Source organism: Ixodes scapularis, unplaced genomic scaffold (assembly GCF_016920785.2).
Source record: "Ixodes scapularis isolate PalLabHiFi unplaced genomic scaffold, ASM1692078v2 PGA_scaffold4__175_contigs__length_147842914, whole genome shotgun sequence".
NCBI lineage: Eukaryota > Metazoa > Arthropoda > Arachnida > Ixodida > Ixodidae > Ixodes > Ixodes scapularis.
The window spans coordinates 139625361-139695036 of NW_024609879.1; the positions used below are offsets into that span (position 1 = coordinate 139625361).

The 69676-nt window shown below is 47.4% G+C and overlaps 6 protein-coding genes across 7 annotated transcripts in view; 4 read left to right on the forward strand and 2 right to left on the reverse strand.

Moving 5' to 3' along the window:
• Nucleotides 1–9268: 9268 nt before the first annotated feature.
• Nucleotides 9269–20291, forward strand: LOC120849766 (protein dispatched homolog 1-like). The gene is made up of 3 exons (XM_042293723.1): nt 9269–9277; nt 10409–10642; nt 20076–20291. The coding sequence occupies exons 1-3, from the start codon at nt 9269–9271 to the stop codon at nt 20289–20291; spliced, it is 459 nt and encodes a 152-aa protein (XP_042149657.1).
• On the forward strand, nt 13803–15629 carry LOC120849749 (chromobox protein homolog 3). The gene has a single exon (XM_040221968.3). The coding sequence runs from the start codon at nt 14042–14044 to the stop codon at nt 14606–14608; it is 567 nt and encodes a 188-aa protein (XP_040077902.1). The 5' UTR covers nt 13803–14041; the 3' UTR covers nt 14609–15629.
• A 3277-nt stretch (nt 20292–23568) lies between the features above and the next one.
• On the forward strand, nt 23569–43190 carry LOC120849748 (protein dispatched homolog 1). 2 transcript variants are annotated; one of them, XM_040221967.3, is made up of 8 exons: nt 23569–23816; nt 25127–25413; nt 29317–29655; nt 31784–32036; nt 36185–36383; nt 38067–38508; nt 40133–41002; nt 42076–43190. In XM_040221967.3, the coding sequence occupies exons 1-8, from the start codon at nt 23630–23632 to the stop codon at nt 42724–42726; spliced, it is 3228 nt and encodes a 1075-aa protein (XP_040077901.2). In that variant the 5' UTR covers nt 23569–23629; the 3' UTR covers nt 42727–43190. The 2 variants fall into 2 exon arrangements, with proteins under 2 accessions (XP_040077901.2, XP_042149392.1); XM_042293458.1 differs by lacking the exons at nt 23569–23816; nt 25127–25413 and adding an exon at nt 27712–27773.
• Nucleotides 43191–50619: 7429 nt separating this feature from the next.
• LOC120849750 (39S ribosomal protein L43, mitochondrial) lies at nt 50620–53946 on the reverse strand. Its single transcript, XM_040221969.3, has 2 exons — nt 53311–53946; nt 50620–50866 (listed from the first exon to the last, which is right to left on the reverse strand). Exons 1-2 carry the CDS (start codon nt 53684–53686, stop codon nt 50691–50693), a joined length of 552 nt encoding a protein of 183 aa, XP_040077903.1. The 5' UTR covers nt 53687–53946; the 3' UTR covers nt 50620–50690.
• Nucleotides 53947–62374: 8428 nt separating this feature from the next.
• LOC120849752 (ribosome biogenesis protein NSA2 homolog) lies at nt 62375–66342 on the reverse strand. The gene is made up of 5 exons (XM_042293460.1): nt 65431–66342; nt 65050–65091; nt 64800–64854; nt 63441–63658; nt 62375–62564 (listed from the first exon to the last, which is right to left on the reverse strand). Exons 1-5 carry the CDS (start codon nt 66205–66207, stop codon nt 62415–62417), a joined length of 1242 nt encoding a protein of 413 aa, XP_042149394.1. The 5' UTR covers nt 66208–66342; the 3' UTR covers nt 62375–62414.
• Nucleotides 66343–67653: 1311 nt separating this feature from the next.
• Nucleotides 67654–69676, forward strand: part of LOC120849751 — a 2630-nt gene continuing 607 nt past the window's right edge. The window contains exons 1-3 of the mRNA XM_040221970.3: nt 67654–67850; nt 68719–68811; nt 68877–69676. The exon at nt 68877–69676 is cut by the window's right edge and continues 607 nt beyond it. Coding sequence (XP_040077904.1) covers nt 67784–67850; nt 68719–68811; nt 68877–69676 — 960 coding nt within the window. The 5' untranslated portion in view covers nt 67654–67783. The remainder of the gene's footprint in view (nt 67851–68718; nt 68812–68876) is intronic.

The window sequence follows — 69676 nt, forward strand, 5'->3', positions numbered from 1 at the left end:
TACTTTGCCGTCGCCACGCCAATAGAAGACATTTAGGATATAGGCCTAACCGTCACACATTCTCGTTTTGGCTCCCCTCTATTTTTTTGCTAGTTGCAGGTTGAAACGTTTTACTATTTTGTCGTCGCCCATACTGGAAGTGACGACAATTCAAGATGGCGGCGCTCCTGTGGAAAATGTCTATAGGTCGCTGGAGTCGCGAATACTATACTGTCTTTGCTGTATGTAGTCAAAGATTTTGAGTATCCATCAAAGCTGTGCACGCGCACTCTTCCCATCTTCTCAAACAGCTGTCCGAGAGTATGCGGAGGGCAAGTTCGTCTGCTTCTTTTGCAAAAGGTTCTGGTGACGTCAGAAGGACGCCGAGCTCTGATTGGTTCTGAATGAGGGATAGCGGGTAGACCTCAAGGCAGCTTGCATTGAGTTCTACCCACTATCCTTCATTCAGAGCCAATCAGAGCTCGGCGTCCTTCTGACGTCACCGAAACTCCTGCGCGAGAAGCAGACGACTTGCTCTCCGCATTGTGGACGAGGTGTTTGGGTGGCTCCCTCTTGGTCTCTGACATCACGACGAGGATCATCGATTGCCAACGACAATGTCGATGGTGTGTCTAAAAAAAGCACGGTGGAAGCTTGTAGTCGTCACCTCCTAAGTTGACAGTCTGGCGTTCCTCTTGTCTCCACTAATGACTCATGACGTCACAGAGAGTGTTTGATCAATCCTGGGAGGGTGTCTCGGTGCACCTACCGGAACTGCACTCACTGTCCTGCACTTTTCTGCACCGGTGAAGGAAGTGCAGGTAACTCGAACGAGCCTATAGTGATGCAGCATCACTGCATCCAGGGGGGACTTAACTTTGGCTAAGGCTGTCCGCGGGTAACAAGGGTATTGGAACTTGCGTTTGCTTGCAACCGAGCACTTGTGGTCTCTTGACGACGGATGGATGGTTGGATGAATACGGCTGAGCCCTTTGGATCGGGCGGTAGCTTACGCCACCTAGCCATTTTGTTTTACCATTTAAGCTTAGAATATTTAAATGTGAAATCTATATTCACTCCGCAGTGCAAAGAAAGTGACGCTATGAAACCCCCTTGCCATCAGTGGATAAGAAAATACCTAGTTTTCTCTCGATTTCTGCCACCATTCACTTAATCTTTGCTTGGTAATCTCTACAGTCTTGAAATCCACTCTCCCTTCGCTGTCTCTAAAACCCAATGACTTTATTAAATCTATGTTGTCTTCGGTAGGCATAGGGTGAAGCCCTTTACAGTAGAGTATCAAGTGCTCAGCCGTCTCGTCCTCCTCTCCACAAGCAGTGCACACTGTATCAATTTCCTGGTACTTCACTCTGTATGTTCTGGTTCGCAGAACACCCGTTCTTGCCTCAAACAGCAATGAGCTTCCCCTAGAATTGTCATAAATGTTTTCTTTGGCAATAACTCTTTTGTTTAATCTATAGCTTTCCAGAGCCGTCTTTGTCTGCATTCCCTCTAGCCACCGATCTCTCTGTGGCCTTAACTTTCTTCTTAACTGAGACTTGCTCTTCCGTATCTTCGCTATAGCCCAAAAACTTTCCTCTTAATTTCCTAGTGCGCTGTCTCCACTTTGTGTCTACACTCCTCATGTATAAATAGCTGAAAACCTTTCGTGCCCATTGCTCCCCGTCCATTTGCCTCAACCTATCCTCAAATTCTACCTTGCTCACCGCTTCCCTGCTCTCAAATGATGCCCATCCCATGTCTCCTTGTACTCCCTGGTTTGGCGTTTTGCAATGTGCCCCCAAAGCCAGTCTACCTACTCCGCGCTGTTTTATTTCTAGTCTCGCATGCACTTCGGATTTCATGCATAGCACTGCGTTTCCAAAAGTCAAGCCAGGCACCATGACCCCTTTCCAAATCTCTCTCACCACCTCATACCTGTTGTAATTCCAAAGTGCTCTATTTTTCATTACAGCTGCATTTCTGTTGCCCTTACCTATTTCATTTCATTTCATTTATTATACTCTCAGGGCCCGAAGGCATTATATATTATATACTTTTCATAGTCTCTGAGATATTCTGCACCATCACATATCCATACTCCTAGATACTTGTATTTACTAGCTCTCTCAACTGTAATATTCTGTATCTTCAGCCTCTCAACTTCATCCTCGTTAAAAATCATGACTGCCGATTTTTCGCTACTGAATTCTAAACCTAATTCCTCCCCTTCCCTACCACAGATGCTCATTAATTCCTGCAACTCTGTCCTGTTGTTAGCCATTAGTACAATATCATCCGCATACATCAATCCCGGTAAGGATTGCTGAATTTTTTGGCCTAGCTTACTGTAAGAAAGGTTGAACCCAAGCCCACTCTTCTCTAGTCTATCCTCCAATCCTCTCAGATACAACATAAACAGCAAAGGCGATAACGGGCACCCCTGCCTAAGGCCTCGTCTTATCTCTATTTTCCCTGTCGCCTTTCCTTCCGATGTTATAATCACCTTGTTATCTTTGTAAATGTTCCTTAATAGTGCTGTTAGTCCTTCATCTAGGTTTAAGTTCTCCATTATGTCCCACAGGTTTCTTTGGTTCACATTGTCATAGGCACCCTTGATATCCAGAAATGCCAGCCAGAGCTGTCTGTTTTCTTTTTGCGCTATTTCTATACACTGTGTTAGAGAAAATAAATTGTCCTCCAACCTTCTTTGTTTTCGAAACCCGTTCTGTAATTCGCCCAGTATGCCCTCGCAATCTACCCATTCCTCCAGTCTGTTCTTTATAATCTGCATTACCAACCTGTGAAAAACCGGTGTCACGGTTATAGGACGATAATTCCTAATATCAGACTTATCTCCCTTTCCCTTATATATCATACTCATCCTACTAAGCCTCCATTCATCTGGAATATTTCCTTTTGTTATCATGGTACTCACTACCTCCCTTAGTTTTGCCTTAGATTTAGGACCCAAATTCTTCACCAGCTTGATAGGGATACCATCTGTGCCTGTCGACGTGCCACTAGGGACTCTTCGTTCCGCCTTTTCCCATTCTCTTTGTCCAAAATCCGCGATGTCACAAACTGGACTGCTACTTCCTTCGGTTCTCCTATCTTCCACATGTAACCGTTCCCGAAATTTCTCCTCCATCACTGCTCCTATATATTGTATCGCATCACCTCCCTCTAATTGATCTCCCTGATGCGAGAGTATGAACCTCTGTCTAGCTTGCGTTGTTTCACCGAGTGAGTTCAAGTGCTCCCAAAACTTCTTGGCAGCGTTTCTATCTTTCTTACTTACATTACTCATCTATTCCTCACCCTTTCTCTGAATTTTCGCATTGATCAAACTGGATGCCTCTCGGCGACATGTTATAAAATTGTCCCATTTTCTTTTTACTTCCGTTTCGGACTCCCTACTACGCTTGGAATACCTGTGTTCTCTAGAGGCTTCCTGACGTTTTTGTATCGCTTGCTTCACTTCTTTGTCCCACCAGCTTTTTGGTCTATGTCCTTGCTTCCCCTTTCGTTTACTCTTAACTTTGTCTAGTTCTAGAGCAAAAAGCCTAGTTAGGCTCTCATAGGTCCAATCTGTATGCCGTGGCCCTGAAACTGCTGCCTCTATTCTTTCAACAACTATTTCCAACTCTTTGTCGCTGCAGAAAGTTTGCTTTGAATTATGTTGTCTAGTTTCAGCATTTACTTCTCTGGCAAAATTCAGCTTAATACGTTTGTGATCACTACCAAGACTTTTGGAACCTTCTTCATCTATTTTCATTACTTGTAACTTACCATATATTTTGTGTGACATGAGTACGTAATCTATAGTTGAATGCAGATTGCCAGTTTCCCAAGTTATGTGCCCGTCACACTTCTGACTGGTATTACATGAAACTAAGTCATGTTTTTCCACCAGTTCTAGTAATATGCTTCCAGTTGAGTCCGTATACCCATCCAGACCCTCAATATGGGCATTCATGTCTCCCATAATAATTATTTCGGAGCCTTCCCCTAGTTCACTAATGTCGCTTGATATGCAATCAATCATTTTTCTGTTTTCCTCTTTAGCACCTGTCCCTGTCCATAAGTAAACCACTCCAAGGACTGTTGATTCCCCAGCGACTTTTCCTTTCAGCCACAAATGTTCGGCGCACTCCTTTCTGATCCTTTGAAAGTTCATATTCTTCTTAATGAATGCTCCAATTCCACCTCCCTTCCTCGTTCCCTCCATTCTGTTGCATTCTTCCCACACATAGGGTTGCAAGGTGGCTGCTCCATGTCTCTGAGATGTGTTTCCACAAACCCATACACCATTAAATCCTCCTTTCTTAGTTGCTCCTCTACCTCTTCCCATTTTAACCTATTTCTACCACCCTGCATGTTAATATATCCAATGTCTGATTGTGCTGTTTTTTTATACCTGTTCTTACGTTTTCTCCTCTTTTTAACCCTGGGTGCCTCTCCTGACTTCGTTGGGTTTTCAATTACTTCAGTGCCCCCAGGGCCCTCGGTCCCCCCAAAAAAGCAGTCACCGTGCGGCCCATCCTATCCCCCACCCTGTAACCCGTGGCCTCACTGTAGTGAATGCCATCTGCAAAAGAGAGGGCACGCTGGCGCCATCTATGAAATAAACCTGGAACTGCATTTCACTGGAGCGAAAGTTTTGCAGATTTGCGAAATGAAATGTATACGTACTATTTATGAGAAATAATTGTTTATAACATCGTCGAAAGTGTTTTCTTTCTTTCTTTTTTCACGCTAAGAAAGAAAGGATGATGCGCGAAAAAGATAGAAAATAAACGGAATTGCCAAGTGATCCGCGGGTACCCTGACAGATGGCGCCAGTCTGTTCTCTCTTCGTAAGCAGTCGCAAGTGTGTTCACCAGCCTTTAGGTTGCAGCTTCTAGACTAAAGTTTCACCTTTTTTTAGGAAGGTCAATTTCCCACCGGTGAAGCGCAATCCTTTCCCTAAAAACAACAAAACACACAACATAAATTTATAAATTGATATTGTTTTTTAGGGGCTGCGCTTTACGCCGCGTTTGCTTCATTCGTGTGACATTAATACCAAAAACGCTTACCAACAACGTTCTACAAAAACAAGTCACTCAACTCTCGGCTTGCTTTCTTTTTTTTTTTTTTTTTTGGGGGGGGGGGGGGGGGGGAGGACGCGGCGGCTACGTAAAAGCAGACTTCCACACTTTCGACACAAATAGGCTGGTATCCTGCTTCTTCCCCCGCGAAAGTCTGCCTAGCACCTTGAACAGGCACCGCTTCAAGTCTGTCGACATAGCGTCTGCTTCTCGCCGCGCAAACTGACAGGAAATCGGAACAGGTTGCCTCCTATGAGTTTTTTTTTTTTTTTTAATCCACTTTCTATCTTTATTATCCGGATGCCTCTGTCAGCTTTTCTGTGGTTGTTCTTATTTGGTTAAGGTTTGATTGCTTTAGAACGTATTGTGTCGCTCGCGTACGTGAAACTCGTCGTTCTTCTCAAAATCCCCCCCTCCATTCAGTCATATATGGCCGCTGAGAAATAGATGTCTTACCAAATCGATCCCAGCGGCGTAGTGCCGCGCAAATCATTTTGGGAACCGCGAAAGTCTCCCTAGCATTTTAGACTATACACATGCACGATATTCGCGACTCCAACTAACTATAGGTGGCGCCACTCATTTTCCAAGATGGCGGGTTTAGTGAGGGTCAGAGATGCGTGCCATTGTTGAGCCTGTCTAGTGTGCTGGCTTCACTGAGCGACATAAATTATTCCTGGTAATACGAGGAAGCTAATGTTTTATGAGCGCAGGTCACCTTTTTAACCTGAAAGCAAGAGCGGTGTTTAGCGTATTATTTAGGGAAGGATGCGCGTTTTAATTCTGGAGCGAAACCGAAACTTACCTCTATTTTGGATTTAATTTCTCGATATGGGTCGTACTTTCGGATTCTTTCATGACTCAAGATGTGTCTCACATCGTAATTATTTGGAAAAGATATTTCCGGAAACATTATTTTGTAACATGCTGTTCGATTCAGGCTGATATTTGTAGTTGTTGAAAAAATCAGTGCTGATATCTGTGCGTTCTCGCTGCTTTTTTCTCGCTCAGATAATTGTCATAGAAAATAATGACAATTATCCCAGCACAAGGACTAGAATAATTATAATTTTTACAATATTTCCACCAAACGAATAAACTAATAAACGCTGTTCTCACTAGAAAAAATTCAAAGACGGAATCCGAGTCAGACAGCTGAAGTGTGAGTGTGTTTTTAGAGCACTGCGTGACGCGTGGGACCGATTGTCAAAGTCGTAACTTTTGACAATCGGCGTAACGTCCAAAGTCGCCACTAATATACTTCCAAACCAAATGCCCAAAAATAAAAAAAAAGCTTTTTTTTTTTTAATTACTAGCTTTTTCATAACATTTATTTACTTTTGTATTTGCTCGCCGTCTTTTTGCCAATCTCAGCCTTTCCAGTTCGAAGGAACGCCTACCTGCTTGCACGTCTGCTCACTGCAGCACGTTTCGTTGGCGTTGAAAGCCGGTGAAACAGTAGTGAGTTTTAATATTGCGTGTACGAGCAAACTCAAGCCCTGTGTGTTTGCGTTAGCTTTGCGTGTTCCACACTGAGCGTGCGCGGAGCCCGAAATTGCGGTCTTGGATGGCGCATGGCGATGAGGCGCACGCAAAACGTGGGGCACACAACTCGAACGCAAACGCACACCGCTTGCATTTGCTTCTATGCGCAATACTAAAACTCTCCAGTAAGGTACAATCCCATACCGGCTGCAGCACTATACGTTGGGACAGTGAAGAGTGTTGTTTGCATTCGGAAACGACATTTCGCGAGCCATGATCGCGAGCAGTTCCGCCATGCCCGCTGAGCGGGAGAATCGGGGGACCCCCACTAGAGTGCTTCCCGTTTCCGCCGCGGGAGGGCGAGCGTCGAGCTGGAGACGCGAATACCGCTTCAAGTGTATGTCGACATCCGCTTCGCGCCCGAAAAAACTCTCCTGCCAGTTTTCGCGCTGCGAAAACTGACAGGAGAGTGGAAGAGGTTGCCTCCTGTATTTTATTTCTTTTTAATCCACCTTCCATCTTCATCATCCGGATGCCTCTGACAGCTTTTCTGTGGTTTTTCTTTTCTTATGTGGGGAGCGTTTGATTGCTTTAGAGTGTATTCTGTCGCGTACGTGAAGCTCGTCGGTCCTAGAATGTTTTCCCCATTCAGCCGTGTCTGGCCCGCTGAGTAATAGACACTTTACACCCGCGCCAGATTTCAGCCGCCATTGCTGACCTTGCCTTGTGTTACCCAGATACCGAGGCACTGAAACGGACGTTCACAAAGGCCAATGCTGAGAAGGACGCTGTAGAATCTTAAAATGTCAATAACCTGGCCTGCTATGATAACGATGAAGTAAAGTAAACGTAAAAAGAGGGAACGGCAACTGAAGGTTGGTTATGGCGACGCCTGTGTACAGCTGCTACAACTGCAAAATGGAAGCGATCCTAGAGGCGGCGTAATGCCGCGCAGACTGTCTTGGGAACCCTTTGGCACCGAGTTTCGGTTTCGATTTGTCCACCTGTTCACGACATCCCGTCACGGCCGAATACAGTGCTCGCATTTTCGAATATGTGACTATACTCCTACTCTTCGCTAAGCCTACAATAGGCAGGTCCTTACGGCCGCTGGAGGGTGAGCAATGCAAGCGAGCGCTGACTTTCTTTTCATACAATGCTGAGACGCACTGCCTGATCAGCGGGATAATCGAAACCGTGCCACTCCTGTCCGTGACCAGACAGGTCGCCATCATGCAACGCGCGCAGTGTTGCGTGCAGGGATTTTTGGAAGTATAGTCTAGCCTGTGTGCACTGTGGAACAGGGATGCATTGTCGTTATTTCTTCATTCATTCGCCTCATAGAGCAATGTGAGAATCCGCAACTATGAGGGCAGAAACACAGAGAGAGAGAAAAGACGAGAGAGGGACGTCAGAACGCCGAGCTCTGGTTGGGAGGATTAGTGGGTAGACCTAAAGCTAGCAGCTCTTGTCACTTGCACTCGTGGAAAGCGTTCGAATGCGAAAGCGAAACGCCGGACGCCGGCGTTCCGCGTTCTAGCAGTGCAGTGGAGACAAAGGCAGCTATAGTCCGTTGCAACTCAAGAAGGTAGGCCGAGGGAAAGACAGGCCGGGAAGGAGGAAGCAGACGGAACCCTGGAGAAGAGAGGGGGAAACCTCCTCCTCTCCTTAGCGTTCCTTCTGCTTCCTCCTCCTCGGCCTTCCTTTCCCTCGCCCAACGTTACTAAAACACTCAGTTGGGAAACTCCCATAGAGACAGCTTTGAAGAAATGGCCCCAATCTGTCTCCGAGCACCGAGCTAATGACGAACACAACGACACCATTTCTCCCGCAGCGGCCACTCGAAAAACTGCACGTGACTTGCATTTTGGCTTTAAGAACAGATACAGCGGTAGAGGTTACAGGGGTGCCACCCCCGTCTCCCCGGCGGATGCGCCGCGTTCAACTACTGAAGTTAAAATGCACCTAGGGCGGGACGCGCTACCTGAAAGGCCCGCTGAGGCATGGTTGTATGAAAACAATACTAATTGTTCCGCAAAACCCTGCGAACTAAAGATGATAAAAACATCACGCGCCCATCATTTGGTACTAAACTCCAATAAATTTCATACAAAAAGAGTCTTTTCCGTTTGTTTTTACGCAAAAACAGGCTTTCAAAAAGCTCGAGGTGACCACAGTACAGACAAACGAAAAAGAGTGGCGCTGTTGTCGCATTTAGCTCGGTCTCGGTGGACGCCAGCGGCCCAGGTTTCGACGGCGAGTTTCCCAACTGAGTGTTTTAGTAACGTTGCCCTCGCCCTACCTTCTCCAGCTGCAACGGTGGCCTACCCGCGAATCATTGCAACCAGAGTTCGGCGTCCTGACGTCTCCGTAGGCTCTGGTATCCTCCTCTCCCTCAACCTTACGACGAGCAGGAGCCATTGAAGCATCCCCGATGCATAGCACGTGAATATCACGTTGTCCTTCGAGAGGGGTCGCAGCGGAACGCCGACTGACAAGATTCGCAGCACTGGATTGACATGGGATAACTCGTACAGCCAATCACTGCGCTCCTAGCTCGCGTCAGCGTCGCAGCGAACCCGCGCTTCTTGCAGCGTCTCACAACGAACGTGACGCGTGCCCTGGTCGACCTTCAGCGTGTTCGCCGCCTGGGGCGGTTCTCCGGGATCCACTCAAACTGACGTCGTGCGCAAGCCTCGTCTTCTATGTGCATGGCATGGGTAAAAGCAGGGTGTATTTGAACGCGTCTGTCTGGATGGCGTGATGTTTGTCGTTTGTCGCTGTACCGGGGATGTATCAAACTCACCTTGTTACCAAACTTTTCACTTTTTTTTTGGGGGGGGGGGGGGGGGGCGGGGGGGGGGGAGGGCCAGGGAAAGGAAGGCGGGGAGGAGGAAGCAGAAGGAACGCTAAAGAGAGGAGGAGGTTTCCCCCTCTCTTCTCCAGGGTTCCCTCTGCTTCCTCCTCCCCCGCCATCCTTACCCTCGCCCTCCTTGCGCTTTTTTCGCCGGTTGGTCAGGCAAAATGGCTGACCAAAGGAGGTCGTTTTCGTCGTTCAATACGCGGACCACCATAAATTTTTTGCACTGCAGCGTAAAAGCGGTGTTATATATGAAAGCAAAGCAGTTTTTCGAGGATGAAAGCCTTCTTCTAGTCAGTGGGTAGGAATGACACGGTGGAAGCGTAAAAATAATTACTGGAAACGATGTTTGTTTCTATGTCGCCTACGAGAACTAGAGTTCCTGTATAGGCTCCCTACGGGAGCCAGAGTTGCGCATTTGTTTTCCCCGCGCCGCCACGCCGCTATTCGCCGAGATCCATAACGTGAGGAGCAAAGCATCCGGTGGCGTGCAAGAAAGCCACCTTTACGGTCGCTCCGCCGACGTTTCTCTTGCCCCGGCGTATGTTTCCCTGCTTTCCGCCTCCTTTTCCTCCTCTCCTGTTTTCCATGCGCGGTGGCGCGCGCGGCGCCGCTATTCGCCAAATTTAGTCACGTGAGGAGCAAAGCATCCATCTTGTGCGGGAAAGCCGGCTTTACGGCCACGCGCTGAGGCTGAATGCGCAACTCTGCTACCGTAGGTAGCATATACAGGAACTCTAACGAGAACCAAGCAGCGATAGCAGACGACAGAGTCGGAACTACCTCCTCTCTTGAGCTTCTCGGCGTTGCCCAGTTGCGTACCAACTTGGTTTGCCCCCTCCCCCCCGCCCCCCTCCTTCAAGTGTCTGCCCTTCTCAGTGGTGACTCTTTCGGGGGGGGCGGCGGCGGCGGCGGCGGCGGCAAACCCCCCTTCCCTTTTCCGTTGGTACGCCCATGGCGTTGCCGCTACGCGGTGTCGATTTTGCTGGAGTTGCCGGTCACTGGATGGATATATGTGGCTGAACCCTTTGAGTCGGGCGGCGGCTTGCGCCACCTAGCCGGCGTTGAACGAAGCTCAACGGCGTCCGTGTCTCCCTGCAGGTACTCTCAGCAGGTGGCCAACCACCCGAGCGTGGTGATCCTGGTGGTGTTCTCGCTGGCCACCACCGCCATCGTGGTCTCCTTCACCACCCGGGAACTGCCGAGCTTCAAGGACCCGCTCCTGGTACGTCGCACGCGTCTTGTAGCACCAAGGGGGGCACACCGCGTTTCGGGACGTCACCCATGAAATGATGCACGAGTTGGGCCGAGAGGCTTCGCCAGCGGCGCGCTCCGCACTTCTGTCGAGAATTTGGAGCTGCAACTCCGACAGACAGACATGACAGCATGGAAGGCAAGCAACGAGCCGTTGACGCGCACGCGGCTGCAGGGTACGCGGCTATCAGCGTAAGGTACAGCCGATTGGCCTGTCGCTTCGCCTCTACCATTGGCCACCCAAGCCAGGACCAGGGACGTCACGAGGGAGGCTATTTTTCGCTCGTTTTCGTAATTTTAATTTGCCTATAACTTTTAAAATAAATCGAAATTCGAGAAGAGAAAAGTTTCATTAAGGTACTACGTTCAGGGTGCTCAAGTTCGCCTGTATCTATTGGAGATGAATCGCGTGCCTTTACGGTCGTATATTTTCAAGTTTAATTTACGACTGTTTTAGTGCGAGTGAACCGGCTATGTTAGCATATGCGAGTGTGGGCCAAACGAGGCTCGGGTAAGCTAAACGTTTCATGTGGCTCTGGTTGCTAGTTTGAGTGTTCTTAAGTACACGAGCTCTTTTTAAAAGCTTCTGAACTGTCATAGTTAACATGAGTATCCATCCCCCTTAGTCTGAGGTGATCAGTAAGCCTAAGTATTTACATCCACTGACCCTTGAAAGTGTTACATCATCGAAACCGTAAAAAGAAATGCAGATGTGTGTGTGTGTGTGTGTTTCCCGTGTTAGAGACACGCAGAACTATTTTTGGGCATTAATTAAGAATCATCTGCCAGTCGGTGCACCTGTCATTTATTATTTGGGGTGAAGTACTTAGGGCTAAATGATCCTCATGACACGAATATATATCTCGATAGATGACGAGGTCATCTGCGAAAGTTCTAAGTGATGTCGTTTATAAAATGAAGGAAGAGGACAGGGGCCAAGAACAGAGCCTGGCGGGACACCCGAAATGACTCCGACCGTCTCGGATGTCTCCTGCTCACATTGTACAAACTGGGAACGGTTGGATAGGTAATCTTTCTTTCAATTGACTATAGGCCCCTCGCCGATGCCGTGTTTTTTCTCCACAATAAATTTACTGTGCGAGAGTAGTAGTAGGCTCATTTGCTTTGGATTGTTAACATTGAAAGGCAGGTCATGGAATGTTTAAACTAGCTTCGGTTACCGTGGAGAGGCCGCTTCTGAAACCATGTCGCTGAGGAGATAGGATGTTCCGCTCCTCGAGAAATTCTGTCTTTTTGTTTTAGTGAGACGTGTTCGAGTAGTTTGCAGTAGGTACACATGAGGAGAGAGATGGGTCTGAATTTGGAAGGATTATTGATGTTGCCCGATTTATGAGTGGGAATAACTTTGCTTTTTTTTTTTTTCGATTGGCGCCTTGCAAGTGACGAGGAATTTATTTCTTAAAAATTATTAATAAATATTTACTCATCCATTCAGCCTATTTTTTTTTTAACTCATTAGGAATATTTTTGGAACTACTACCTTTTCTTTTATCAAGGTCGAAAAAAAGGTTGAGAATTCATGGTTCAATTATTAGTAAATGTTCCACGGCGATAACGCTCGCATTGAGGTTACGGGGAATATTATCATTATTTTTCGTAACAAAAGCAGACTGAAAGTAATTGTTAAACTCGTTGGCCTTCGTTACTCATCGGGAGATAAACGTTTGCATTTTGAATTTTTGGGGATTCACATTCTAGAACTTCTTGGGCAAATCTTTTTTTTTTTTTTTTTAATCATTAAGTGTGAACAAAAAATATATATATTATCAAAAAGCTGCGTCAGGAGCGACGGGATGAGGTGTTGCAGGTTGAAACGTTTCGGGCCTGGACTTCAGTCAATCGGAATAAATCTTTCGATTGCCTGAAGAAAGACCAGGAAAGCGGATAATCGACATAGTATTATGTAGAACTTGTAAAGGTGCGGAAAAACGTGCAATGTTCCACGGTTCTAGACTGCCCGCTTGATGAGTTACGGCTTTTTGAAACACGCCCATTCGCCTCCAGGTCTTTTTTTTTTTTTTTTTCTGTTATGGGGAAATTTGTTTTTACGTCTGTTCACAAAACAGAAAATGTACAAGGTCTCATTTTAGAAAGATTATTTCGTAAATTACCCAAGCATCAAATAGCATTCTGCGACCGTAGCGAGAGACGCCCTGCGCGTGATGGCCTCGGTAAAATTCTAAAAACAAGTGGCACTTTGCACTTGTGTCCATCGAAGACACCACGTGTTGGCTATTTACTCGGCATCTTCTACACTTACGAACGTGTAGTACAGCATCATTCTCTTTGGCGCTTGGGTAATTTGGCAAAAAAGATATCTATTAGGTTTCAACAAAACCCAAACGCGAAAAAGCGCTCCCGTTGCGAGGAGCCCGTCAAGGTTCAAAATAAAATAATAATAAAAATATAGCATCAGAGAAGAAAAAAAAATATAAAGGAAAACCCTCGCGACAACCGTGTTTATTTGATACGTTAATTACGCTATGGCCCCCTAGAGTAGAGCTTGCGAGCGCCTAATTAAAAGACTACGCGGAAATATGGGCGCCCACACTCGTTTTCGATTTCCCGTGATGCGTTTGTATGTTGTGCCGCGCCATAGGGTCTTTGGGCAAAGGTCATCCTCCCTCGGCGGATTCTGTTTCACCGAAATTGGAAAGACAACCGAAAAAAAAAAAAAAAAAGGAAAAGGAGTGAAAAAAAGGGAGGAAAAAAAGGAAACCGATGCAAAGCGCGTGTGGCAATCCCCGAAGATAGCCAAGAAGGGGGAGCTGCAATAGAAAGACTGGTGCGATTTCGCGCGTGCATCGAAGTTTTCAGTCTGAGGTTATTTTAGGAAGTACGTGCTTGGAGAGCGAGTTATTTCGGAACGATTATGAGCGCTGACGTTTTCCGCTTCGCATTTACTTTTCTTCCTTCGCTCTTTTCTCCGAATCCATCTCCCCTCCCCTGCTCTCGAACTTCCTAAAGGTCGCGCGTCAACAACCCTCAAACAAAACGAAGAAAGCCGAGTCCGGAGCGGGGCGGTGGCGCCATCTAGTCTGCTCAAATCGAACCACCTCCGCGTAACTGGCGGGTCGGGTTCGGTAAGCGAATGCGGTGTCACACAACACCGCTCGTGGTGGCACTTGTGACGTCATTCCCCTTCAGAATCACGCGCGGACTCGGGGAAGCTCTCGCATACGCCGGTTGCGTCGCCGCCTACGGATCGATCGATCGAGCGCACCCGCGCCTCCCGCCCGCCGATCCCCGCCAATCGCAGGAGTTGCGAGGCTGCGTCCGTTCCTTGTTTCCGCCGTTTTTCCCAAGCGGCTGTTAGGCCTAGCGTTGTCACCGTTGTGGTGTTGTCTGTATGCCCATGGAACAGACAGGCAAGCGCTCAGGCGACACATCCAAGAACAAACGGACCCACAAGGACGGCACCCCCGCCGAACCCGAAGAATTCATCGTCGAAAAGATCATCGACCGCCGGGTGCGTCAGGGCAAGGTCGAGTACTACCTCAAGTGGAAAGGTTACACCGAAAGCGACAACACCTGGGAGCCCGAAGAGAATCTGGACTGCCCGGGCCTCATCGCCGAGTTCGAGGAAAAACGCAAGAAGAACGCGGACGCGCAGAAGATGAAAGACGACGCCGAGGCGCCCAGCCGCAAGAAGAAGCGCCAGGATGCTGACTCCAAGCCACGTGGTTTCGACCGCGGCTTGGACCCCGATCGCATCATCGGCGCCACCGACTCGTCCGGCGAGCTCATGTTCCTGATCAAGTGGAAGGACTGCGACGAAGCCGACATCGTGCCCGCGCGCATCGCCAACGTACGCTGCCCGCAAGTCGTCATACGGTTTTACGAAGAACGCTTGACCTGGGACGCTTGCGGCAGCCGCGAAGACGAAGCGGAGAAAACTGCCGCGGCCAAAAGTTAAAAGACCAAAAAAAGAAAGCATTCCCCGATGTTGAACCAGCAGCCTCCCACCACCCCCGTTCATCCAAGACCCAAACGAACCTGGATATTTGTTTCACAGAAACGTTTTTTTTTTTTCGCCGCCATTGCGTGGTCGTGTGTTGTTTTTTTTGTACGGGTTGGTCTTCATTATGTTTCCGTGTGCAGCTTGTGTCAGTAACTTCATGTATGTTTCATGGCTGCTGCCCTCTTTTCTTTTTATGCTACTATATCGCGAAGTCGTTCGGTTTTGTCGACATTTTTTTTATATTGAAACTTGCGGGTTTTCTTTTTCTTTTAATGGTCGGCCGCGTTGGAAAAAGATTACTTTTTTTTTTTTAATTAGCTTTTCTTTTTATTTTTCGCGTTCCTGTTACCCTTGTTTCTTAAGCGAGTTTCTACGGATATTAAAGGGGTGAATGACCCGTACTTAGAATTGTTTGTTTTCTCGGATTGTTTTGTTGATATAAAGACCGGTCGTGGGTTCGTATTGACTTAAAAAAGTCGTGGACTCGCTTCAAGAAGTGTGTCAACGAGCTCGGCTCTCCAACGCTCTGTAATAACAATCCGGTTCTTTGCTACGGCGGCGCGGTATTGGGTGGGAGGTTGCATCATTTTATCATGAGAAATTCGTGAAGTAATCCCATTGTACATAGAAAACGGCGTTTTTTTTTTGTTTGTTTTTTTAGTGTACGCGTAGTTTGCTCCGGGCACGTGCTTGTTCCAACAACAAATGTTCCTGTATTCGAGTAAGAAGACATGTTTAATCGTATAGGTTGAAAGTTTTCAAACAATGGGTTCTTTTTGCCAGTGTGTTTGCGTGCAACTAAGCTCCTGAAAGCTGCAGGGCAAGTTTTTTAGCACGTGATGTGATGCAAGTAGATTGGAATGTTGGTTTAAGGTTTTTCACCATGCAACCATTTTCTTTTGCTGTTTATTTTTTTTTCCTTTATATTGTCTGCAGTTTCAGTGCTGCACAAATAAAACTTAATTGCTATACATTCTCGATTCTGGTATCTGAAGGTTTAGACATTGCACAAACACGTGTCTTGTACGTCAATATTGCGAAGAATGTCTGGGATTAAACAGTTTTTGGGCAAGCTTTTTTTCCATAGGCATAATTTCAGACTATCCCTAGCAATTCGGCCACCTATTCCTTCATAAGAAGCACATTCCCTACCTCGTGGATAATCTAGAAAATTTACCATTACCTCGCTCGTTTTTATTAGAATGAAAGGTTCAGTTGCAGCATTGCCTATCAATGGCAGCTCGCAAGTAGATTCCAGGCAAACCATGAAAGCCAGCTGTTGGAAACACGTTTTTGATAGAGAACCCCCTAGGAATTCTCAAGCCGACAGGTAACATTTCTCTAAGAAACTTGGCTTCTACTGTGCTGTCTGTGAATCGATCACGTAGAATTTGCTTCTCCACGACAAACTTGCCTGTACGTGCCTTATATGTCGACCATCTATATTGTGTTTGCATAAATAACTGCGGGGAGGTTTGACAGTTGTCCCACCTTCAGCTTGAGCTTCCTACCTTCGATAACGCTTCGAAGCATCACGAGCCTCGGCCTGCAGGTACTGAGCTCTGTTACGATGCACCCCACGCTTTCTGGTTTTTTTGCAACTACCAACAATCGCTACTACATCAATGAGCGTTTCATGGAGCCTTGTTGGGAACCCTGCTATAGTGCTCCATCTGCCTACAGAAATGTCAATACAACTTGCACCCCCGCAAAAGGCGCAGGAGTGGCGTCACGTAAAACTCAAATGATATTCTTGTCGCCCGCGTCTTAGTACTGCCAGCCTTGCGCCTGTTGCACAAGCGCTAACTTTAGCATACCCCAGTGCTAAAGTACCCCCCCCCCCAGGCCAAATAGCTTGCCTGCACAGACCGCTCTGTGTGCCTTCCACGGCTCGTTATTTTTCGAATAAATCCGTTCGAATTAAGTTCCGACGCCCTGTATATGTTGACACCAGGTATCGCATTTTACCATCCATTGGTCGGTGCATTGTGCTGTACTTTTTTTTTCACTTTAAGTGCGGGCGTAGCCGAATCCACCAGCGCAAGCTCTGGGCTTTCTGCGTCCCTGCCCGGCTTGCGCCCTCGTTTGGCGCAGGCATTGTTCGGGGCAACTTGCTCGTGCTTGTTGCTTCGTCTTGACTTGTGCGCGCAAGATGAAACAAATTATGGATTAACGTTTGAGGGCTGCCCAAACTGGAACCGTGCAAGAAAAGTAAAGCTGCGAATGTGCAGTGTTGTACTTCGAGCACTGAAAAAATTGAGGCGGGATCACCCGTCTGCATTTGAGTGTTATTCAGTGTGTTTTGCCCGCTTGTAATCATGTTTACGGAGTAATTGGTGGCCGAGTGCATTGGCGCACTTCAGCTTAAAGAATGTGGAGTGAAAGCTTGCGCTGCAGAATCCAAAAATGATGATAATAATAATAATAGTTTATTTACCATGTAAGTATGGTGGCAGCTAAGGATAAAAAGCTGTTCGGGCAGCTTGACTAATCGATCAGCACCCCTCAAGCACAAAGCAGGGGTGAGAAAAGTAAAATGAAAAGAATGCAAGAAATTATACAATAATACAAGGTACTTCCATCATAAAAGCAACAAAAACTACACGCACAAAAAAAAGCTCGAGGTACACCTAAGCACTTCTTATGAGTTGTGAATGTGAAAGAATGCAAGCTGCTTGTCCGCTCCCGTTTTCGTCTGCTGCATACTTTTCGTCGCCGGTCAGTGTGCGTGCTCCCCTCGGCACGCTGACCTTGGACGCTCGCGTGTTAACGGCGCGCTGATGGATACGCAGCGTCATGGGGTGAGCGGTCGTGGAAACTGATGAGTGCAGCGGCCAATGGGAGCCCCATTAACGCACGCCAGCCAATGGAAGTGAAGGCGAAATCCATCAGGCGAAATCTTGCTCCTTCGGGATCGGGGAAACTAGGTGCCATTTTCGCGCTTTAAACTGATGACGTCAGCTCGCTCCATGGGACAGTTAATGCTTTCGCATTAATAATAATAATAATAGTTTTTTTATTATGTAAGTACGGTGGGAGCTAAGCATAAAAAGCTGTTAAAGCAGCTTGGCTGGTCCTCAGTGCCCCTCAAGTACAAAGCAGGGAAAAGAAAAGTAAAATGAAAAGAATGCAAGAAATTGTACAAAGGTACTTCCATAGCAAAAGCAACAAAACCCGCACACAAAAAAAAATGAATTGACAACAGTGACGTTTGCTTACACGAAGACAGATTGATTGGAAAGCTGAACACACAAGAAAAAAAATAGGAAACAAATTATTTTACCATATCTCAATAGCACGCAAAAATATAAAAAAAATAAAAAAAATTCCCCGCTTTCGTACGTTTTGCGAAGTTCAGAGGTGTTCGCAAGTGTATATATCCAAAGTAACGAGGTGATAGCTATTTAATAGAGATGGCAATAAATGACAGAGGCATTCTTTTTCGGAGTTTAGTTGAGTTGTAGGTACGTCCAGTTCTCCTTATGTCTCGTTGAATAACTAAAAGCTTTTTTATTTGCAATTAGGCCAGATTTAAGTACAAAACGAGCGTGTTGGTAACGGTAATTAGACATGAGGAAGATACATAGAAAGGGGGGACGGACATTGAAGACTTCCAGACTTCTTCGTTGTCCGACCCCCCTTTCTACGTATCTTCCTCATGTCTAACTAGGCCAGATTACGTTTACTATTTATATACTTCTGTGTTTCTGATCTATAGGGGACCCTCGAACAGTATCTGTATAGGTCGTAGGCCCCGACCACGCGGGAACGATGAAAGAAAATTGCACTTGGTGTACCATATGGTGCGTTATAGATGTGGCGTATATATTTGTTTTGCACTAGGTGAGCACGCTGTAGGCTTGAACATGTAGTTGTCACTCACACCAGTTTGGAATAGTTTAAATGTGAGTAAAAAAAGGTGAATTATAAAGAAGCAACTTAATTGTCGTGGAAAGAATGTGTCTAATACGACCAACTACGCCAGTAATTTGAGCTATTTTGGTTAGCAAGTGGTTGACGTGACTTTCCCACGACATGTCGACAATCCCCACTTTGACCTGAATGAGCGTCGTACCGGCGTGCGATCGTCTGTCACTACTGCTTGATGCACATTAAAGACCCCAGGGCAAACAGTCGTCGTCGTTAACTGGTGTCGACGTACCTCAAAGGCAGGCCGCCCTTACGCGAACATCAAAAAAAGATTTGGTAACCATTTATGAAGAGGGAGCATGTCACCACACCGCCTATTGGCATAGCCCCCAAACACTTCAAACCTGCGTATAACTAAACTGGAAGTTTTTCAGCATTTATGAGATAAGATTTATGCGCTAACAACGAGAAAGGGGTGCCTGATAAAGAATCGAAATGTCAAACCCACAATAAAAAAAAAAAAAAAAAAGGAAACGGTGGATGAAGGTTGAAAAGTATTCCAGTACTGTACCTGACAGGTGGGCATGGTTCACTGGAGCGCACATAAATGCATGGTTAAAATTGCGCGCAAAAAAATGGGGACAGAGAAGCGCACACTCACGACTCGCATGTATTTGAATTAAGACAATACATGCGAGTTGCGCGTGTGCGCTTATCTGTCGTCTGCATGTCTCTCCTCTCTGTCCCTGTGGTATTGTGCGCAACCTTAACCACATTTAAAGGAGCTATGCAACAATTTTTGTACTTTGCGCAAATACCGCTTGAAGCAAATCCCTAACGTTAATGACCTATGAAACACGCGTTCGTTTTTCACCCCACGCAATAGCAGTCCAAGAAAAGAATTAAAGAAAAACAAGCAGCGTTCACCCCCTCAACTCGCAGCCAGAACAAGCGGCCACGTGATCTGGAGCCGATTATATGCCGCCAGTGTTGATCATAGCCACGCACTGGGGTTGGCAAAGCGCAGGACACGCGCCGAGTTCCAGACATTGTTATGGCTCGGCTGTTGTCGTCGTTGCAGCGATTGGACATGGGCCACTACCCGAATGCTTCTCGAGCTAGCAATTATCACGAGCCCAAGTCGAGTGCCCACGCAATGCTCGGGTCCAATCATTATTATTATTGTTATTATGACCCGCATTCAAATATCGTCACTTGGGTGTACTGCGATCCCCGAGTTACGTCATAAAATTTTGCAAAGGAGAGATTGAATGAAAATGATCGCTTTTGTCCTTGAAATTACACCGCAACAAAGGAGTTTCTTGGCCAATGGCGTTGCGTGTGAGTATCCTCGAGTCCCAGTTGTAAGCTCGTGTAGAGAGAAAAACATTCCAATTGAATATCGTTGCACAGCTCCTTTAATCAGCACCAACACGCCCAACTGACCACCTTACTACTTGGATGCAACTGTGCGAATCGGCCTTTAGGATATATAAAATGGTATCTTAGCCGGGTTTACCCGAAACCTCACGAGGTCGTTTCTTCCTTGCAGGGGTTCGAGCCACGAGGCACGGTGCTGGCACAACGGGCCACGGCCTGGAACAACCTGCTCGCGGGATCGAGCTGGAACGGACCGCTCTCCATGTACCCCGGGCCCCAGGAGCAACAAGGGCCGCCTTTGCCTTCGACCACCGAGGCTTCGGCCGCGGCTACACCTTCATCAAACATCGATGCCGAACAGGCAGGTGGAATTCTTTTCGGCCATTAAATTAAGATGGCCGGGACGCGTGTCCGATTGGCGCGTTCACCGTCGTACGCCACCCGCGCGTCGAAAGTGGTTTCGAAGCGGCAATGAACGGCGACCGAGCAGCCGGCGCTTTGTTTTGTCGCATGCCTCAATCCCAGCGGTTAGGTGTAGAAAGGCTAGTGGAAAAGGGGGGCAAACTCGACGGTCGCCATCATCGCGGCGTCCCGTCCCTCGTCTGCTTTGGTTTCCGTCGACCGTCTGACTGTGGAGCGAGTTCCGCCGCCAGAATTGCGACGGGCAATGGCACGACACGTCGGTGACGCCGTGGGAATTGAGGGTCCACTTTTGAGGATGCGCGCTACGAGTACACAGGTCGGAGACGCAATGTGCAATGTTTGAATGCAAACACCCCAGCATTCCTCGATGCGACTCAATCCCATGGACATTTGGATTTGGGAGTCCATATTTTTACCACTCTGTGACTTTTCTGGGTCAAAACCCGAAATGAGTATTGTTTCGAGCTTTTGATTAGGGAAATGTGCGGTCTCACGAAGGTTTAGTACGACGAGGAAAAGAGAGCCTGAAAAAGGAAATACAGTACTTTGAAAAGTTTGGCGACTTTAAAAATGGAAACTGACAGCTTGGGGACTTCTCCACTAGTCTGTTAAGCTAGACGTCCCTGCATCGAGGTGCAATTTATTGGATTTAATTATTGGTCAGTTCACTTCCAGGGACATGCCTCGCATCAAGTATAGCAGAACCTGCGTGGTACTATATAGCATTATCAATTTATAGAAAATAAATAAATTTACTACTTCATCTATACCTTAAATGCCTCCGCCAGCATTAAAAACTTTCCACAATTTTACTATACTGTATAGAAAAGCCGTGTAAGCTCATAATTTGTTTTTTTGTTGTCTTCACCAAGGGGCTCATATGTATGGAGTGCGCCACAGCTAGTTAGCGTGAACGAGCGATTGACGGTTTTTCCTCTCTTTTTCTTACAACTGAAAGGCTGTCAGCAAAACTACGGTACATTCACCCCTATGCTGACAATGTGATAGAAGCTACATGCTCGTTGCACTGGTCGAACGTCCATCGTTTGACGCGTGATTACGCTCCCCCCATACCCGTGCGTCGACAGTGGGGTCAGGTGATGAAAGGGAAGCAGTTGGTTGGTCCAGGGAGTTGCATATAGCTTCCACAACAATGTCAGCCGAGGGGTGAATGGGGCACAGTGTGGTCGTATATGCGCATGTCCCCAGCTCCAACTTAAAGGGGCCCTGCAATCCTATTTAAGTGTCTACCTTTTTTGCGGTTTCCTTGTCTTTTGGGGTTCGGGCAACCCAGCGGGCACGGAAAGAGTAACTAAATATCAGCGCGTCATATTTTAACCGGACGATGCGGAAGCCTCCTCCTCCTACGATCCTGGCCCCATGGTGTCGAGCGTGCACGGCATGTGACGAAATCCCGACGTTGTTGGTCCTGGTCAGCCGAGGAGAGAGAGCTGTCCCGTTCCCGGGCAACTGTCTCTCCTCGGCCTCACCTCCTTTCCCCGTCTTCCCCTCCCTCCCCACATTCCTCAGTCAATGCGGTCCGCGGGTGCGAGAAAACGGAGCACAGAGGACCAAGGACGTCATGAAGGAGGTTATTTTTGGCTCGTTTTTTGTAATTTTAATATGCCTAGAACTTTTAAAATAAAGTAAATTTCGAGAAAAGAAAAAGTTCACAAAGTTACTACGTTCAGTGCGCTCAGGTTTGGTGCAAATTAAAAAACAGAAAAAAGTCTTTGCACGGCCCCTTTAAGGGGGGACACCACCTTAAATTAGCAATTTTTGAGAAAAAAGTTGACTTTTTTTAAAATTCTTATTTTTATCTGTCATGGTTCAACAACTAAGATATTGTGCACACTCCTTCAAATATTTATTGCATAATATATGAATTACTTACGTAGAAATGAAACATTTTCAGTAAGACGACAATGCAAAATCAAATGTTTTGGAAATGTGAAACTTCTATGTCTCCTATTTTCTAACAGTTGTAGATCCACACTGGTATGCCCTATAATAATGATCATGCTCTCAATGGAAAGAGCATTTCTTTGCAGTTTCGGTACATGAAATAGATTTGTGCGATTGTAATCACTATTTAGGCAATAACACCATAAAAGTCCAGCTTTCCCGTGTAAGAGGCTATGCACGTAATTAAGAATCGAAAAGCCCGCCCTGATTGAACAGAAGACGAACTAAAACCAGCATTTGTTTATAGAAAGTCACGGGGGTTTGTCAGCTTTGTATTCCGACAGTGTTTGCCCTGCCCATAATTGGTGACGCTGGTTTGTGTATTGCAAGCATATCCAGTTCCTCACTCATTTCCCAATCCGTGTCCACATGCCGACAACAAAATAACACTCAAAGAAAGCGTTTTAAGCTTGGACTAGCTCAGCAAGGCCATGCAGGAGATTGGGTGTAAGCAGAAGGATCTACCCTACCTATGCTCTTGGTGTCTTTTACTAGCCACCAGCACCAGTATAATCAAATGTAGTGGTGTGGAAACTTCAAATAGTTTTTTTTTCTCAGTTTCACTTTTTTGCAGCAACTTTCGTTTTAGGAAATCTAACATTTCAATGAATTGCCGAATTCATTCTTCGGTGTGGATGTTTCTGAACTGAAATTTAATAAAGAATGTGGCCCGATTGATTTTTTTTTTTCTTTTTAAATGAAGTTCTTATTGCCAAAAAGTAGGGTTGTGAAAAGGAGAAAATGGCCCATCATGTGGAATGCTTTCCAAATTGTCATTTTGCATAGAAAAGATACAGCTTTCAGGGTAAAATATAGATAGCCGCACTCCCCATATTTTCTAGTCACGACTGAAGCATAAAAAATGCTGATATATTTTGTAGCAATTTTTGTATGATAGATTTACTTGCCAAGTGAGGTGACCTACATCAATAGCCATATACCTCCCCCTGTAGCTTATCAGAAAATTGTCCTAAGGAGAAGAAACGTCATACAGTGCATTTAGGCAACAAGATGAATAGACCCTTCAAATTTAATCTGTATTGAACGACTGGTTCAAAAGTCGACAGTTGAAGGTGTTGTCATCCCTTCAGCGGTAAAATGTAGCACTCATCGCCGTCCTGTCTGTGCAAAACACAAAAAGGTGCCGCTACTGCGTTTACACTAGATGCGCTCCACAGCGCATGCTGTCGAAGCCCCGAAGATTTCTAACCGCCTACTTTCCCGTATGCCACATCTCCTCGGCAGACGGCAGCGCCGCCCGCTCTGGCATCCAACGAGAGCCAGCCGGAGGTGGCAGCAGTTCCGGACGAACGGGAGGACGGTGCGTTTGGGCGCCTGATGCAGGGCCCCCCCGTCCTCCTTCCGGGAGCAGACAAGGACAAGCGCAAGCGCAAAAAGGACTCGCAGGACTCCGGGGACAAGAAGCTGCAGGGCAAGGGAAAGTGGAGCTTCAGAGGCGCCGTGCCGCGGACGGGTGCGGGATCGGGGAGCGGCAGTGGCGGACGCTTTTTCTGCAGCGATCCCGGTGAGTCTCCTAAGAAGGACTTGTTGGGTTTTGGTCCCGTGAAAAAAACGTTTCGTTGAGAGCGTCGGCGTAACCTCTGGGCTTCAGCCGGTGGCTGTCAAAAAAAATATTTTGCTTTGCATGTTCTTTCTGTGGCGGGGGCAGTTCTTTGTAAACCATTCCATGTAATGCATGAGAAACATATATACCGTATTGATTTAAATTTTATTTACTGGCCACTTGTAGTCACTGATAGAATGAGTATGGCAGGGCGCGTCTTTTGCCCAGTCTCCATCATGCGCACGTTGCCCTCCGCCGTACTTTGGCTTCGCTCGCACGCTTGAGGCTGACTAGTGCCAAAGCGTTATCGAAGTTAGGAAGCATGCTCCGGAGGTGGGACAAATGAAACTCTCGGCTCCCTTCTGTTCTCAGCTTGTCGATGTCCCTAGAGGTCGGTAGGTATGTCCACCTTTTCGACATATTCCCCCTGGGGCTGAACACATTCGTGCCGTCGGTGCAACAGCTTTGTTGTGCCCTGCCGAAACCACTTTTAGGTGGTGTACCATACGAGTGCAGAGCGCAAGTTTGTCTGCCTCTTGCATGGGGGCTGCGACAATGTCAGAATGCCGAGCTCATATTGGCTGATTTAAAAAAATAATGGGTAGACCTCGAGGCATTTAGCATTGAGGTCTTCCCACTATGCTTTCAATCAAAGTCAATCGGAGCTCGGCGTCGTTATGACGTCACCGCAACTCTTGCGCAAGAAGCAGACGACCTGCTCTCCAGATACGATTTAGAAGACGAGGCCTGAGCACAAAGTCGTCGTTGGCCGATCCCCAACCCGCCCCAGGCGGGAAACACGCGGAAACTCGACGAGAGGTGCTGCAAAGCGACGAACCGTCTCACGGGCGCCGTGCACTAATATTTCGCTCGTTGCGAGACATGGCAAGATAAGCTGGCGGCGACGCTGATGCAAGCTGTGCTCCAATCGCCCCCAAGCTGAGACCGCGTTGGAAGGTAATACCACGTTGGACCAGCCGTACGTCGATCCTTCGCCACTCGATTGCGCTCTCGCCCACGTCATTGCGCGGAGAGCTCAGTCGGGCAAAGAAAGGGACGCGGTCGGTCGATCCGGCGAAAGGTGTAGCTCCCACTGCGGTCCCCACTTAGGTGCGAAAGGAGGATAGGTGTCGCCACACAGATCCGCCAGCGACGACGTTTGAGGGGGTAAAGCTACAGGCGTTGTCTTCGAAGCGGTACTGGCAGAACTCGCGTCTGGACGACAGCTTCCGGCTCATTAACGGCTGCGGCTCATTCAAATCGATTCGCAGCTCGCAACCACGGCCACGTGGTGTTCGGCGCGCGGCACGGAAATCGACCGGTGGACGACCCCGGCGGCGCGCGGAAAGCCGGACTGTTCAGCTGGGAGGCGCTCCAGTCGGTGTGCCGCCTGGATGCAGAGGCACTCCGCGCTCCGCCGAGCTTCCAGTCGCTCTGCGAGCGTGAGCAGCAGCGCGGGGCCAGCCCCTGCTGCGCGTCCTGGTCCATCCCAAACTATGTGGCCCTGCTGCACAACCGGTCGTCGTGCCTCCTCATCACACCCGCCGACGTCACCGAGGTATGGTGCTTCATTTCTGACGGTTACGCCTGGGAGGGACCGTGCCCAGCTTCCAACGTAGCTGCGTAGTTCATTGCAGCAAGGTAAGGAACCTTGCTGCAATGACTGAGAAAAAGATCAACTTAAGACACTCAATAGGTATAACTTTGGTGTTACTAAGAAGTTTCAAGTTAATATTATCAGAAGCACAAGATGACGCTAGTTTTAATCCTTCTGTGAGGTGAAGTATTCCCTCGGCAGAAATATCATTGGGAGCCATCTACAAAGTCAGACAAGGGCAAATATTGCGTATCATCGATATTTTTGCTGGTGAATGCAGAAGAGAAAGAATTATTTAATACAGTAGCACAATGAAGTTCAGAAACAGCGACTCCGTTTTTATTCTGAAGTTGTATCAAATGAGTGGTATCTCTTGGCGAAAATATTTCCCAAAACTTTTGGGGATTAATTAATACGTAAATATCTCGGTAGGTCCAAAGAGAAGAATTTTTGCTTTGACGATCTGACACTTTTCATTTAAGTTTTGAGGTATGCAAAGTATTCATTCCAAACTAGATTAACGTTTAGCCACTTTGCTCTTTTATACTATCGCTTTTTTTTTTTTATTCAATGAACACATGCTTTTATTGTACCGGGGTTATTCTTGTTGCTACAAATAATGACAGTGGGAACAAACTACTCAGTAAAACTGTTTAATTTGTCTTTAAAAAGTAGTCCGTTTTCTTCCACCTACTTTAACAAAAAGTAAAAAGTTTCCGGCATACGATTTGTAACACACAGACCAGTGTTGATTTACTGCCACGTAATCAGCTTTGTTGTAGTCATGGATTGTTTTAATTGGGGGTGATCTGCATGGAGGGCAGGAACAGATAAGTCAGCAAGCAGGGTATTGTGGTCACTTAAACCAGCAACACAGCTAACTCTTTCTATAACTTCTGGAGAGCTAGTCAGGACAAGATCAAGAATATTATCACCACAACACCTTGATTGAGGTTGAAGTTCAAGCAGTTATCGAGAAATTCTTTAGCGTCATTTGGCCTGCTTGTGGTATAATTAACCCAGTCGATGCTCGGAAACTTGAAGTCACCAAAGATTAGAAAATGCGCTTTCGGGTTAAGATGAATTTGAAGCAAAACAGAGTATGGATTGCCACAATAATCAGAACACCGATTTGGCGCCTGATAACATGCACCGATTATTGTTTGTCTAAATGCCAACATAACGCAAATGAACACATAACGCAAATGAACAAAACGCAAATGAACATAATGCAAATGAACAGGTTCTAACACAAAATGAGGAAATACATTTTTTTATCGCAATAAGATTTCCCCTTTCGCGTTGCTCCGGCCTATCACATCGATAAGCGTCAAATTGCAATTCACAAGGAAACATTTAGCTGTCTTTTATTTCAGGTTTCAGCCAAGATTCTGTTGGAATGACGATACTAGAGTTGTTTCGTTTCCTACATACATCATACGCATTCACTGTTCAAATCATACAAGATTATCAATATACACCAAATCTATAACTATCGTTTAACAATGGCGTGTAAATATGTGGCATTAGGACGCTCAAATGTAATTCTTCAACTGTCTGATTTAAAAGAAAAAAGCAATTATTATTCATAGAGAAATCACCAGCCCTGGCAAATTCCGAATTGCACGACTAACTACGGAAAACAAAAAATTAGTTATGCTTTACCGTCTATTCTGAACGAATATTTTGTTAAAAAACATAGATATTGTGCAATTGTCAAACAGCCAGATAATCGATTTGTTCATTTGATTTTCTCTTTTTTGACCACTGTATTATACGTACTCCATCGTAGCTGCTGAAAGGGGGGCCCGGAGCCTTGTCGAGCTGCATTTCTCCGGCCTCCCATTGGCCACTTGTATTTGTGGTGAAAAATAAAGTTAGTATAGTATCGTATTCATATTGTATCGTTATCACAAATGAATGCGCATTAGTTTATCTCGCTTAGGCATGATGCTGCATATATTGGTAAATATAACAATGTAGTTTAAACATTTCAACTGCTTTGCGTGCACATGCTAAGCAAAGGGGAGTGACGTTAGGCATTTTCCGCTATCTTAGAGACTTGAATAACAGAGTCGGAAGTGACGTCATATTTATAGCACTTTTATCATTGATGTTCATCTTATCAAAGCAGATTTTGAACGTTCCATTCTGCGATCGGGCGAGCAATACTAACAGTTTATTTCCAGCATAGCAGACAGACTCCGGCAAGTTTTCCCTTACGGCATACTAAGAATTCTTTAGTTTATAGCCCGAAGAGAGGATGTTATGTCTATCTTTTTAGCGCAGGAACTTGACAATGATGGGTCAATTTTTATCGGGTAAAAACTTTTTAAGCATGTGTGACCGCTCAATGTCGTTCAAGTCAACCTCACTTTCCAGTTGTCGTTCACAAAAACTCGTAATGTTTGCCTCCGATTGACTCCAAGTTTCAGTTTGCGCGTCAGTAATACCAAAGAACAATAAGTTCTATCTGCAAAGTCTGTTTTCGGCGTCATCGCACCTCGCATTAACTTTCGATATGTCCAGTGCAACTTTGATGGCAGCTTCCGGGTTACTTGCGCTCCCTTCCAAAGACATCCTCATAGAGTTCAGCTTCGCTTTCATTGCCACTACCCTTTGTTTAAGGCCCCTTATTGTCACGTCCGTTGTTGGTTGGGTATCCTGAAGCTTCTTAATTTCAGCAAGCATATGTCTTTGGCCAATTTTATTCTAGTTACAATGTTCAGAATGTGATTCCTCACTCTCTGGACCGGGGTTGGTTTCAATGTCCCCAGTCATTTGCAGAGTTAGTAAGGCTAGGTAAACAGCATGTGCACTCTGTGCCAAGAACACAGGCAGACGGCGACGACACTCAAGAGCGTCGTAGGGGCACGACATCGTGATCAGACGTCACTTCCTGGTAGCAGCGAGAATTGGGAACGTAACCAACCTGAACGACGAAGAGAAAGGTTGACGTTGTTTCCAATGCAATGCTGTGCCCCGACTGGCCCCACTGACTGGCGAGTTAAGTAGCCATGCGTCCAGATAGCCGTTTGTCGACGTCCCCGGTTGCCAGACACCCTACACATTGGCGTTTAAGTTTGGTGGCTCGGTTGTTTGTATCACCGGGAAAGTAGTCGGAGTCATTTGGCGTGACGATCCAAAGGCCGCCGCAGTCCAGATGATGTCCATGAAGATGACCGGGCGAGATTGAGGCGCATGCATCTGTCAGCATCACCCAAATGGCAAAGAGGAGGGTTGACATCGTTGTTTCTGAGTGGAACGGCGCTGGTGCCTGTAGCGCATCTCTGACTGGTCCGTTTACCGCATCCCCGAATCTGGTTCTACAATTTTCACCCGATGACACCATAAAAGTGTCATGCTTTTGCCTGCCTGAATGCAGCGGACAACCATTTTGCCGTGGCTCGCTCTCCAGTTTGACCGTCCACGGAAGCTTATTCGGTAGGGTTGTGCAAATATTCGAAATTTCGAATAGTAGTTTAGAATAATACGCTATTCGATATTCGCTTCGAGAAGAACCGCACTATTCGCAGTTTTAGAAGTGTTGATTTCAGCGGGTTAGCCCCATTGAGCGCACTTGTTACCGAGCACTGGTGCTCTGCGGAGAAGCAATACCCGCGGAAGCGAACTCTGCGGGTGCATGCTTTTCTGCATTACACCGGGCCTCGCTAAGAAGCGCACTCAACGGAGTAACCTGCCCCGATAAACACTTAGAAAAGTTTGCCACCCATCGGGAGAAACCCGACGGGTGGTATATAGGTTACTAAACAAACCAGTCGGCCACGCGCTCTTGGCACCGTGATGGCACGGCACAAAACCGTCTGGTGCCGACCGCGTTGCATTTCCCCCACCCTCTGCCAGGTGTTCCAGCGGCTGGAGTCATGCGCTCCACACTACCACAGCATGAAGCTGAGCCACGACTGCACGACAGATGCCCTGCTGTGCAGAGGGGTGCCACAGGAGTGCACCGAGTACAACGCTGTCTACAACATCCTTCACTTCCTGGCAGACGCAGACTTTCTGGGGCCCCGAGCGACCACGCGGGGCGACGACGACGGCAAGCTCAACGGGACGTTCTTGCAGCGGGGAGGCGTGCTGTCGTACACCAACGTCTTCTTGCCCATCGCGCAGAGCGTGACGGCCATGCCGTACTTCAAGGAACTCGAGAGCGACGGGGCACTCTACGACAACGTCACCGAGGTGAGTGCGTTCGAGCGTGAACTCGCGAGTGCGAAGAAAATGAACCAGCAGCGTGACTGAGCTCGTTTAAAGCTGCCTTCAAATGACCTCAGTCCCGTTGTTGCTTCGTTTTATTTGCATGCATATAGTGACGTGGATTTACAAATACTGATGAAATTGACTCTGTCACTCCGTTTTGAGGGAGTTTGGGGAGGGGAGGGGGGGGGGGCTTAATCTTTATAAGTTCTGTCTCCCTCTGGTTATGCCTCTGGGTAAGGGTTGGTACTGCTTGACTCTCAATCTGTACCAATTGCAGCTGAGCCATGCTATACACGAGTTATAACAGCTCAATAGCTGTTTTACTTCGGGGATTTAGCGTGTCGATGGACTTCAACTCGGGGAATTAGTTAGTTAAGGAATTTGGTGATCGCAATGCCTAAAGTCAGTCCTCGCATGAAACATTGGCTTCATAATACAGTAAAACCTCGTTATAACAAAGTTGAAGGAGCGGTCGTAATTATTTCGTTATAACCATTAGTTTGTTATAGCCAATGTCCATTTCTTCCCACTATTAGCAAGCAAGGGGAATTATGATTGCTTTGTTATATCCATTAGTTTGTTATATCCCGTTTTGTTATAACGAGGTTTTACTGTAATCCATCTGCTTAGAAATGGCGACCATATCACGGAGACTTCTATCGTCAAATGTGGTCTCCAAAGAGGAAATATTTAAAAATATGTGGGCAAATACACCATAACTGATCGAACAAAACAAATTCTACAAACCCGCCGAAAGTCAAAAATTTTTGACGGAGCCAGGATCTGAACTTTGGGCCTTTTAGTATCTGGTTGGGTACCCTGACTCTATACCACTCCGGCTTATATTTCTGGAGTTTCCTATCCGTCTTGTTGATGCACAGGAACGCAATGTATCCAATCAGAGCCGTTCTGGAAGTACACGCTGCCGTGTAGAAAGCGGTACGACGCTTTCAGGTATGTGGCACGTGCTCGGTGTGCTCCAGAAGTCCTCTCTCTGTATGTCTCGTCTCATAAATGTCATCTCATAAATCTTGTTTCATAAACGAGAAATAATATATTTATGCGTGACGAGACAGACAGCGAGAGGAATCCTGGAGCACAACGAGCACTACCACGTGCCAGCAAGCGTCGTACCGCATTCCATGCGGCGGCGTGTGCTTCTAAACACCTCTGATTGGATACATTTTGTTTTGGTGCATTAATAAGACAGATAAGAAATGCCAGAAAGACTAGGCGGAGTAATGTCATGGGACGCCCGGAGTCCAAATCCCGGCTCTGCCAAAGATTTACCTAGTTTTTCGGCGGATTTGTAGAATTTTTTTATGTTTCATCTAGTACGGTTCATTCATCTGCATATCTCGGATGGTTGCCATGTGGAGCCTGAAGCACGACCTCTTAAACTCGACAGTTAAGCTAGTTCGGGAATCGAGTGCATGCAATGCCAAAAGTCAGTTGTAGCAGCTGAAACATTGGCTTCTTCAAGGGAAGCACCGGTGATTATTTTCGAATTTGGGATTACGACCGTTTTCAGCTTGGTCAGTGTTTCTGAATTACAAGGTAAATATTTTTTTCTTTCAATATTGTATGTAGTTTTACAAATATTGCGGGTCAAAGATTTGTTTCGGACCCCTATGGCCAAACCGAAACTATCTGCTAGAGAGGGATGTCAACACTGATAATTAGCTTTATGGCCGCGACACGACGTCACAGTGGTGCTGCAATACGTGGCACAAAGTGCGGAATCGATCGTAGCACCATCGTGACGTCACGGGAGTGCTGCAGTGTGCGCCACCCAGTGTCATTTGACTAAAAGCTAATGCGTTTGCCACTTGCTAAAGGACAGCAGGATGTATCTTTAAAATCGGTTTTAGCGTAGTATGCGGCTTCACTTTGAGATAATATTTAGGCTGTGATCACTATTCGTGCCATTAAAGCGATACCAGTAATTTATTTTGGTTTTGTTTTCGACCGGAGTTGCGTTCAACACTTCGTCTTATTCATGAAGTGGCCATGTGGAGCTTGGGCTGAAGCGTGCCCTGTTTGACTCGACAGATGACCTATAGTTGCAGAATCGGCCGTATGTACAATGCCCAGAGTCAATCCTTTAAAGGTGGTGGCCATGGAGCTGGGGCTGAAGCACGCCCTCTTCGACGAATACCTGGTGCACGACACCCTGTACGTGGCCCTGGCTGGGGCGGCGGTGCTCGCCGTGATGTGGGCCTACACCCAGTCGTTCCTGGTCACCCTGGTCACCTGCCTGGCAGTGCTCTTCTCCCTGGGCACCGCCTATTTCCTCTACACCACCGTGTACCGGGTGCCCTTCTTCCCCTTCATGAACATCCTCACCCTCACCATCGCCATCGGTGAGCCCCGTCTTTCTGGACCAATGTGTCACACGCCCCCAACCCCGAAGAACCCCGCCCCCACAGGTCTAGTGGTCCTGTGCTTCGGGCGTTTTGCGCTCGGAAGCCAGCTTTATTTTCCAAAGGTCGAGTTTTCATTTTTTCCAGAGATGTTTCAAAGCGGTAAAGTTTTGTTTCCCAAGGAACGGTATAAAGAAAGGGTCAGTGCGCAGGTTTTTTCTTAGTTGTTTAGCCCATGCAGTGCACGCGACCTGTTCAGGTTTAGGAGCATCAAATGGAAATGTTGGAGGTCAAAAGTTGTCACCTTTCTTCCACTGGGTTTTATTTTGGCACGTTTGCTTCCGCAACATTCGGGCGGTTTCAGATTACGAACCAAGGGCACTCTACGGAGCTTCTCCGTCGGATGGCGAGCCCTCGTCATCCAAATTCAATTCTGAGTAGCGTTAGTAGTCTGAACTGGAAGGGCTGGCGCTCCAGTTGCCGCTACCGCCAGAGCAGCCCAGGTGCGAAGCGACCACCTTGCCCGTATCACGCTGTTGGGACCGAGGAGTTCTCCAGGCAGGATCAGGCAGGGCCAGGCTAGGACAGGAACCGCGGGATGACCCCAGGCAGGAACATCAGGAGACAAGACGGTGTCTCACGAAAGAACCCTGTTTATTACATATCTACAGAACCATTTAGATTAGCACACCCTCACAGCCTCCTGCTGTGTTTTTTAAAGGGTAACTTGGGCCCGCCTTTCCAGTAGGGAGTCCCTGCAGTCATGTTCGCAGCCAATGGTAGCAAAGCATTCATTCCAGGACTTCGAGCCCCACCCAGGTCTCTTCCCCTTGCACACACGCCCATCTCGCACTACCAGACGTCCCCGTACATGGCGCCTTGTCACTCTTGAGCCGCCGCCGTTGTCGTTGAGTCTGGCTTGAAGAATAGAAGGCCTCCGAAGACGAGAGATATTCCGGCTGATCCCTCAAACGGTCTTCGCCGGAAGAGACTTAACTTGAGGATTCTTACAGCAGGAAGTGGCTGGCTTAACCTCTGGCCCAAATGTGCCGCGTCTCCAAGACGGCGCCAAACGATGTTGCCAGTATATTAGCGCGGCCGGTCGCCGACTGTCAATGGAATGACACTCTCCTGCCCCCGGGAGTGTGAGAGGGAGTCGAGAGGAAGGAATGTGACCTCCACAAAGGCCTATTGCAACAACGTGCCTGGGGCAGCTAATTTCAAAATTATAAATGGACACAGCAAAGCGAAACGCCGTTCAAATAAGACGTCTATATAGTTTGCAAAAGACAGCAGATAGCGATACATCTTGCAGAGCCCGCGGGTCGGCAGTTAGGCAGGCACTTTTAAATGTGTAATCGCCACCAGACATGTATGGCGACAAGTGTCAAAGTGCTGACTAATAGTGCCGAGATAGCGCTGAGTGCTGTAATGTATTTGCAAGTGGGCCTTTAGCCACACGTTCACAGCTGCCACAGCTACCTACATTCGTCACAAGATCACTCGAAGATTTTTTTTTTTCTAACTTATTAACTCATTTGTCCTAAATGAGTAATGGGCAGCAAATCACCAATTGAAATATGTCAGCTAAAACGAAGAGTTGAAAAGTTAGTGCGTTTTAGTTACAACTAAAAATGTTTGGCCGGGCAGCGGCGAAGACCGCTGCCCGGCCAACATTGGTGCCAACCCCTGGAGCTTCACCACGGGGGTGCTGGACTTCCTGCATTACCGGAAATTCAGCCGGATTGTCTGCATGCTGGGCAAGCAGGGAGCCTTTGCTAGGCGCTCGAGTCTGGCCTGCTAGAAGTCAGCAGCCCATAACGGCCCCGCAAAGAGCACCGTCGTGAAGACCGCTGCTAAACCTGACTCTCTTCTTCACCCTCTTCATCATCCGGTCATCATTGTCATTATTCACAGGATTCATTTGTACTGTACCATTTCATCATCATTATACTCGGCGGTGTGGAAGCAGACGCATTCGCGTAAGAGTTTTTACCCCTCTGCATTGCCTGGCACACTGCCGAATACACACTTGTTAGTTTGCAAATAAATCACTTATCACTTAGAACACTAATTGTGTTTTTATACTCGTGCCCCGTGCGATCAGTAATGTTATTTGCAGAAATTAGTTTCTTTTGTTCATGTCCTCTTTGTTTTGAATGTTTGCCATCTTAAAAGAAAACACTCTATACATAAATATTGATTTCGATAACCATTTGTTGTGCTGTTATAGCTACAATAACAATAATGATCATTCTTGTAATTATCGTTATTAGATAAAGTGCCGTGGCTCGAAGGATCTATGTCAAAAAGCCACTGACAGGCACATTTTTCTTCATTCTAGCTAACATAAAAATAGAGTAAAGAAAAAAAAGAATTAATAAGGTCATCAGTCTTCTGAGCAGTGGTGACATCAAACTCCAGTTGTCTTTCATCACGGTGTAACAAAGGAGGTTAGGTGAAGACACTCCGCCACGAGGGCAACCTAAGAATGTTGGCTCCTACTCTCACCTCCAGTACTTTTTGATGTAGGTGGCGCTTCACTGTTACTGGGGGGGCCTTTGTATTCTCAGAAATGGTGCCACGAATGCTGCTGGAAGCTGCCGTGTGTGCGATTCAGTCGGAAAAAAAAAGCAAGCTTCTCAACTCTTTTGAAGTGCCCCGTTTTGCAACAAGAAGAAGACATCATCGACGGAGATACTGATGCAAATTCAGTGTTGGAGAGTGCGTGTGTGCCCACTATGAAGTACTCCGTTACCGACTGGGGAGGGCCTTCAGCTTTCGAGAGGGTCTTGCAATGCTCACTTGTTGCAAACACCATGCCCGCGACTGCCCGTGACAATGTTCTTTTTTTCCTCCGCAGCATGCGTCACTGGTGGTTTCTGCTGTGACACCGTGCCCGCGACGTTTTTGTTCCTTGCGGCTTGGGTCACCGGTGGTTCTGCTTCCTCATGTTTCCCCACACCTTCCTTCGCGTGGTTTGTTTTATTGCCAGAACAGGTCGTCGGAGGCACCGCTGCTCAGGTGGTGTCGACGATCGCCGCCACGCTAGACGAAATTTGCGAGCAGCGTCGCTTTGCAAAGTTCATGAAAAACGAGCAGTCGCTTCTTCGGCACTTTCCTTGGCGGCATGGACGACGCCTACGACGAGTACTTTGGACACTTAAAAAACAAAAATTGATGGCACCACTTCTGCCGAGAGTACTGACCTTTTCAGTGCATTCAGCTGTACTTTCCCATCGTGCTCCATGTTATAGGTCTTGAAAATCAGATGCGGGCTGAAGTGTTTTTTTGCAAACACAATCGCTGGGCTGAAGCTTGCGGTCAAAGTGGGGAATCGCATGATTCCATAATGGGAGGCGATAAAGGTCTGCAGGTACTTTAATTAAATGAGGACATTTTGCTCCTTACAGAAACAGTGTTCAGAGCTACCATTCGGTACAAAACATTACTTGCCCATTTTGAGTTGCTCGACAGATGGAGATCGAGATCCTGGCATGTAAGCATGCGAATGGCAAGAAAGTCGAAACTGGCCGTTTGCGCGTTTACTTCGAAACTTTCTTGATTTCCCGCCAATAATTCTGATCAATGAGAAAGCGGTTACACGTGCAAAATTTGTTGAAAAGTACTTCGGGGAGGGGCCTCACGCAACACCGCGTTTTGGGCGGAGCCATAGTGGAAGGCATACACTTTTTGATAAGCATTGTTGAAGTGTCAATCTAACACCCAAATCCGACATGCTACAAGTTCGTTCAACCCCTGGACATTGTATGACAGCAAGGTGCTGTGTGATTGCGGTCTTTTTATAATGTGAGCGATGTTTTAAGGCATCGTACAACATTCCCTCAATCAGACGACGTGGACGTCGTCTGCTCCCTGTGGCCCCCCAACATCAGCGCCATTGCGGCCGCCCGGGGAGAAGAGCTAATGGGAGAGAAGGTAGAGGAAAACACAATCTGTTCGCAAGCTCGCTGGGGAGCTTGGGAGAAGTGTCTTCACCTAACCTTCTTTCTTATGCCGTGGCTTTCATGCACATGCTTTTTGTGTCCTGATAATTCTAATTCTGTGTCTGTCTATTGCGCTAGTTAGCACTATGATGTATGCGTGTGTCTTAAACTCTCAGTATGGGATGCCTACCTTCTGTGCAGGCATAGGTGCAGACGATGCATTCCTCTACTGCAAGACTTGGGGCAGCGCCAAGGCGGAGAAGAACAATGGGACGCTGGTGAAGCTGGTGCGCGATACCCTGCACCACGCCTGCCTCTCGATGCTCGTCACCAGTGTCACCACCGCGGCAGCCTTCTTCGCCAGCTTCAGCAGCTCCATCACTGCCGTGCGCTGCTTCAGGTGACTTCGATTCCCCTAGCCGTTCCTTGACCGGAAGTGTCTTACTCGGCGTCAGTTTAGAGCAGCGCATTGCAAAACGATGACGTCTCAGATTGGGCTCTTATTGTGCCAGCTTAACTATTAAATATTCTAGTTTAACACGTCACCTATAGCTAAACCAATTACTGAACATAACATAAACTAACATTAGCTAGGGTGACGAAATAGGTGAGGCGACAGTTACATGCACTGCCAAAGCTTTATTGGCAGAGAAGTGGCCACAAGCGCAAAAAACGTCCAGAAGTACTGCGGGGAAGCGACCTTCCAGAGCAACAAGTTTTGGGAGGAACATATTTTTCACTTGGCATTGGCAAAATTTATATCTTCCTCCTAAATATAAAGAGCCAGAAGCTTTGACTATCAAAAATAGTGTGTGCCTCCTGGCTTATGTGTCGTCGTATCTTTATACTTCGAGTGACGTTTTAAAGTGCCCGTCACAAAGACTAGGCAACGCTTGCCTCTCAGTTTGCCTCCCAGAAGCATGCACATGTCTCATTGTGCACGCACACTTTTGAGGAAGAGGCGCAATGGTACATGGGTAAGCAGCAGGCACAGCTTGTGCATGCCCGTGCATCGCAGCACGCCTCCACATCTCCTGCAAGAACGAGGGTCGCTTCCCTGCAATACTTGGACACAAAACGGCTGACCATCACGACACTTTGCTTCCGAAGTGTAGCTGTATATGCGACACTGTGCTCTTGAAGCATAGGTATGCAGTCGTCCTATGCTTATCTAACCTAACCCCCAAGTCTAACATAAAGGCCCGTTCACACTCTTGCGACCGAGTATGACTGAGAGAGACGAGATCTTTTACAACTTCTTAAATGTTTCTAGAATGAGGGAACACACTGACATTGTGGCGCCATCTATGCGGTGACCCTAGAACTGCATTTCACAAAAGCGAAGGTTTTGCGGGATATCCGAAGTCAAATGTGCGTAATACCCATAGAAAGGCTCGTTTATAACATTGACAAAAGCTTTTCGAGCCAAAAAAGAAAGGATATTGCGCGAGAAATAAAAAAAAATTTGCCGGACCGCCGAGTTTACACTGCTTCCCAATAGATGGCGCCAGTGTGTTCTCTGGTTTAAGAAGTTTTAAGGAACCCAGGTTTAAGAGGTCGCAAGCAGTCGCAAGAGTGTGAACGGGCCTTAATCTAGATGTGTATGTCACCTTAGCCAACCTAGACTATAATCCGTTTCACTTTTTGATGTGACATAACTAACACCCCCTCGATGGCTTCGAGGCGAAGCGCCAGTCTACGAATCCCCAGGTGGCGGGTTCAGATCCCAGCTGAGGCACCCCGAGTTTGACGGAGCCATATAATGCCTCGTAACCGAGATTTTGGTTGCGTGTCGAAAAATCCCCACGTGACTGAAATGAATCCTCTGTTCTCCTCTGGGGCACGCTAGATAGGCCCTTCGTTGCTTTGGCTCGTAAAACCTAAAACTTGACCTTGTATCAGAGCTGATGCTACGAGCCGCCGGAACCAACCCGCAGTTTGGAGCGTGTCACGTGAACTTCTGGTTGGGTGAAGCGACGTGCCTAGTGCGACGTTACGTAGCAAGCATCGAGCACTTGATCGGCCAGTGCGGCTCGTAACGTACGCTGCGGCACATTGTAATTGGAGTCTATTTAATCCACAGCCTGTTTGCGGGCACGGCGGTGCTGGCCAACTTCTTCTTCACGGTCACCTGGCTGCCCGCCGCGCTCATTGTGGCCGAGAAGTGGTGCTCCTCGGCCTGCTGCCTGTGCGTGCCTCCCTTCGGCGTCTACCTGCCCCGTCTGGGCCGCTTCTGGTGCTGCTCCCCGCTCTGCGCCGCCTTCTGGCGCCTGCACCACAGCTGCTCCGAGGCGTCGCGCGTCTTCTTCGATAAGCTTCTGCCATGCGCCGTCATCCGGCTCCGCTGGTTCTGGCTGGCGTCGCTGGCGGCGTTGGCCGCGGCCGGCGCGTTTGTGGTGCTCTGCCGGCCGCGACTCAGCCTCCCAGAGTCGAAGGAGTTCCAGGTGCTGAGCGCGGGACACCCGTTTGAGCGCTACGACCTTGAGCTCAAGAAGCGCTTCTGGTTCGAGAAGGCGCGCAACAAGGTGCGGCTACAGTTCTCCTTGTTTCGGTACATAAAAAAACAGATTGGGCTTTCGTGTCTAGACAGTGTAAGGTCCGTCTGCTTTTGAGGTATGGCAACACCGGTTTACGCCGTAGGTGGGAAACTTAGCCAATGCAGTACCACAGCTAGCCCGGGGCCTTTAGCCGCCTCGGTGGCTCCGAGGCAAAGTGCCGGCCACCGGTCCCTCGATTTCCATCCCCATGGCAGCGCAGCAACGGAGGTAGAGAGGTCGCCCTTTAACTCAGCAGTTCACGGAGCCTTCAGCAGCCACGAGCCGGGACGCCATGACGACGGCGACGCATTTGTTTGCTCATGATTTTCGTTTAAGCTTCACGAGTAGCTGCTAGGATTGCGATGTCTGACGGCATGGCACGTCGGCGCCTGCGACGTAATTTGTTGCCACTTTGTGGTTACTCTTAATGTGTAAGGCAGTTTAGGACGCTGAATGCAGTGGTCAAAGTTGCGTTCCATAGTTTTGGGTAGGGTATGTATCATCTTTGACACAACGGTTCATGACCTGGCTGGGAAGAAGAAAGTAAGCTGGACAGCATGATACAATGCAGCCCAACGTCGGCGTTATGAGCCATCTAAATCTAGTTACTGAACAGGTTGAGTGTAATTTCCTTACTTTAAATGGCGACCTAACCTAACCTACCTTGGCTTTTAAACCTGGGGTTCTTAAGTTCTTCAAACTCAAAGAACACCCATCTCTCCTGATTGATGGTGGAGGAATCCCTCTCAAACTCTGCATTGATGTTTTAAAGTAGTGCAGGAGCCCACAGACATTGTGAACATTAATGCACATGATAGGGAGTGCTCTGCACATAGTTAGACATCCATGGGTGGCTATCGGCATCCGAAATTCATCTAAATATGATGCAAGTTAAAATTATGATTTGTTATATAGATGACTACACATACAAAACAGATATTTGATAATTTCCTCTACACAATCCAACTAGTAAATATGAGATAAGTTTATTCATCCTTCAAAAATGTTGTCTGTCGTGGACTGCTTAGATAGCAAATGGCACCTCAAAATAAAATAAGCTTGTTCATCCAGTAAAAATGTTGCCTATTGTGAACTTAGCCCCATTGAGCATGCTTCTTACCGAGCACCGGTGCGCTGCAGAGAAGCGACATCTGCAGTGCACTGGCGCTCAGTAAGTGCACTCAATGGACACACTTCACACCTATTGTTACCGACAGGCTGAGAATGGCAGGGCGTGCCTTTCAAATACCCTGGCCTTCGGCACATGCTCCACGCCTTCCACTGTGCTTTAGATATGTGCATGCGCTCAAGGTGCACGAGATGCCGAAGCATTTTCGAATCTAGGAAATTCACACTGGAGGCAAGCAACTGAAGCTCCTCCCTGCCTTTCCCACCTTGTCAGTGATTGTGAGTGACGCTGTCAAAGCTCCTGTAACGCATGGCTTCGCCCAGCATCTCATTTTTGTAAGAGAACAAACTGCCAGATCGAGCCCCTTGCTCGCACCAGCAACTTCGACGGCCGTTGCACGCGAAGTACGAGACGGAGTATACAAAAGTGTGAGACCCTAGCATTAACTGGAAACAAAGACCGCCTGCCCTTTTGCTCCTCCAGGACCCGTTCCACAAGCTGCCCATCCGTGTGGTCTGGGGCGTCCTTCCGGTGGACACGGGCAACTACCTGGACCCGTTCGACCGGGGCTCGCTGGAGCTGGACCCCACGTTCAACGTGGCCCGCCCGTCCTCCCAGGACTGGCTGCTCTCCTTCTGCAAGCGGCTGCGCTCTCAGTCCTTCCACCGGCCCACCCTGGGTGCGGCCCTCTACTCGGGCTGCTTCATCGAGACCTTCAAGTCTTGGATGGAGCGCCGCTGCGTCGACAGCTTCCAGCAGGCCGACCGCTCGCCCTGCTGCGAGTCCAGCCGCTTCCCCTACGCCGAGGACGTCTTCGGCCTGTGCCTGCGGCGCGCCATCGCCAGCCTCCACCACACGCCGGGCTACTACTTTATCCCCGGAGTGGCGGGCCCGCGGTTTCTCCGCGACGGACGCGTCGGTGCCGTGGTCCTGGAGTACGACTCGGTGTACACATACTCCAACGCGCACGCAGACATGGACGCGTTCCGGACGCGGGTGGACGGGTGGGTGAGCAGGGAGATGCAGGGCGCCCCCGCGGGGATGCGCAACGGCTGGTTCACGAGCGAGCTGGAGTTCTACGACCTGCAGGGCAGCCTGTCCCGCGGGACGCTGGTGGCGATGGGGGTGGCGGTGAGTGTGTCGTTTGTGGCGCTGCTGGTGACGACGCTGAACCTGCTCGTCAGCCTGTACGCCATCGTGACGATCGCCTGCATCATCTTCACCACGGTCGGGGCGCTGGTGCTGCTGGGCTGGAAGCTGAACGTGCTCGAGAGCATCACAGTGTCGGTGGCCATCGGGCTGGCAGTGGACTTTACCATCCACTACGGCGTCGCCTACAGGCTGTCTCCCCAGGTACTCCTCTCTGTGCTTGCACGTGTCTCGAACATTGCGGGAGAGTGTTATAGAGAGTGTACTGCTAAAGAGGAAGTCGGAGGATGGATTTCATAGTGCAGAAACCAGTAGGTCACCCTCGAGAGAGCGTTATACAAAGGGGCACCATGTATAGACCATTTCAATACAGTCACGTCTCGCTAGTATGGATGCCCCCTATATATACAAGCTTTTTGGGAACAGAAATGTGCGCATTTTTGTCTCCTTATTGCAAACAGCTCGCATTATGGATGATTTTTGGGGGTAACGGAAGTGTTCATATTAATGAATACATGACTGAAACCACCTTCTGTGAAAGGCCATCTTCGCCTCCTGGACTGCGGAATGCGTTACGAGCATGCACGGTAGTCCTCTTCAGTGGAATATCGGACGCCATGCATGCGTCCACGGTCCAGTACGTTGGCATTTTCTGCCCGTCTGAAAAGCACTGGAAAGGTGTATTGAAGTCATGTTATGTCCTGGGACTGACTGTAAATCCTTTATGTTTATGCTAAACAAAATTGAGAAATTAACTATAGTTTGCAGTGCACCCCGGGCTGGCTCAGTTTTGTTGCCGTGGATCACTTCTATGCGTCAATTTTCTATCCTGGTTTTTATTATTAGTCTTCCTCGCACGTTTGATCGTAATGGCTTTTATGTGACAGCAGTTTGTGTTCGTTCAAGCTTCTTAAATATCGTCTATAGCACACTCTTCTTTTCAACCTTTTTTTGCCAATGCATCTTTTTCTGGAGGTTCTGGAGTAAAAATATGCATTTGTATGCAATCAACTCACAAGCAACCATGGCAGGCTTTCAAGCAAGGGACTCCTGTTACCACCCGAAATGCGCGCATTTGTGCTGAAATATCTCGAATCAACAATTTCAGAAAAAGATGGATTTTTTTTTTTCTCGCATGAAGCAAGATTATGTATATGGCTCTCAATGGGAGCTACCAAGACACAATCTCAGATTTTCTTGTCCGATTCTTACTTACTCGAGTTTGCCTCTTCAAACGACGCCGGCCTATACCCGACGGTCGCACCCCGTTCCCGCAGGAAGACCGCGAGTCCTCGGTGATCCAGTCGCTGTCCCGCATCGGCAGCCCCGTGGCCATGGCGGCCTTCACGACCTTCCTCTCGGGCGCCCTCATGTTTCCCTCGCTGGTGCTTGCTTACCTCCAAGTGGGCACGTTCCTCATGCTCGTCACGGGCGTGTCCTGGACCTACGCCACCTTCTTCTTCCAGTCCCTGCTCAGCGTGGCCGGACCGCAGCGCGGGCGCTTCCAGCTCGACTACCCCTCGCTCCGATGCTGCGACACCTCCGCCCCGCCGGCCGTCGACAAGACGGTCTACGCGCTCTCCGAGTCTACCCTATCGACGTCCAGCGCCAGCTGCCCAGCGGTCTCGGCGCAGATTCCGGCGAGCGAGAGTCACGAGCTGGAGCCGCTCACGCTGAGCGCCGTGCTGAACGGCGCGGCGGCCGTCAAGCGGTCGGGGAAGAAGAAGTTCCGGCAGCGGTCAGGTAGCCTCTCGGCGGCGGCCGCAGCGGCGGCGCGGACTCACGGGGCTCGCCGGAAAGTGAGCCTCCCCGTGGTGAGCGTGACGTTCCACGGCGACCCGAGTCCGCGCCACGTGTCGGGCGCCACGAGCTCTTCGACCATCGTCTGCGGGGCAGACGAGGATAACCGCGACGATCCTGTTGTGTAGAAGGGAGAGGGTACTTCCCTGTTCCCGACTCCTTGTCCTTCGGGGCATTTGTCGACGTGTTTTTGGCGAGACGCTTTGTTAAGGCTGGTTAAGGGAGGGCGCTACCCAAAGGGGTCAACGTTTGAACTTAATGACCTTTGCAGTATATACTGGCACTTGTGAGGCAGAATGCTGTGCGAAGTTTCATCTGTGTACATGAATTGTGAAAGAAATTATAGTTGTACATTGATTAGGAGAACTATCGTTAAAAAACTAATGTAATACACAACTTTTATTTTTTTTTTTTTCGCTATACGTGCTTTAGAATGCCTGGAGAGTGCAACTGTTAAAACTAAATTTCCAAGAAGTTATTTATTTTAGCTAACATTGCGCTAAAAAATCAAATACATTTTTTGCTCTTTATGTCATCGACCAAATCTTAAAGGGGCCCTCCGAAGCGTTCTGCGATGGTCTATTTATGGCGGTAACTCAATCTACAGGCCCTAAGGATCCTAAAAATCATAAAATTACGGTCATGCGCGGCGGATTTCTCTATTAAAATTGCTACCAAAGTCCCCGGCATGCCCCCCTTTCTGAGATGACCCCGGAAAACGGGAGGGGCATCTCTTTACGCGTCAGCCAATAGCAAGCGAAGGATTCCGGCGTCACTGCGCGTCACCAACGCGGCCGACCGCCGACCCGCGGAGGAATCTCTCGAACACGCGCGGACCGTCGTCAAAGAGCTCGGTCTTTGTGCTCGGCCGTCGTCGTTCGTCGCACCGCACCGTCGCATTACTACTGCAATACGCAGTCGCATTCCACAGATGACAAGGAAAAGTTTGACTCGTTGACGTGGAAGGATCGCAAAGCTGACTTCGGAGTCGGGATCCACGGGAAGAAGGAACACATGTCCCGCAAACGCACGCCTGCAGACGCCCCGGGAAGCAGACGAGCCGACACATCACCCCCTAGCAACAAGCTTGCGGGGAGAAAACATAGTTCGCTGGTCTTAGAGCGATAATTGCGGACTATGTTTCCCGCACCACAATCAGTTTACGTTTTTCTCAAACTCTAATTTACAACAAGCTTAAAAACTGTTGCAATAATAACGTTCGCATTCACCGCGAGATGCAGCATTTCCATTGGTCAAGTTTTAGCGGTGGGCAGGGAATGGGGGATTGTCTTCCAAGAGAAAATAGTCCCGATATATTTCTTCTGCCATCTGCCTAATAAACGGTTTGGTAATCTAAAACTTTGTATACATATTAACTTGCACCTACTACGCAATATAACAACATAAACAGACGATCGCAGAAAGCTCCGGAGGGCCCCTTTAACATGTTTTATAAAAGACATCCACAAAGTAAAAAAAAGAAAACAATGCCACAGTTGCATTGCTTATGAAATTCCAGTTAGGAAAAACAATGAGTGAGCCTTTCCCTTTGTCCCGTGACAAAACGATTGTTTTCCTAAAGTGAAATTGATGCCAAAAAGTGGAACAAAGAAAAACGCGTTCAAAGTGATTGAACCTTGTTTAGCACCAAAAAAATGAAAACACTTTATAAAAAAAACAAAAAAACTATGCAGTGTAAACAAATGAAACTTTCTGGGAATACTCTCTAGGTGTTGGTGGATCTAAATAGGGCATCTTTCAAAGACAACTTTTTTTTGCAGAAAATTCTTTTTTCTGGGTAGTGTTCCGGTCAAGGCTTGTGACTGCTTACGACCAAGTGCCTTAAAACTCCTTAAAATCTCTTAAGACGAGAGGACATTGGGGCACTGTCTATTGATGTGCTGTGGAACACTTGGCAGCTCCGTATATGTACCATTTTTTTTGCGCATCATTCTTTTTGTCTCAGCTCAAAAAACCCTTGACAATGTTATAAACGACTATTTCCATTTCTCATAGATGATATGTACATTTTATCTTGCAAATACTGCAAAACCTTCGCTCTATACTGAAATGCAGTTCCAGGGTCACCTTGTGGATGGCACCAGCGTGAGGTTTTCAAGCGCTCTGTCGTAAGCGGTCACAAGTGTGGGAACCAGCAAGAAAAGGAAAGGGTGCCCTCCCCCCAGCTCTTTGTTCGGGGAATTCATCGTTGTTGTGTTTTTTGGCAAGATGCTTTGTGTTAAGGGCGACTGTCACAAACTGTCGGGATTTCGACTTGTAATTGTGACGCCAACTTTGAAAGTAAAGGCTAGCGGGTATTGAACGCCACTTTCTTCCGTCGTGACTTGTTTGCCGTCACTGTTTTTATTTCCGAGTGACGCAACGCAAGAATTCTACGCTCGAAAATTGTTAACGACGCGACAGAGTTGCAAAGTTTGGTCATCTGACCCGTTGAAGCATACAGAGGGCTGAAACACTTTGAACGGCATGTACCTAGCAAGTAGTACATATTACTGCCCTAGTTCTAAGCCGTTTTTTTTTAACAAAGATATGCTGGGTTAAAGGAATCATAGCTCAAACGTTGCCCAACAGAACCAATCTGCTCTCTGTTAACAATATTTAGGGTGGAGAGGGCTATGCTTAATCTCAGGAATCTATGGTGATCTGAAGCTTAAATATGTTTGCTCAGTGACAAATGTTTTTTTATGGCAGTTTCTTAGCTCTTGCTAATCTCAAACAAGTGCATATGTGCCAGATCTCACTTTTTTTTTTTAGAAACTCCTTGCCTTAGTTTACTCTTTTAGGCAATCGACTGAAGTATAGTCATTGAAATTTAAATGGGGGAACATCAAGCGGTGGAAGGGCACTTACTAACTCGCATCTCTTTAAGTGAAACATCCACCGAGTATTTTACAGAGCTAGCATCCAACTACGTACATCCGTATTCTGTCTGAAGCTAACAATTTGTGTCCATCTTTTTAAAAAGTTCCTTTAACGTCTGATCAGACATTGAAGGTTTCTCGTTTTGATTGATCAGCAAACGTTATGGTAGATCGAGCCAGGTACTGAAATTGAGCTTAAAGCTCTGAAGAGTTGTAATAAAAATAAAATATCTGTCTAAGCCTGTTTTACTTGGAATATATAACAGCATGTTAAGGCAAACATGAAAAGTGAGCATAGACTGCTGTAGAAGTACTACTATAAATGATTACTAAAGCAATCAAATGCTTTCACTAAACTTGAGGTTTGATATCAATAATGTGATTGTGCTGTGCCAACTTGTGCATACAGTATTTTCAGTTTTCAGTGAGCGTCCTTGAAGACGTCTGGAGGGCAGTTTCGCAAACTGTCCAATCACCAAATCTGCGGCACAGCTCAAATGCCGTTGGTTGGTTTCTGTAAAGAATATGAAAATTCTGAATATTTGCAGAGAACAGTGTTATGAATGGAAATGCCGCCTGTGGTATCAAGTTGACTTGACGGACCTTTTATAGCGTTAGCATTGACTCGCTAATGCCTCTGTCAAAACAGCCCGTTGTGATAGTAGCAATGTTTTCAAGAGCACTAATGCTACAACAATGTTACAGTGCTGTCCCATAAACACTGACTGTACATGTGCCAGTTTATGACGTGAAAGTTTTCCGACACTCTTGTGCTCCCTTGTGATGCCAAATGCGTGAGCGTGATGGTGATGCGTTGTGCCAAACTGTTCCAGAACCAACGTGTGCACAGCATTCCTCTGTGACAGTGTGAGGCTTGTATAGTGTTACCGGCACCAAATTGTGCAAACTTAAATCGTGGCTCAAATGGATTGAGCATGGTCTGAATGGATTGCAAAAGTCATTACTTAATTTGTCAGAATAAAATACTGTAATTGATCACTCTAATGCAACTAGACAATGCTATTTCTTTTTTTTTTTTTAATATACTACTGGATTACATAGTTTGACTGAGAAGTCATTTTAACCTTTGATCTAAGTTTGACTGGGAAGTTGTTTTAACCTTTGATCTAACGGAAAAAAAGTTCACTGCTATTTCTTGGCTTCAATGAGTAGAGTTTAGGGAACAACTGGTGTGGAAAAAATTTGTTCCCTCCAAAAAATTATTCTCCCAACATAAAAAAAAAAAAAAAAAAATCCAGCCAAGCAAAACTTTAGCAACACATTAGTGTGATTACAGAAGCGGTTTTTGCTGTCTAAAGCATGTTCGACCCAATTGAGCCCCACTCCACTCTGGTTTGGATTATACATTTGAAATAATGCTCTTGCCAATGAATAAATCCTATTTCATGCTATAAAGTTTATATTTAGATGTTGCCATGAGCATTGCTTACTACAGGAACAGATTAAATTGAACTTGGGGGAAAGCTTTTTTTTTACGTCATAGTAATAAACGGCGTTACATTTCTCAGACGTCCAAGAGCCAATACCCCCAGAGCAATCGTCAATCTTGAAGTGAAGCGCAAAGTGTGTCGCCAAAGGGGCTTCTTGCAATGTGCATCTCGATATTTCGTGCTGCATCACGATGAAGATTTGCTCTACGACTTTGCGTATACATAGCCACATATATATTTTTTTCAGAGTTGCCGTAGGTGCACTTTAACATGCACGTGTCTTGCGGTAGTGTGCAGCACATGTAGCCCAGCTTGCAAGCTAGTAGCTGTGGTACCTGTAGCGTATTTTTTAGCTCATCTCCCCCTACGAAACAGCCCTGAACAAGCTGTGACGAAGTAAGACAAACTGTCTGGTAAGTGCGCCACAGTGTGCTGGCATTTTAGCAAAGTTGTTGAGAACGCTAGATAGAGCACTACAGGCAAGGACAGTGTACCTTCGAGCCAAGAACTGGGACGTCACTTTGACTGCATGAGTTTAATCGACGTATAAAATCTTTTCCGGCAACATCCGGCAACATTCAGATGTTGCCGGATGTCGCCATGCAAATATTTTTCGCCTCTTCTGTGCTTAAACTAGGGTTTTTGAAATGTATTTTTCTTTAGTGGTATTAAACAGTGCTTTACGGACACGAATACCTTGACACTTCTTGAGCCAAAATTGTGAAATAGTCGACTAGCTCTGTATGTAGTATGTGATCATGTAACAAAGACAAAATCGGTTTAGAGGATGTAGAAATCGAAAGCCTGACTTTCGTGGCAGCATATTATCCTCACTCGCCACTCCATTCTTTTGGCGCTGCTGTAGACACGTCCAAATGGCGCAGGTATACAGTCCAGTGAACGGCAATCAACTGTAGTGACATAACAGTAAAATTAGGAGAAGGGGGATATTTAAGCTAATTTATAAACCATAATTTATTGCTTATAAAACTGTGATCTGATCTTTTGACTTTAGAAAACAAAAAGAAAAAAAGGGAGGTTTCAGCATTGTGTGTGCCCGAGGCATATTTATAATTCAGCATTTGTCTACTTGCTGTGTCGGCAACTCGTAATCACCAACCAATCTGATGTGACAGCAAAAGATTGCTCTGCAATCGCAGCGTTAGTAATTATGAGCTCGCCAATTGATGTGTCTTGTCCGGTCGGTTTGCACGAAACAGAGTTGTGATTGCAGGAAACGTGTCTGTCAGCCAGTGGACGTGACGTGGCCACGAAATTGCATGCCCTGTACATAGAAAACACGCATGTGCCAAGATGTGTGAGCCGTTTTCGCCTGTTGTGTATGTGGCCACATTGGTAACACTCCCGACATGCCTCTGGTGCACGCTGGGTGTGTGCTTGCACTGGGAAGGAAGAAAGTGGCCTTTTGTGTGGTGAAGCACCCCCTGTTTCTGTGGCGTATGATGCAGCTCAGCTTGGATGACTTTTTGTTGCGCCCCACTTGTGTTAGAGTGCCGGATGCATTGAAAGTAGTGAAAAATAGCACGAATGGGACGAGGACAAAGAAGAGAGATACGCAGGACAAGCACCGACTAGTAACCAATACCTCATTAAAACAGAAACGTGAAAGTGACGCGGTTGCGTATCTTTCTTCTTTGTCCTCGTCCCAGTTGAGCTTTTTGCAATGAACTCTTACCAACTCGCCCAAATGTGCAGTTAGCATACCATTCTTCACTTCAGGGTCGTTTTGCGTTTGTGTCCTAAAATTTCTCTGCTTTTCCTGGTAAAGTGCATCTTGCTAATTATGGAACTTGTATCCCACAGTACTAGAACTGAGAAACTCAACAGAGTTGAGAATTGTAATGAATGAACCAAGAAGTTGGAACACCAGAGTGGATGTTGGTTGCTAAATTGAAAAGCTCTAGATTTGTCTTTAGTTGGGTATCTGTCGCCCACTTGCCTGCTTTCAAAGTGATTGGCAGTGCCGTGTTGAGTTTCATCTCACCTTGCGCACAAAAGTAATTTGCAATCTTAGGCTTTCACATACATAATTTGCCTCTTCACTTGTCTCTGTGGTTTATTGGCAGTCTGGCAACTTTGAGTGAAGTGGTTCGCAACAAAAGATGAAACAGTGCCCCGCGTTTCATCAAAAATATGAAGCAGTACCTAACACCCGACAAGACGTCATGTTGAAGACGTAGCACATGGTTTTCAACTACACATTTACACTGAAGTTCTGGCTTGTGCCAAATCACATACTGTTTCATCATGTTCTTTTTTTGGCAGAATTCAAGTGTTTGACGAAGTAGTGCCCTCATGCAGGTGCCAGTTTTAAGTGGTGTTTGTTCCAGTTTTCAAACAGTCATAGTACATCAACTTGCTGTCGGGACATTAATGTAATCGTTTTCATGTAGCATCAAGAACACTTCTTACTTTGTTGCATGAGCATTGGAGGAAAGTGTGAAGGAGTTGAAACGGAAGTCTGCTAGGTGACCAAGAGATACTGATTGTTTTACGACTTGTGAAACGGTGAGGCATCAGCTACAACTGGGATTGCTGTGGCATGACACATTAGATTGCTCAAACCACATTACCGTGCATGTAAATACTGTTTGATGAATGCCCGTGCGAGATTTGTTACTACTTGAGCAAGTTGTCCTGTAGTGCTGTAGACAGATGGACCTTAGCACCGTAGTTTTGAACACTACAGCCATATAGTGACGTGAATCTTGATAGAGTTTTGCAAACATTACTTTAGGATCAGAAAGCACCGTTGGTGTCGTGCGACACATGGTCTTTGTGTGCTGGCAGAAATGGAGATCGAGTTGTGGTAGCAGTCTTGTAATGTGTGCATGTTGGTTTGCACCTGATCAGTTTCATATGTTGGTAGTTGGAGGTGTCATCATTCATTATTTTTTTATCTTGTTTTGTGATCAGCTATTTATCATTAACGCTGTATGTTGACTAAACGAATCAGTGTCTACTTGCTATCTCCTGAGCCTCGTAATGAGGCAGGCCCATAGATATAATTTAAAGACCAATAAAATTGTTCCGCATTATTCGGTGCTTGAATGTGCACCTGATAATGGCATCATGTGCATCAACTTTCCGCTTAGAAGGCATGAACTCAAAGTTTCTTTCCAGTAAAGCTGCATGCGAACTGAGCCAAACTTGCAATGCCTTCACTCTTGCATCAAAGTCTCATACTTGTTGACCAACTAGAACAATACCGTTTTTAGCGTGCTTAGTTCTCGTCATACTGTCAACACTTTTTAAGTTCTAGATGTACCGTTCGCCTTTCGTAAATATTTTGAAGCGCTTACCGTTGTGTACAGGTGCTAGGAACAGCAAGTAGGAACTGCAACTCCACACTTGTAAATGAATTTTCGATTCTGCTTCCTTTGCAGACGGTAAAATTCTACAGCCAAATACACAATTTCTGCCAGAAACTTCTTTTCCACGCTCCCAGAGGAGTCGGTGTACTGGTTTTGCGTCGACAAGAGTTGTTAGTTTTGGTGGTTTCGAGGCATGCCGCCATTTTACTGAAACGTGCGGAGCTTGGCCCCTTGTCATTTTGCCTCGAGTGTGTAAAAAATGTGAGCACGGCTTTGTTATTTGCAGACGAAATAAAACTTGTACATAGCATTGAGTCCTTCTTTTTAGCGTAACTTCCACGAAGTGCCTTGGGTGATTTCAGTCTAGTTTATTATCTACACATTACAAATGTCGCCGTGTAAGCTTCGACTCTCGTAGGGACGTTCACTTCGGGTCTTTTTGAGCGGGGCTGTCTTCCGGCGTAAGACCGCTGTCCCGCGCAAGCTGCTGGAGCTGTTCAGTGGCCGTGGGAAAAACGGAGACAAACTTGCTGAGCCTTTCGCTGGGGAACTCTTCGAGGTTCAGCTCCGTGGGTCGGTTTGTAAAGGGCGTCCAGAACCCTAAAGCGTCGAAGCAAAATAGAACTTAATTAACGATATAAATGTAACACCATTATTTTTTTTTTTTTTTAAAGCAATAGCTCATAGCTTCCTCTATACTCACAAAGCCTGGCAGTTCGATGATGTCGCCATAGAGCCCCCGGTCGCAGATTTAGAGCAAAGGATCTGGCAGCACAGATTATTTCTCGAGGAGTGCGGTAGTGAGCGCACAGCTTTTGAGCGGCGAGGACTTGAGACACACTGTTCACTATGGCTCGGGAAAAACTGATGCGACTGGCTGCTGATGTCGAGGCTACGCCACAGTCCTCGCCACTCACTACCGCACTCCCACAGCCACAGACCAGCTGAAGACGCCCTCAAGACCACCTGCGTTGTCTGGGCAGTTGTGTGCCCTATGGCGCATGGACCGGCAAAAACTCCAAGCAGGGGATACTTGCCTTTCGACGCTGTTCCCGTGTATCAATATCTGTAATAAATCAGCCCCGGTAGCTTGCCCCACAATTTCGAGCGTTTCGGGAGGAACCAACTGAACGATGAGGGAAGGAGAAACAGAAAAGACAACCTACCGCTGGACTACCAACTATTTTAATAAATCATCCTCCTCTTCTATTAGTTTTTATGCGTACCCATTTTTTTCTTTGAATCCCGAATTGTGTTGCCCCTTTTTTTCTATTTATACTGACTATTTACAGGGTGCCTTGCAGAAAGAGCTTTTCTTGAGGTTGCAGGGTTATTGAGGCTCATTGATCAGCTGGTTCCACCCATAATGCATAATAACCAACTCGCTCAACTCATTGACGTAGTAATTTTGAGCACAAACGAAACAGACAAAACCGAAACAGGAACGAGGAAGGGGTGGAGTTCCATTTACCCTCGACAACACGAGAAAAAAGTATAGTGTACTTCGGCGTCTCGCCGCAGCGGGGCACCCGTTGCATGACTCTCCCCTTATCCGTTGTTTGCCGCCCTACCTTTTCACTTTTGGTGGCCGCGTCACGCGACTTTCTGCCAAGCTTTGTCAGTACAGAGGAGGCTATCGATAGCTGTACGTGGGAACACTCCACGGACCTTTCTTGCTCATGCTGCTCTGACCTTGTGATGTCATGTGACATTACGGTGTCACGTGATATCACGGTCTTTCCCTTAAATTTTGATACAAAGTGTTGCTTGTTAAAACCCTATCAAGTGCTATCTCACCTCCGTTGCATCTGACGGAGTCTATGCCACGAAATATTTCTTAATCTAGGTTTGAATGATATGGACAAAGGAGTCAAAGGTACCTCTGCTGATTAAAGAAGTGTGCACGCTGATCAAACATGCACGCACGCTTTCCTCGTCTCCTCGGAAGTGACAAGAAAAGTTGTCCCCGAGTTTTGGCGACGAGATCGAACTATAGACCAACACACTGTTTACAAACAAGCCAGCGTTTGCCCACACCAGGTGTGGGCACTGCGCAAGTGCAGGAACCAGATTCGCATGAGGTGAAGCTTCTGCGCATGCGCAGTGGCGACAACAGCACCACCGCAGAGGTGTGACGTCAAAGCCGCGTGTTGGTCTATAGGGGGTGCAGTTTCATTATCATCATCATCACCACAAACAATCGCTGTGTGGCAAACAACTCCGATGCCAGCACTCGCCCAGCGTAGGCCGCATTGTTTCCGAGTTTGCTGCATATAGTGATACGATGCGCACTTGCTGCATTCCGCACCGCTCGATCCAAGCATGAATTTGAACTGGGTATATGCAGCGTGGAGGACAGCAGCACGTACGCGACGATGCGGACACTGCCCGCCGTCGGCTGTGGTGCTGACGACTCAATGACATGATCGCGTTTGAGCACGTCCTCTCCTTCAGCGAGACACCGCTTGCTTTCGCCGATGTCGTCCACGACTGTCGCAAGAGATGGGGTTACTGAAAGGTTAAGTATGTGTTTTGTGAATAATTTAAAAAAAAACGCGGCTGCCGCGTCAGCCACGGATGATCCAGTGCGCGTGGCCGACACTTCTGCCTTCCAAGCTGACTTCGATGACATTGAATGCAAGAGAGGACTAGATTATACATATCTTTCACGAGCCTCACGCCGTCGTCTTCCATGGCAGCGAATGCACTAATGACTGCAGTCGGAGGGTTTGTTTACCACACAGCGTTAGTTCAGTTCCCGAGGTGGCCACTCGGGAGTGCCACTCCTCAATCTCCTACCCAATAGATCCAAGTCTGGTGATGCATCAGCATGGCTAGAGCTAAGAAAAAGCATACAACTAGCGTCAAGATCCATTGGAGCAAGCTACGAGTTTGTAAAGCTATGGGAGCATCAGTCACTGATGCTCCCATGGCTTTGGCTATGGGAGCATAACTCGGGCGCAGTCAACTCTTTCAATAAAAATAAAAAAAAGGCCATTGTGAATTTTCGTTTCTAGACACCCTGTACTTCAGCGTGTACTTGCCCTGGATGCTGGGATGGTCGGTGTGGGCGAATTTGCGAAGCCGCACGATCGGCATGCCGGACCGCGTCCGCAGGTACTCGATCCACTTGACCAGCTCCGCGGAGCTCTGGTCGGCGACTCGCATGGTGTCTCGCTCCCCGTTGAGGTACTCGGCGACCACGACCGGGTCGCGGTGTCTCCTGGGTTTCAGGTATACCACGATGCCCGGGTTCTGGCGAGCGAAGTCGACGAGCTCCTTCTCGATGTACTCGCGAAGGCCCCGACTCGAACCGTGGGTCTTGCAGAATTTGAACGTCAACCGCTGCAACTGGCAGACATAGCGGCCCACTCCGTTGTTCAGCGTGGTCTTGATGTAACCGCTCGCCTTGTGAGCCATCCCGAGTTTCGTTGCTTGAAAATTAGGAACCTTTCTGGGTTGTCTCGTTCAGTAACACATGGTCGGCGCCATGTTTAAATTAGACGAGTGGATGGATGGACGACAGGACTATGCACCTTTCTTTTCTAGGTAGATAGCTAAATACGACGAAAAACCACAAAAACTCTGAATTAGGCAATGGCTTGTGCCACCTGCCGTGTCATAACGAAATTTAAATTACACTCGCAGAAGGAGCTTACATGCGCACAAAAGGAGAGGCGCTATCAAGCGGCTCCGGTGCAGCGTCCAACTTGGCTACTGCGCAACGGTGGCGCACAACTGGGCATGCGGCGGCGTTAGCAGCCGAATGCAGCTCCGGAGTTCCCGGGTGGGCCGATAGGGGCGCCGCGTCGCTGGCTTCTCTCTCGTACGTCCATCCAAAGAGCATATTCGTAGGACTCAATTGTCATAGAGATCAGTGGTAGGTCCAGAGGGTAGGTCTACCCAGCCGACTCCGACCAAACTGTTATGCTCATATTCGCCGCTATGATTTTCAGCGCAGGCGACGTGTATATGACCTTCGCTACCGAAAGCGAAGCACTCTGGGCTCTTCCGACCAATCAGTAAGAGCGAAGGGAAACGACCGTTTTTGTCTTTTTTGTTTTGTTTGCGCTCGCTCGTCACTCCAAGCTTTCAAACCGTTCCGCGCGTGCTAAAATCGAAAGTGCGGATTTTACGGCAAGTACGGTGCGACGCTGCTGCGCGCTTATAATAATTAGAGATGTACGTCTCTAATTTGACGGAGATTCTGCCGAGTGTTTTGCGTGCCTCATGACGGCGTTTTACGGAGTCTACAGCGCGGCGAAGTAACCTCGGAGTGCTCATTCTTCTGCTTTCCAACAGATGACAGGTGAACCTCTATATCAATTTTTTTTTTTTTTTTTTTTTGTCAGCGTTCGAAACTCGATTTTTCCATCAGAGCATCGAAATGGATTGCGTATGCAAATCGCCGGGACTTTGGAAGCCTGCCCGGCTTGCCGACGAGCAAGCTGCGCCAGCGTTTGTGCAGCGAGCGCTTCGGCGCTACCGTGTTTGCAAGATTTGGTTGTAGGAAGATTCGTTTGTGGAAAAACGCGTGCCCCACCGTTCTTGTTACGAATCCGTTGCTGCAAGGACTTGCTCCTCTGGGTGAGTTGTGTAGTATTTCAATTTTTTCATTTAAGTAGTTCTCGCCACACTAACCAGATGGCGCCACCGTTACACCATTGTCCGTGTTATCAGGGTTGCGTCCCCGTGGCGCTCAACCCCCACGTTGTTGACCGTTAAATAAATGAGTTGCGACCCAGCGACCCAGCCACCGACCGCGTCGGACGTCTCTCTCTCTCCGTCCGGGGCTCCCGCGCCCGGCCCCGCCGGCGCCCGCCGCTCACCTCTTCGGCATGTAAGACCCCTCGTTTTCCGCAGGCCCACGCAGGCCCTGCTCTTCTTTTTTTTTACGGGTGTCCGAGTTTTTCATTAATACAACATTTTTGGCGACGAGGAATTTACAACAAGTTGCTGTCAGAGCAATCTTCAGTTAATTTGACAGCTTCGTGTTTATATGTTAGGATAGAGTACCGATAAAGCACCTACAGTCAGATGTAGTCACTCCAAAACAGTAGTTGTTCTCTTTCTTTCTTAATTGCATTGCCTATTAGCGAGTTTGTTTATGATTTATTTATCGTTTATTCTTATGCAGCTCACCTGCAAGCCTTTTCCTTTATTTCGGGGTTGATTTGTTTGTTTGGGTATTCAGAAGTTTAGTTTGTGGGAGTTGTTTTAGAGCCATTTAGATATATAATTCGATGATAAGTGTTTTTCTCTTAGTTTGTACGTTGAAGTAATTAATTTCGTTTTACATATTTGACAACCTTACTGTGTTTAGTGCCTACTACAGTTCTTGATTCCCCTTTGAGGGCGGTGGACTGCCAACGGAGTTTGTAGATACGGGTTTGAAATACCGCAACTCATTTGAATGGGGTTCAATAAAAAAATGCATTTCAATGAACGTGCTGTTTCTGTTTGATTGCACTGGTATTATCACGTGAAGCGCAGTTGTTGTGAAGTGTATCGCGAGCGGCTCGTCTGCTAGACCGATGCCGTGCTGGCCGCCCACAGCGGCCGGCGCGGCACCAGGGCACCAGTCTAGCAAACAAACCAGAAAAAAAAAAAAAGAAAGAAACCGGGGGAGGGGGGGGGGGGGGGGGGGGGGCAGGAGGAGGAGGGCGCACGGCGCACGCCAACGGCAGTGGTGGCGCCATCTGGCAGTCTTTCGAGTCCAATTTTAATCTCCGACCAGACGTATGTTCGCCTTCCTGCCACTAGCGCCTCGTGGCGCTAGTTTTTCCTTACCATGGTGGAGGCTACAGCTGCACTCGGCTGGCGTTAGTGCGTCTGCCGCGGCTATGACGTCACTCCTCTGGAATGTGCAGACCGGCAAGGCGCGCGTGGCGGCGGCTCCGGCGCGCCAGTTGTGTACCATGTGACGTCACTGCTCCACGCGCATGCGCATCACGGCTCTTCAGGAGCCACGCGAAACTGCTCAACCTCGGCCAGTGTAGCTCACGCTACGAAAAAAGCTGGGAAAAGGCTGGAAATATGAGCGAAATGATTCTTCGCAAAGTTTCTGGTAGAACAAGCCGCGAAGTTCCGAATTCGAATCCTCTTGGGAACTAAAAATGGGGGGCGGGGAGTTTCAATTTGCAGGGGGGTCGGAGGGGGTAGGCACAAGGAGTTAATTATCACGGTGGTAATTACTTTTTTCTCTCTGCAATTTACGCAAAACCCCGAGACGGAGGGGAAGGAAGGACGGCACAATACGAAGTCTCAAACACAGCTTCATGTTGTGTCGCCCTTCCTTCCCCCATCTCGGGGTTTTGTCTAAAATGTTAAACGTTCACCAACTTGTTTGCGTCGTAACTTTTTGTTCTTTTCTCTATTTACTTCACTCCTTTTCCACCATTCTTTTTTGTTCTGCGTGTGGACAGAGATGCATTTGTGGTGCCCGACAGAGGTTTAATGAAGAATGCGTAATTCCCTGAAGAAAGCACAGAGATAAAAGGAACGTCAGAAAATATCAGCCACGGTATGAGTACTATGATACCACAAGTAATATCAATACCTTCACGCCAATGGGAGGAAGAGGAAAGGAGCTAAGCAGCCTGGAGAGGCGACAAAACGGCTTGTGCTCTCATGCCACTGTGCCACGGTGGAAGAAACACATTTAGGTGATGACCGCAGTGGGGAGCGAGCGACCAGATCGTGTTCGGAGCTAGCCTCGAACCGGGAATGGTTAGTTCCGCACCGCCGCATAGGGCGCTGAGGTATGAGGTCCCTCCTCGGCGGCCACGGGGCCAGAGTGTTGGAGACGTAGCGTGCTTGCCCTTTCCGTGGCGTGGTGGTGGTGTGCGGCCAGTCGCTGGCCTCGTGTTTTGCTCTGGTGCTGCGTCGATCACAGGTGCCACCATCGTGCACGAAGGTGAGCCTTAACTCAAAGAAGGAGGAGGAGAACACAGATTTAGGGACTCTGGCCACTTGGTGGTGGTGGTGCGGTACAACAAGAGGCGGTGAGTGAGGGAATGTAGGACCACCGCTGGGAGAAGCAACCGGAGTGGTCGGTTTGGGAGGGATCCCATATATACTTGGAAACCTTCTATCCCCATGCGAGTGAAGCGCGCTCGGTGCGTCAAACATAATGTGGCCGCAGCGTCGGACAGAAAGTTATCACCTAATTGTGTTTCTTCCACTGGGTACAACAAGAAGTGGTGAGCAAGGGGATGCGGAACCACCGCTGGGAGAAACAATTGAAGTGGTCGGTTTGGGAAGTACCCCATACTCAGGCGCCATCTAATTCCGTGCGAGTGAAGTGCTCGGTGCACTGAACATAATGTGGTCGCCGCGTCGGACAGAGAGTCGTCACCTAAATGTGTTCCTTCCACTGTGCTTTTAAGCCGGTGCGCTCGAGAAAACAACGGTTTCACGCAAAATTTTGCGTTTTTTTTATGCGAGAGCATCAATTGTTTTATGGAGCGCAACTGGCGTTAGCTGTGACTGCAAAAAACGGGCATCTAAATAAACAGCAGTTAAAATGGTTGCGACGCGTCATATCAAATGCCTCGTCATGGAAGTCAGTGGGGCGCTTGTTGTATCGGCAAGAGCAGGGGTCCTGGGTTCAATCCCCACCCCTGCCAGTTTCGATCTGGATGAGCATCGCATCGGCCTGCGGTTGTGTATCACTACTGCGTGATGCACATTAAAGACCCTAGGCTAGCGGTTGTACTGCACTGGCTAAATTGCTCGTCTACAGCTGGGGGACTCGTCGCCCGTTGAGGTGGACCAAGTTCTAGGCTGTATAAACATACACACGACCCAATTTTTGTTTTTAGCAGGGGTCCGTGTCACACGAGTGAATGACGTTTTAGCGAACAGCGACATTTGAACAAATCAACGTTTTAGCGACACCCCGCGCTGCGCGAAGTGGCGGCTCATTACAAAAATGTGAACCCACTTGGCTCACCCGTAAATGCCTCACGATGATGATTATGAATCTATCATTCGAATAGTGGCAACAAAACATTTTCCCCCCTTGTGAAAATATATAGTTCCTATTCACACAGCAATTAATACTCTAAGTACTCTTCTAAACTTCGTAGTCTCTAAACCAGGCAGGAGGCACTTTCTTACATCCACACCTCCGAGGTTTCACCAATGGTGTTTCTGGTGGTGGCATCGTCGAAACATCCTGTTCAGGAATGTCTTCAGTTTCAGTGGCCTGTTCTAACTCTGAAAGAGTCTCTTGCTCCTCACTGGGCTGCCACAGTATTTTGGGTAGAACATCATCCGGTATGCTGAAGCCAGTGCCACGTGGTGTAGTAGGCCCCCAAAATGCAGCAATTAACTCTTCGTTCAATATTTTCCCGTCGTCGAGCAAGTATGTGACCTTTCTTTATATTGCACCGCATCACCTGGTTGAAATTCCCGAGCCTTTGCACTTCGCCTAGCATCGGCATATTTCTTCACCTTCTCTTCGAGTTCCTGCTTGGTTTCTGAAGATGCTCCGGCCACTGGAAGATGAACCAAGCCCGCGAGATACAGCTTTGTCCTAAGATTTCGGCCATGCTGCAAGTAGGCTGGTGTTGAATTGGGTGAGGAGTTGCTCTGTAAACTCTAAGGTATTCAGTGGCCGCCCCTTGCAAAGGGTGGTATACACACAAATGAAGCTGGCGGATTCCTCCTTCTCAGAGGAAGTCCTTGAACGGTAATGAAATAAACTGACTGCCGTAGTCCGTCATCACTTCTGATGGGTAGCCTTCTCTGCTGCAAATTGAATGCAGGAATCTGATCGCTGTAGTTGTTGTCGCATTGTTTGTGAATGCCACCTCTGGACAGCAACTGTAGTAAGTTCACAACGGTAATCATGAATCAGCAGTGTTGTGGGCATGTTTGAATGGTCCGACCACATCTATTTCCGATTACTCCCATGGTCTTGAAGGTAGGGGAACGGGCTGAAGTAGTGGCAGAGATGCTGGTTTCCACGCACCATTCCTGGATGAGCACCATGAGCCAAGACAATGACTGTTGCTGTCAGAGTAGACGGCAGATTGATCCTATCTCCTTGGAGACCTTCCATCTTGGACAGCTCTGAACAGATCTTGAAGTATGGCCGCAGTTGGTCGTCCTGAGTGCTCTTTGATGGCCAGCGACTTTGAATTGCACTCGGAAAACTTCTGTATGTAGAAATCTTTGGATGTCTCCTGTTGTAGTTCATGTGTATAGACGAACAGTTGGTCACCTGACATACCTCTTCTTCCTCTTCAAGCTGTTTGAAAATCCGGGCGACATTACATTGTAGATCCTTCAATTCGAAGCAATAATGCCGACAGTGCATCAAGTCCTAGAAGAGTGGTTCCTTTCAATACGACGTACAGAAAGGTTGGTGTGCTCCATTCCCTATAAACCAACACGCGTCCCTGACGTCACGCAGCTGCGGTGGCGCTGTCGACGGCACTGAGCATGCACAGACACTTCACTTCACGTCTATAGGATAATGTAGCAGTAATGCAACCTTACAATGGAATTGGTTTCCTGGAATAGTCAGGTACTAGCTTTCACTTCCGCAGCTCGCAGAGGCTTGCTCGTCGGTAAGATTGTCTTGTATACATCTCATGACATGATGAAAACCGATGTCCACCAAGCATGTAACATCCTTTCCTTCAACATTCACGGTGACATACACCGCAGGAGACTCGATTGGTGTTTTTACTTGTAGTAGATGAACATCTTGCTCAACACCTGCGTGGTTAATCGCCACCTTGCACGTGCTGCTTGGCGCACTTCTTTCTCCTCAACAGACTGATCCGAAGTGTCCGTGTTTACGACATTCGTGACGCTCACTCTTTCTTGCGATGCATTTTGATTAATTGGACCAATGCAGCATTGAGCTGCCCCCCCCCCCCTCCCCCCCCATCTGTAGCACGTTGCATTCTTCGGTGGAGCTTGGTTGGAAACGCTTGGGCCAGCCCGACTGGCTCTTCCGGCCAACTTTGGCTCTTTATCGTGTACCACCTGAACTGGCGCAGAACTTGCCGAGATGTTATTCACTTGCTGGTTTTCCCTTCTGCTTTGCTCCACCTGACGAGCCAGTAGGATGGCCCTGTCTAAAGTGAGCGCAGCGCCCTCGAGCAGAAGACATTCTTGTACCTTTTCAACCAGTTGGTCGCGTAGAGCCTCATCCAGACTCTTGGAACAGTCTTGGTGGGCACGTAGAAAACAAAATCTTTGTTTCACCACAACATGTCTTCTCCAATGTAGACACTGCAGAGATGTAAGCATTTGTAGTATTCGATGCCGTGCCTTGATTTCCATCTCTGTCCCATGTCCCTGTAGTAGTACCCGATGGCAATGTGTAGAAGATGCGCTGCCACACCGTGCCCGTGTGGATCAACATACCGTAAAATACCGGGCAAGCGCCCACCCAAACTTTGGAGATAATCACAAAAAAATAGGCATTAGTTTTACACATCAATTTACTGTGCACATTTTCTCAGATCTTACAAATCTGGTAATTGGCGTTTAATGTGGAATGGGCAGATGCGCGGTATTCTAAAGTAGCTTTTTTGTTTGGGGCTGAAATCACCGGCGTCCACGACTATCGGGCAATTTCCGAACCTGCACAGGTGCAGGTATATCTACTGGCACGAGCGCTTGTCTTTCTTCATGGTTTTGTTTGTGCAAGAACACATGCAGATGATCCGAGATCAAACCCCATGTTTCACCAGCAGCCTTGACAGCGCTGTACCCAAAGTATGAAGCAGAGTACACAGCCAATCACACAAACAGGCAAGCCCCAAAACAAGACATAGCAGATGCCTTGATTCTGTACTGCCAAGTGACCATTCGACACGACACCCAACCAATGCCGAGAAATGTTTATTAAGGTGCAGTGAAGCATGCCAAGGAGGTCTACGCATTGCAGGCTCAATGCATAGAGCCTACAAAACTGAACCACAGTTAGGACCTCCATCAATGCAGACCCAAAGAGCTGGACCATGTCTTCAGACCTCAAGAGGCACTCCCACCTGCACAAAGAAACAAAACCCTTCAGGACCCAGCTCCAGATATCCGCTCTTCAGCACCACCAGCAACATGCAAATCAGAAGTACATATAGTGATTCGGTGTGTAGGGTTTATCCCCAGTGGAATGCGTAAGAGTGGTACATGATTCATCACAATGCCACTAAGCACGTGCAACTTAAAGCAAAAAAAAAAAAAAAAAAAAAAAAAAAACTCACCAAAAACAGGCAGGGCTTTCTCAGCACTTGAACAGCCTCCCACATCTGTACAGCACACTGCAACATCAAGATGCAAACAAGAATAGCTCAGTTCAAAGAAAAGTGCCTGTGCACCATAGCTTTGTCTGTCTGCAACGTGCAAATCAGAAGTACATATAGTGATTCGGTGTGTAGGGTTTATCCCCAGTGGAATGCATAAGAGTGGTACATGATTCATCACAATGCAAGCACATCCAACATAAAGCAAAAAAAAGAAAACTCACCAAAAACAGGAAGGCACCCCTCTCAGCATTTGAACAGCCTCCCATATCTGTACAGCACACTGCAACATCAAGATGCAAACCAACATAGCTCAGTTAAGAGAAAAGCGCGCATGCACCCATAGGTTTGTCTGTCTTCTACCTGTGTAGCTACAAGACACTCAAAGGGGTACCAAACTGGATTTCGAGATACTGTCTGACAATGCTAACTCAACCTACATGCCCCAAGCATCCTAGAAAACCAAAGATTACCATCATGCACAACTCTTCCCTCTCAAAAATGCAACCCATAGCAGATTAATCTTAGATCAATTGCATAAAAAAGGGTCGTGTTCAAATGTTTTGTTTCATTCTGAAAAGGGAAAAAAGCCACACAATCATAAATTGTTACTGGCATATTTAGGGCAGTTGGGTCAAGATTAATACTATCTTAAAATCAACCTCAGTGCCCCCTCAAAACTGCCATGGGAACAAAATAGAAAGATGCACCTTACCCAAGCAGTCTTGTCACTAGATGCCACTGTATAAAACAATGGGCAACAGTTAAATAACTGCAACAATGCAGTTATTTAAAAAAGGCCTGTCATCGGCCCAAGGCACGACGCAGAGACAACGGGACATTGTTTTCTCCCCGGTTTATTTTGACCAGCGGACGCGCCATCACTTCTCGTCGGGCTTGTTGTACACGTAGGTGAGGCAGCACTTTCCGCAGTACTGCCGGTCGAAGTGGGCGGCCATGAACACACCGGCTCCGCAGTCGTCGCTGGGGCACTCCCGCCTTAGGCGAGTGATCTTGCCATTTTCGTCCACCTGAACAAAGGTGTAAACATCCACGTTTTAAAATGCCATAAAGGCCCTGAAAGTGTGCTCGTTTCATTTGGAGCAGGAAACCGCATTTATGAGTAAGCGGACGACTCCAAACAAAGGTACTGCTGTATAGACATTTTTCGTTTCGTTCCCAGACATGTGGGTTCCATATCTGGTATGCGGGATGAAAAAATAAAACATTTCAACTTGGAGTATGCGAGAGAATATAGATGAGAAAAGACAAAAATGTGACAATTGCACATTTATTGTGAACACCTTCCAGCGATGTAGAGATCAAAATTATGTTCCAACGCATACAAGTGATGACTTTCAAGATGGCTGTGTCCTTCTGAAAAAGGTGTATAGCTGAGCTAGAGTGAACCAAGCAGACCTAGTTTGATAGAAAATGCTAGCACATTTCATGAAGAAGAAATTGACTACCATCTTTTCATGACAAGTCCCAAACTAGAAGACCCAGAGAAGCCCACCTTCATCTGCCAACTCACAATGTGGCAACAATTGCACATCTTGTTACATCAAATCTGCTGCTGAATCTGGAGCAAGAAACACCACTACATAAGATGGATGTTGCTATCGAGACAAATTTTCTTCAGAAAAGCGAGCACTATTTGTCAACTTTCAAAACTTGATGCAATTACGCGGCTAAACTTGGACACACGACTGGGCCAAAAGCGTGGAGCTTCCGTTGCACTTGTCAGCGTAGTGGTGAACCAAGTAGTGCCTGCAAATGAATGATGGGACACGAGTGGCCCAGCTCAGAACTGCTGTTGTGGCACTTCTTGGAGTTCACAGATCGCCCTCCGGACTTTGCAGCGGAACCCGGCCCACCCAAACCTTGTTGCACGGCCACCCCCTCACCTTGTAGAACTTGAGCACGGCCAGCTTGACCTTCTTCTTCTTGTGCTTGTTCTTCTTGGGAGTGGTGTAGTTCTTCTTCTTGCGCTTCTTTGCGCCGCCACGCAAGCGCAGCACCAGGTGTAGGGTCGACTCCTTCTGGATGTTGTAGTCCGACAGGGTGCGCCCATCCTCCAGCTGCTTGCCCGCAAAGATCAGACGCTGCTGGTCAGGGGGGATGCCTGCAAAGACGCGCAACACGGGCATGGGAAAAGCGGCAAAGTCGCGTACAGTTTGTTTGAAGGGGCGGTGCAATGGTTTTCAGACTATGAACTGCGGACATTAATCTGTAGCACCCAAAGAACGAAGTACAGAAAACCGTATTTTCTTGAGAGCGCTAGTTTTAATGTAAAAAAATGAAACAAATCGAAGGTCAAAGTGCTTTTCAACACTCCATGTCGCCTTTCGAGTGAGTACTCTGGGGGATCACGTGGTTTCCCCTTGGGTTTTTCCCTTCAGAAACCCCAGCCGCTTCTTCCACGATTATTGACTTCTAAAAAGATTAGCATTGTCGAAGGTTGCAGTGAGCGATCGACACAAAGGATTGTTCGCCACGGGGGTGACAGCGAGGAGCAGCGGAAGGGTGGACAGGTTTTGTTCACTTCGGCGTATTCCACAGGGTATGTCGCACATCAGTTCCGTTAACCACAAGCGGCAGCAGATCGGCAAATATATCGCTTTCTTTGAGATTATGCACAGGAATAGCAGTTTTTTGAAGCTGATGAAAAAATACAAACTGCTAATTCTTTCAACACTAAAATCGTTACACTAGCCCTTTAACTTCATGCGCGAGCGAAGCTACTAGTGTGCTGCCAAGAACAATGCTTGCACTGCACGAGCGCTCAAAGCTTAGCAGGATTGCGGGAACCTGCTCTTGAAGCTTATAGTGAGCATGCAATCGAGGTGAAATCAAGGATGGCCTTAGTCACAGAAGCTGCTTTGGCACTGCAGAGCCAATCGAGGACAAACAAACTGCTATACGACACACTATGTGTCGTAGCACATATATATATATAAAAAAAAGGAAAATGACAATTTGATAGCTTGTTTGTCAAAGGAAAGTCAAAACAAGAGCTACAATATTTATGGCAATACCTCGTAGTATTTTAGGTGGTCATCTCAAAAAGGTTTTGAGTCAACACCAAAAAAAAAAAAGATATAACAGCCTACTTTAAAGGCAGGAGTCACTAATTGTAGAACTTTACAGACTCGGGGAAGCCACAATAAGCTCCCATTACATCCATGACACCAGTACTGGAGGTAAATCTCCCAGCATAAACTACAAGCCCCAACATCATTAACAAAGTCAAGCGGCCAACTCACCCTCCTTGTCTTGGATCTTAGCCTTGACATTTTCGATGGTATCACTGGGCTCGACCTGCAAAGCACCAAGTCGAACTTGAAGATTCTGCTCTGCAGGTAGCACTAGAGACGTCCTTTAGAAGGACAGCCATCAGAAGTACATTTAGTGATTCGGTGTATGAAGTCTATCACCAGTGAGATTCGTAAGAGTGGTACATGATTCATCCCAGCAAAAGACTACCTTCAGGGAGCACGACAGGCAAACACTCACCTCAAGAGTGATGGTCTTGCCCGTGAGAGTTTTCACAAAGATCTGCATGACCCGCTGCAAGACAAAGTACACTGTGAGAACAGAAAGCTTCTCACAAACGGCAAGCAGACTGCTTCCTTCACAACTGGACGGCTGTCCAGTCAACCAAGCAGGATCAACAAGTAGGTTCATGGCAAAGATTCAAGCACATGAAAGAATTAAAAACGGGGCAGATACTGACAAATCTTTGATCTAGTTTTTTCAGCTGCTGAAAGATTAGCCTTCTGCAAGATAACGAGGACACAGTGGTCCAACTGCCACAGACCGGCCCACCCCATCCAGAAGGAATGCAGCCACACACCACATCCAATCGCAAAACAACTCTCTTTATTCCGCTCAGACGAGGAGGACGGCGTTGATGCAGCCGTCGTTCTCCGGATTGTTGGTCACCTGCGCATACTTTCCCCAGACTACCTTGCCGCCCCGCGTCACCAGTCCCAGCTCGCTCACGTTCACCTCGAGCACCGTGCCCCGAGTCACCACCCCCAGCTGCGAGTAGAGCGGAGAGCTCGGGTTCTTCTTCACCCCAATGATCGGCAGGTAGAAGGTGGCCTTCAGTTCGGGGTGGGTCACGTGCGCCTTCTTGAAGCGCAGCGCCATTGGGCGGATGAAGCGCTCGAACTTGGGTGGCTTCCGCGTGAAGCCTTCGCCGACAAACGTCACTTTCGTCACCATGCGCTTCCAGGCTTTCTTCTTCCGCTTGCCAGTCTTGAGGACCCGGAAGGCCTCCGCATCCCCGACGCCGCGGACCTTCGGCACCGGCACGTCCCACTTGCCCGCCTTCTCTTTCCGCTTCTGCTTGATCATGTTCGAGAGAACCTTGGCGCGCGACTGGTTCTCCCTGTCCAGCAGGTAGACGGGCACGGCTCCCTGGGCGGCGGCTTCGGGCCCCCGCTGCTTCGTCTGCTTTTCCTCGTGCATCTTGAGGGTCTTCTTCATCTGCACCTTCTCCGAGTAGCGCTTCTTGGTCAGCATCTTGGCCTTGAGGCCACGGACAGTCTTCGCTTTCTGCGCATCTTCGTGGACCTGACGGCCCTTGCGCTTCCGCAGTCGCTCGTGGTGATCCAACCGGTAGCCATAGCGGCGCCGGTGGAGCTCAATGTGCTCGTTCTGCGGCATGCTGTTGGGTCGGTCGCCGCTAAGCAGACGACTCTGAGCACCTCCGGAAGAGGGCTGTCGGAGGTACTACGGTGGCCGACTTTGCTATGCCCTCCTTTTCGTTGCAAAGTGCTGTCAAGTTTCGAGGCGATCGCCCTGCAAAGATGCAGTGAGGCACTTTTTCAAGAGCCTGCTCTCTCTACACGAACTACTGTTCCAAAGGCAAAACTAGATCGATCCTAACAAGAGTTTCAAAAAGTGCAAAGGTTTGGTTTAGCAAAAAGTGCCACGATTAAATAGACAAAAAAACTAGCAAAAAAAAAAAAAAGCCAATGACGGAAAATTAACACATATAGGCAAGCCAATCCCTGCAGATCCGATTGTGCCAACCGCCACCACGATCTCCTTGTGGGCCATATGCGCTGGCTAACTTTACAAGCACAAAAAAATAAAAACGCAAGCCAAGAAACCGTTCGAAACTTGACAGCACTACGCATTAGCTATTTTTACTGCTACAGTCTAGCCTACTTATAACAAAGTGTTAAGTAGGGATATCCAAACGAGATGGGGAACTCACCGTCGAATTCTTGTACAGAAAAGAACGCCGAAGTGTCGAAGGAAATAGTCTGCCCTTCAGCTCCGTTATAAGAGGGCTTGACCGTAGCTTGAAACAGGCGGTCGCCAACCAAAAAAGGCCCGCTAAATGATTAACAAAGACCCAACTCGAAAGAAATCTCTGGCAGCAGATTCCGGTGATTGGTACCCGGCGATTCACCACGTTGTAGCGATGCCGTGAGGCATCTGCGCTTCGACACCGGTAACAACTATTGCCGACTAAACGAAGTGTTGTTGGTGTTGTGAAAAATCATCCTTCTCACCCCCAAATATTTCAACCAACCACAAGCTAGTATACCTCTCCCCCCTAGTAATCTTTAGAAAAGATCAGTTAGGATGATCCCTTCCTTCCTCCTCACCCGCCCCCTCCACCCCCCCAAAGCCATCCATCTACCCATTGTGTACAGTTTTCTTGGAAAGTAGAACCGGTATTGACAACAAGGGTTAAGAGGTCGAACGAAGAGTTTACCCACCCCCAAATATTTTAACCAACCACAAGCTAGTATACCCCCCTCTCCCCCACCCAAAGCCATCTATCTACCCCATTGTGTACATTTTTGCTTTCAAAGTCTGTATTGACAAAAAGTTAAGTGGTCGCGAAAGAAGGAATTTTCCTAGTAATCTTTAGAAAAGATTAGTTAGGACGATCCCTTCCTTCCTTCTCACCCCCAAATATTTTAACCAACCACAAACCAATAGACGACCCCCCTCCTCTCATCTTCCAAAATCCATCCACCAATTGTGACCACTTTTAGAGAAAATATTTTACGAAGACCAATAAGATGATTCGTTTCCCAGTTTGCTCCCCAAAATATGCAAAAACAGTTTCTCGCGTGTTTATCTTTAAAAGACGCGTGTCGATGTGCATTTCTTATCAACTACTTCCACTACTGCAGTCTTTTATCAATTTTGTGCGATTGACGTATAACTATAGCCAAGAGTTATAAATACTGGAAATACCCCAAGGCCAAGACAGAAAAAAATGGATTTCCAGACCTCGAACGTGACCGGTGCCGAGGCCTCTCTGCAACAAGTCAACAGAATGCAAGGTGAATATTTTTTTACACTACATGTGTACTAGTAGATGCTTTTCTATTTACTTTACTTAGTTAGTTAGACTTTTGCGAGTAAGGAATTATGGATGGTAGGAGGGGCTGCCGCATAAGCCGCAAAAAGCTTCACTGTACATCTAAGGAACGAAATAATGTGATATACCAAGGCCACCACACCCTTCTTGTTTAGAGATTACTGTTTAAAATTTCATTTACATCTGTTTATTTAAATATAGCAGGATGTCATCCATCTGGCAGCGTGAGAAACTACAGTAAGATTTAGTTAGACTTTTGCGAGTAAGGAATTATGGATGGTAGGAGAGGGCTGCCGTACAAGCCGCAAAAAACTTCACTGCAAATCTAAGAAACGAAATGTGATATACCAAGGCCACCACACCCTTCTTGTTTAGAGATTACTGTTTAAAATTTCATTTACATCTGTTTATTTAAATATAGCAGGATGTCATCCATCTGGCAGCGTGAGAAACTACAGTAAGATGTGACATTGAAAATGTAAGGGGTTGGGGGAGGAGGTCACAGTTTTATCTTACTTCGGATATAAGGTTACACACTTCGAGACGGGATGTTCTTGACATGAGATATTTATTTTCTTAAAGATTACACACAACCTCCTCTTTCCGTAAAAAAAAAAGTATGTCTACACCACCATTAGTGTTGTTTTTACGTTTTCGAAAGAACGGATGTTTTGCGCGATTAAGAAACAGTGCCTGTTCAACATCGATAACTTCTCCTTCTCGCAGAATCTCAACTCTCTCTATATATACAGCTATAGTAGAAACGTGACCATGTGCTTTTCCACACAAAACCTCCACCCACGACTGATATTTCCTTACTCCGATGCTAGACGACCACGGATCCTCCAGCTTTGACGAGTACAAGGTCCTGGCGGATCTTTTCCCCGGAGTCTCCTACTCCTACGACGAGGAAAAGATGCAAGGTAAGAATTCTACTTTTTTAAAGAGTGTGTAAAAGAAACTATATAGCTTTATTTTTATCGCGCAGATGTGGAAGCCGAAGCGGAGTGTACGTGTATCCATGGCCAAGTGGAGAACAATTTGCAGGAAAATTTGTTTGAATTTGGAGAACTACTCAAGGCATGGTCAAAAACAGTTGAGGAACCGAATACCATGAAGAGCACCGTCAAAGACAGCGTCGACAGAAATGAGACGACCGCCAGAGACGATATGCTCATCGGAGAAGATTCCAACACTTCCACAATCAGCACAAGCGGCGATTATATCCATAGTGAAGATTCCAATAACGCGGATGTCAGCAAATTCACAATGGACAACACTGAGGCTGTTGCACACTGCGATTTCACTGGTACCCCCGCCATCAAGACCGTTGACGATGTCTTCTTCGTAGACTTTTGCAACAAGTCGAAAGACAGTCAATTGCCAGCAGGGACGTTCGTACGTACGCACCGTAATATCATTCCGATCAACAAAGCCGAAAACGTGTTTAGACACTTGATAAATTTTAATAATCCGTGTCTTATTCACGGCAGTGTGAACTGGGATAATATCCTAGAGTTATTTTCCCTAACTACAGAAAGTGTGGAATTGACTAAAAACACTGAAACGCCTACCCTATCTTGCACAAGATTAATCCTAAACTCCGTAGAATATATTGAAAATCTCTCCAAAGACGTTGAACACCTAAAAATAACCATTACTAATTTAACAGATACTCTCTTGCACAAAATTGTAACCAAAGCGCCAAGATTAGTTTCTCTCGAAATTACCGATGCTTCAATGTTGTCCGCTCAATCCCTGCAACATGTGTCGTCTTCTTTAAGGGAG

Coding starts and splice junctions, on each gene's coding strand:
- LOC120849766 (XM_042293723.1), top strand. Junction 10,643..20,075: donor GCTTCAAGGACCCGCTCCTG/GTACGTCGCACG, acceptor TCTTCCTTGCAG/GGGTTCGAGCCACGAGGCAC.
- LOC120849749 (XM_040221968.3), top strand. CDS start 14,042: ATGCCCATGGAACAGACAGGCAAGCGCTCAGGCGACACATCCAAGAAC.
- LOC120849748 (XM_040221967.3), top strand. CDS start 23,630: ATGCAGGGCCCCCCCGTCCTCCTTCCGGGAGCAGACAAGGACAAGCGC. Junction 29,656..31,783: donor TCTACGACAACGTCACCGAG/GTGAGTGCGTTC, acceptor AATCCTTTAAAG/GTGGTGGCCATGGAGCTGGG. Junction 41,003..42,075: donor CCTACAGGCTGTCTCCCCAG/GTACTCCTCTCT, acceptor CCGTTCCCGCAG/GAAGACCGCGAGTCCTCGGT.
- LOC120849750 (XM_040221969.3), bottom strand. CDS start 53,686: ATGGCTCACAAGGCGAGCGGTTACATCAAGACCACGCTGAACAACGGA. Junction 50,867..53,310: donor CGACCATCCCAGCATCCAGG/GCAAGTACACGC, acceptor TCGACGCTTTAG/GGTTCTGGACGCCCTTTACA.
- LOC120849752 (XM_042293460.1), bottom strand. CDS start 66,207: ATGCCGCAGAACGAGCACATTGAGCTCCACCGGCGCCGCTATGGCTAC. Junction 65,092..65,430: donor GCATCAACGCCGTCCTCCTC/GTCTGAGCGGAA, acceptor CGGGTCATGCAG/ATCTTTGTGAAAACTCTCAC. Junction 64,855..65,049: donor GCAAGACCATCACTCTTGAG/GTGAGTGTTTGC, acceptor GGTGCTTTGCAG/GTCGAGCCCAGTGATACCAT.